At 35.0% G+C, this 60,948-nt stretch overlaps 1 protein-coding gene across 1 annotated transcript; it reads left to right on the top strand.

The window, feature by feature from the left end:
• Nucleotides 1-16,449: 16,449 nt before the first annotated feature.
• Nucleotides 16,450-58,601, top strand: LOC145670547 (uncharacterized). The gene is made up of 4 exons (XM_081739352.1): nt 16,450-16,604; nt 25,894-26,058; nt 43,676-43,858; nt 58,355-58,601. The coding sequence occupies exons 1-4, from the start codon at nt 16,530-16,532 to the stop codon at nt 58,520-58,522; spliced, it is 591 nt and encodes a 196-aa protein (XP_081595478.1). The 5' UTR covers nt 16,450-16,529; the 3' UTR covers nt 58,523-58,601.
• Nucleotides 58,602-60,948: the final 2,347 nt, after the last annotated feature.

Below are 60,948 nucleotides of genomic sequence, written 5' to 3'. Positions count from 1 at the left end.
CTTTAGTAGAGAGATGCGGTTATCTTTCCTTAAGACGCCAAATCGATTCCAGCAAACAGCTTGTCACTGTTAATATATTTGTTCTGTGACTATCAACATTAAAAGCAGAAATGGTTTTTATACCACTTGTGGCTTAAGTATAGGGTGAAGGGAGGAGAAGGAACCTATTCCTGAGAAACTGAATAAAGATTAGAAGACCACACCTCGCTATATCTTACCATTCTGGTTCTCATACCTATTGATAAGTAGACAAGGAATGGGCATAATTTTTCTATAAAACTTCCGATAAGTATGGGAATTTTAGTTTAGAAGTCTAGGAAAGTAACCTAATGGATACATTATAAGAACACCTGCGCAACTTATATGATTGTGTAAGAGAATTAGGAAGACATCCAGCCAATAGTTGACTAAAATTATTGATAAACACCATCAACTATCAAGGATATCTTCCTGGAAATATTTATATGGGCGAAATAACACTTCCATGGTACATTCATTTCTAATGCTTTTCATTTATTTATTTTTAACAATATGTATCTATTCTATGTAATATGTATTCACGAATTTACTTTCATCAGTTTCCTCAGGAAGTGGCTACTTTTTTTCTATATCCTCAACTAAGGACAGTTTAGCAGTGAAGGATAAATAACATTTAAGGTATTAACAAATTTTTTGTATAATGCAAACCACGCACAAGAGTAGAATGATGTGGATATTCGTATTTCTGAAAATCGATCGAGAAACAAAAGTCTACTAATAACGGTGAGTTTTGTCCCTATTATTATATTCCTAAGACGTCAAGTTATTTTCGATATATGATATACATTACATAAATTAATATTGTATTTGGTTAATAATTTTGCATTATAGTGATAAATGGTTGATTTGAGTTTAGATTCCCTTTTAGCACCAAGGACACATGAAATATGGATCAACAGCTTAATGTGAAATCAAGCCCACCGAACGAAAATCGAACCTGGGTCTCCCGGCTTAATATAATGATAAAGGACGGTACGGTGGGTCAGTGATAGAGAGTTTCCATCTGATGCCAGACTTTTGTGGTTTGATTGCGGATCATCCGAATTTGTGGTAGAATACGTCGTATCCATGAATTTTCTTGTGTTTTTTTATGTTTTCCCACATTTTAATTTCCCTTTTTTCCTTTACAATAATTTACGTCTATCTTTTTTGGAACACAAGATCCAATAAATTTCAGGCAAACATTTTCTTGTAGGCCTTATATCTGAAGAACTACATATAGTATTGCCAAACGTAAACTATCACTTAACTCAATATGGTGTGCTTATTCCGTACAAAGTACGAAAACTCGATTTAGGGGAAGTTCAAATCTTTTACGCCCCTGATCCAAAAGTGCATCAAAAGATCCAATATATTTCAATCAAACATTTTCTTGTATGCCTTATATCTGAAGATAGCCAACCATGTGCTTATTCTGTAAAAAAAATGCTAAAACTCTCTGGATTGATAGGAAAAGGTTCCACACATATAGTTACTAACTTTATAAAATTTCAAAATGGGAGTTCATATTGGAACTGACATTTTTTGTGTATAACCACATTACCTCGTACAAATTTTTAATTCAGTACAACAACCATCATCTTCACTTAAATAGGATTTCTTTAACGTGGCACTGAATATGGAAATATCGTATGCTTCAAACTGACAGACTCGTGTTATCATAAAATACAGAGATACTTTCAATAGCACTGTTTTTAACGATTTGATTTCTTCTGTAACTCATATTTTATTATTAGATATGTATTTACAAATAAATGAAAGTTTAGGTTCACTATTTTTTTATTTATTAAATAACAAGATGAGAACTATAAATTGCATTTTTGCAGATAAATTACTATATGCGAGGAGTGTTCAGAAAGTAAGGTTACAAAAGACTGTAGTGGAACGTGCAGTGTTATTATTTTACTCAACGAATACAGCCAACAGGTAGTACAAGCATTAGGTCATTTTTCGATATAGTCTCCATATCAGTTCACGCACTTCTCGCATCGTAGGATGAGTTTGGAGATTCCCTCCTGGTTAAAGTCCACTCCTTGTGTGTTCTGTCATTTTTCTCACGAAGTGTTTCACCTCCTCCTTCTTCTCCCGATGCAAAGCAACGGCCTCGAGGTGTGCCTTCAATGCAAGAACACGTGAAAGTAGCTTTGGGATAGGTCCGGCCTGTAGAGAGGGTAACCAATGATGTCCTAGTCAATCTGCTTCAACAGCGTAGTGGTCTTCTGGGCTGTATGAGGGCGCGTGTTGACGTCAAAGAAGATGACATTACAGTCTCTCCGTAAACCTCTTCCACCTGAGTATCAGCCGCGGTCACATGTTTCGCCCAAAGAAATCGAATAACTGAGCGGACTTCTCCGCAAGACCAGTTTTCCAAACGAGTCGCGATTTGTGTCTACATACAACTACTGCCGTAGTTGGCGGCTGGCTGAAACTGCACAGTTGCCAACTCCATGTATTATAATTTCCGTACACTCCTCATTCCTCTGTAACAGACGAAACTCCAGATATATCGGCCTTGTTACCTTAGGTCCTGATTATCCCTCATACATGATGTCGAAATGAAAAATAAAATAATTTCCTAAGTTAATTGTCCCTACTTTTCCTCTTAAGGCTACATGAGACTGTTGATTAATACACAGAGAAAAATCCGTTCTCCCGACAGCTGTATATTGTACAAATATACGGTATCCTCTTGCTTACTATATACATAAGTACGGAGCATACGTTATCCGTATACTATATAGGCACTGCCCTTAGGTGTTACATCATGCCGTTGCAGGATGTCTGTCATCTAACAGTTTTCCGTATATCACATGCATATACTTATGTTACATTCGTCAGCTATATGTTATATACGTCCATTTGTATGTGAGATCCTGACCGCCTACATTGTTTCATACGGAAAGTACGTATAGATGGAACACTTATTCAGAAAGTATTATAAAACATGTGTTTTCAGTTATACGTCTGCTGTACGTTAAGTCCAAAAACTACAGGAATTACGCATGTAACCTATCTTTTTAGGTACGTCACCTACATTTTTTTTCTCAGTGTAGAAGTGAATAATTATGAAATGACCCTCTTGTATTCCTCCGCAGGGAATTGAGCCAGGAACCATGTGTGCCAAAGCGCATAGAAGCCGTTTACCTCAGAGAATCACTTAGTTGATTCTGCATAAAAATTGTTAGCCAGTTCTGCATGAAGATAGTTCATTTACGACTAGCCCAAATACTATGGCCTGTATGGAAAGCTGGCTCGTATTCATGTAAGGATTACTTTTTAAAAATGATCAGAGAAGCTAGCTAACTAGTAACTACTGTAATTAGAGCGAATTAAACACATTAACATATTTTCTCGCTCCTGTGTGGGACCCTGCCGGTTGCTAGTTTGAAATATTACTTTATTGTGAATCTTAAAAAGAATTCAAAAGTTTACCGCCTCTAAATTCTGCCGCCCTGTGCTCGAGCACAGAATATTACCTACCTAAATACGGGCCTGATGAAAACACAATTGTAAATTGAGTTACTCTTATTATCTTTTTCACTGCACAAATAAATCTAACGTTTCACAAGTTCAGACTGAGTTACTAATATTAGTCCCGTAGCTAGGAAGACAAAGATGATGGACATCATTCTGTAATTCTTTAAATTGTATTATGACAAGCACGAATATCAGTTACGTTTCAATATATTTAAAAGTAAAATATTTTTACCAAGCGTTATGTTCTTCTCAGCTAATAGTTTAATTTGTCATTTTTATGTTAAGAACATCAAGATTAAATTGTGCATGTATCTTACGAAACTGTCTGATAGGAGACTCACGTTTGAATACAATCGTGTCAATTAATTTTTCTAATTAAATTTTTGTGTTTAGATAATTGTAATAGTAATTCTATTATTATTAATAATAATAATTTCAACGCCCAAAATTTCACAGTTAAAATTATTTTGCGTTCATTATTGTGTCGTAAAATAAAATATAACTTATGGGAAGACTACGTTCATACGTCCGCCGTAAACTTAGTTGTATCTGACTGTAAGCAAAATCCCGTGTGAATCAGGAAATTAGTTTAATCTAAAGTCAATGCAATGGTGGAGCTATGAGAGACTGTGGGAGTGACTCGCTTAACACTGAGCAAAGATATGACTGTTTTGTTAGACATATATTTTCTGAGAATATAGAAAGAATTTAAATCTATACTTTATTTGTATATAGACACATATTAATAAATTATGGTTCTCAGTTAATACAGAAAATAATAAAAAAATATATTATTGAAATTTTGTATATGTATATTTGCTCTGTGTTAAAGTCTTGTAGTTGGTAACTGTAAAATTAGTTCTCCTAGTATAGTAGCTCAGTTACCCTACGTTATTAAAAGTAATATTGCAATGGTGTATTTCGAAATCGAGTGAAATTTCAATTAAAAAATAACTAGATGTAACTGCCTGCATTTATTGCTTGAAATTGTAATAAAACCAATATTTTTGTTAGTTTAGATGAGTGGCAGGTCCAGATATTGACCGAAAGTGAAAATAGCTCTACGTATATGGCAGAATCAGTAGAAACAATGCAAGTAAAAAGTGCAAAAGTACGAGTGGAAGTCAAAAAGTAAAGCGACCAGCTCTCGCACTAAAGTTTGGTAACACTGCTAGTATCCAGCGCTGAATTAGTGTCGTCTTCCAATACTTCTATGCAACGTCTCACTCTTTATTCCTGCGTTAGTCTTTGGAGTGTAACAGACCGTTAAATATGGCAGCTGCATTGCCGATCTGCACCAAGGAAAAAATGAGGTAAGTGATTCGCTTTGTGTTTGCGGAAGGTGTTAAACCTGAGGAAATTATTCGTCGAATGCAAGCGCAGTATGGTGACAGCTGTTTATCGGAAAGCAAGATGTACGAATGGATAGAGCTTTTGAAACAACGAAGAACTATATGTGACGAAGGGAGATCGGGCAGGCCATAGATGGTAGAGTGATGGTAGAGTGATGGAAAACAGGCAAATCATAGTGAACGAAATAGGGAAGCGATTCGCCTAGCTCCAAGCAATTTTCATTGACTATTGGAGGAAGCACTCAGAGGAAGATAATTTGCAACCAATGCAGAAATCATTCATGCAGTGCAAAATTGGTTATAGGTGGAACCGAATTTTTTTCGGCGGAATGAAAAACTTCTGAAACGTTGAAAAAAATGTGTTGAAGTGCAGGGAGGTTATGTTGAAAAATAATGTGTGTTTCAGTTTTCTATCATTAGAATAAATATACTCCCCTCATATTATAAATTAAAATAAATTATATATTTTATTAAATTAACAAAAGAATATGTTCTTTTCTGTATGTAATTGATGGCTGGAAAATTAACTAAAAGACGTTTGCATACATCATTTTCAAAGTTCAGGATTCTCAACTTTGTTATGTGATATGGAATTTGTTTCAATTTGACATTTACTGTCTCTCTTGGACTATGTTCAATCTCTATTTCTTGACTTGGAGGTTTTTTTGTGCCATTCAGCACCGAGGTTGCATGAGACGTGGACCTAGAGATACATGTGGGTCCGAACCACATGAGCTTCATCGGAGGATCGAACTATGGTATTCCATGCCGAAGGATCGTACATTAACTATATAGGTACAAGGAAGTTAAATATTCTACGTAACCAGGAATAAGTCCCAACTTCAATTTTTATTCGTAATTTGAAAATATATATAGATAGTCTGTCCAAAGGTACAACATATTTCAAAGCTTTATGTGTCAATGGGCATAAATAAGGAACTTAAAAGATAATAAAGATAATAAAGATTTGAGGAAAGCGAAACTATTTAATTGTAAAAATTTATGATAAATTCAAAGAATTTCAAATCTAGTTTATTAATTTTTTGAAGAAAAAATAGAAACATTTTTCATACAGCAGAGGCTGTCCAAAAGCATTATCAATTACTATAGGTAATGCAGTGTTTGTTAAGTTGCTACGCACGTTTTTATTTTCAAATGGAACAACCTCATTTTCTTACGTATACAAGGACTGCACAGTGGTAAATCAGTAGTGGAGCGTTCACCTCTGGTGCTTGGGGTCCCGGGTTCGATCCCAGCCCCCGTCAGGTGAGCTTTCTGGTGGACAGGCACCGTGTGCGTGGGTTTTCTTGGGGTTCTCCCGTTTCCTCCCACTTCCTTCATTCCACACCGTCTCCTTTAGCCTAATCGGCATAACCGTGGGACGTAAAACTCAAAGATTTCATTTGCACAGTGGTAAAGAAGAATGTGTATTGCAACATTTCTACAACGTATGATGTGTACCTTGCAAACTGAGGAGATTTATTGTTATATTTTTGAAGTACAGTTCACAAAGAATGGTTTCTGACGAAAATAGCTCCAAAGAAAATTTTACTACTCTCAAGTACAAAAATTTATATAGAGTGACTCAACAGTATTATCAGAATATGAGCTTATCGTTCAAGAATGTTCTGAAAAATATTCCGAAAAAAAAAACTTTCAAACTGATATTATATAATCATATTAAAATATTCCATGCAAGCAAATCATAAGATATCACAGTGAATTAAACAAAATAACCAACAAACAATGTGGCCAGGAAGAGAGACGAACATCTAACACTTCCCAAGTGTAATATTCCAATTTTGATAAAATTTGGCAGGTAGATACTATACATAAAATAAACGAATACGAGTGTTTTTTTTTTTATTTTCTGCGGAAAAATGGTTTTAGGAGGCAAAAGCCCCCACCTAAAAGTTTGTAAATTGACGTCCGAAAGGCAAAAACAAGTGGGCCGAAGTAAACTAAATTGTGTACAGATATTGTAGACGTAAAATGAGAAATTACGTGTTTCGTATTTTCTTGGAAAAAATTGTTAGGTGGGACCCCTCCAAACCTTCAATCACGAAATATCGAAAGTGCTAATAACAGTATTCCAGATGTGTGTAAGAATTGCAACGAAACTTTGCGTAGTAACAATACGCAAAAAATAAACGAATACGTTTTTTTTTTATTATTATTTCCTGCGGAAAAACGGTTTTAGGAGCAAACGCCCTCACTCAAAATTTTGAAATTTGACGCCTGAGAGGCAAGAAGAATTACCATTCATTACCAAAGTGAATGACACTGTGTACTGATATTGTAGACGTAAAATGAGGGAATATGTGTTTCGCATTTTCCTGGAAAATAAAACGGTTTGGTGGGCCACAGACCTTCTAAACGGTTGATTAGGAAATATCAAAAGTGCAAATAAGTATACGTCAGAAGTTCTTACAGGATATCGAGAATTACAACGAAACGTCGTGTAGGTACAATTTGCAAAACAATAAACGAAACGTGTTTTAATTTGTGTGAAAAAAAATTGTTAGGATCAAGGACTATTCCGAAAAAAAGTAAATATTACCGTAATAGCGCAGGGAGGAGTGGACTGAAGCAAATTAAATTGTGTGTAGATATTTTATATGTAAAAGAAGGCCTTTCCTGTTTCTCTAGTGTCCCTATTCGATTTGCTTCAAATTCGGAACATCAACAGCAAACAACAAATAAGTCAACACCTGTTTTTGTTTATGCATAAAAACATTGAAAGGGTTAAAGGCGCCTTCTGAAATACCATAAAATATGTTAAACTTTGTGTACTTAATGTTGATCTGCCAAATTTCAAAAAATCGGATGTGGACACTTCTCAAACTCGAAAGACCTTATTTTACGTATTCAATATATACACACAATTTCCTTCCCTTCGGTCCACTCCTTCCGCCACCAAACGCCTCTGTCCACCGAACAGTTTTTTTTTTTTTCTAGGGAAATACGAAACCCGTATTCCCTCATTTTACGTTTACAATTATGTGCACAATTTCATTCACTTCGGTCCACATCTTTCTGCTTTCCGTGCGTTAAATTTCAAAATTTTTGGTGGGGGCTTTTGCCCCTAAAACCGTTTTTCCGCGGAAAATAAAAAAGCCCGTATTCGTTTATTTTTTTGCATATTGTTGCTACACAAAGTTTCGTTGCACATACTGTTATTACCACTTTTGATATTTCGTGATCAAAGGTTGGAGGGATCTGTGGCCCACCTAACCGTTTTTCCAGGAAAATACGAAAAACCTGTATTCCCTCATTTTACGTCTTCAACATTTGTGCGCAATTTCGTTCACTTCGGTCTACTTGTTTCCGCCTTTCGGGAGTCAACTTTCAAAATTTTGGGTGGGGGCTTTTGCCCCTTAAAACCGTTTTTCTGCAGAAAATAAAAATCACGTATTCATTTATTTCATGTGCAGTATTTACCTGCCAAATTTTATCAAAATCGGAGTGTTACACTTGGGAAGTGTTACTTGTAACATGAAAATCATTGAAAATGATATTTTTTTAACAGTTTTTGGTTAGTAGCCAGTTGGATTTCAAAGGGGTAAACCAAGGTTCGAATTTTGCCTACATGTTGTTTTGTTTATCTTTTGTCTTTACAAATTCGAAAATAATATTTGAGAATAGTAGGAAATGTAATGAATATGCGAGCTATTAGCAGATACTAACATAAAACTGTATCGAGGTGACGACTTTCCTTATATATTTCATCATCATTGTCGAGATCAATATTCACAGCCGTGCAGGGAACCAGATATAAAGTTCTCTTGTCTGCATTACATTTCAAACCAGATGTCATGCTCTTCACATACTTAGAATCATCTCCGAAACTACACCAGACGTAGAGATTTCATCCATCCACCTCACACAACGATGCGCTTTTGAGGTGCTAGATTCAATAGGTAGTGATCGCTGTACCATTAAGCTTCACACCGATAAATCATAGGCTCATACGCCTCGATTATTACCAAAACCTCGTTGCATCCTACGCTTTCATCCAACGAAGTGAGATAATAATCTGTCGAAAATCACCAAGGACTTAGTTAATCTCGAGCATCCTGTTACAAAAGAAGATCCTCACAAACGAATCTCCGACATCATCTCCGTCTGAAGTTCACATACATAACCCTGAAAACTCCACCACCACCTACCCCTACCCGAGAGCTACTTATCCCTTATTCACCGCTCCCGTGCATTCTTCAAAGGAGCTTCAGCGCGTTAGGAACTTAGAAGCTCTAAGTCACTATTGCAAACTTCGTCATCATCATGGCGTATTAGCATCGTAACTGGACGATGACTTCTAACAACTTAGCCGAAACTTCTCACACAACTAAGTACTGGAAGCACTTTCATGTTATGACCGGTGGTCTTACCCACACACCTTATCCGCTTCTAGTCAATAACCATCACTTTTACGCACTCACAAAGGTATAGCAAGTGCTTTCGCAGACCATCTACAGACTGCATTCATTACATTTCCGCCTGACTCTCCTCGGAGGTATACTACTGACCTCTTTAAGTTATTTCGCCAAATCTACAACGAAGTATAACACAAATTCTTTCAGGCAATAATCCTCTCATAACTCCTATCTCTACCGCTGGTATTACTTGTGTTGTAAATCTCAAACGTATATATTATCTCCCTATGACAGAAACAAATTACTGTCTTCTTCTCCTTGTCCCCTATATTTAGTTTTTTTCCATTTTCCGCATCAGCTACATATCTTATACCGGAAAATTTCCTCTACTTTTATATTTCCTAAGAATAACATACCTCCACGTTTTTTTTTTTTTTTTTTTTTTTTTTTTTTTTGTATTTTACTTATCGATCCAATTATCCTCCGTTTATAGCAACATTTTTGAACTGATCATTGTCACCAGATTCCATCTTCATTTCTCTACACACAATTTGTTATATATGTATCAGGCTCAATTTCGATCGCTTCGTTTAGCATTAGCCACACAACAACTAACTTATAAGACTCTTAAGTCATATTGCAAATCATCATAATACTGCTCTCTAATTTGTGTAATTCTTTTCGATCTAGAAAAGGCTTTTTTTTAATAAAGTGTGGTATTTAGCTCTCATGATTAAAGTTCGCCGTTTCAATCTTCCACTTTTATTTCCATTTTACCTTTCATTTTTGTTTCAACTGCCACTCTTATGTTACTATCAATATGTCATTATCTCATCAAATATTTATTTATTCTGCGCGCCTCGGGTCTCAGATCTTTCACCTCTTCTATATTTTCTTTTTGTAGCTAACATTCCAACCACTCCTTGTACTCTAAACACTTTTGAATATGACCATTCCACTGCTTTTTTTTGCACATTCCTGACCATCCAAAAGATTAATTCGTCTCTCAGCATAGCAATCGCATTATTGATCAATAATGTAATACATGGTAACTCCATATCAACTCTACTAAGGTGCAACTCTATATAATGTATATTTTACCTCGCAAACACTCTCACATTCAAAATATTCTCTAATCTTCTTAATCTTAGTATCCACGGAATCCGCCATCGATCATAATCTAACTTGGCGACCACATATCAAGGAAATAATTCGCAATATCTATCATTCTCTCAATTTACTGAAAGTTTTATTGTTACAGTATGAGAATTAGAGCCCACTACAGTTTTTGATGCTTATAGGTTCTCTTTTGTACCCAATCTTATAGCCACCCTTCGTGGATTGCTGCACTACCTTTTTTGTATATAAAAAAGTGAAAGTTGTCAAATGTCGCTTTCCGTTTGACTTTGGGATTAAGTTTTAACTCCAACTCAGGATCTGTATGACCTGGATAATCTTTCTTATCATTCCTAATCACATAGAAAAGTTAAGATTCAAATTTATAGCCACCTTATTACACAAACTTCATCAATTACTTCTGGACACTATGGACTTTGACTGCAACTACAATCTCGGCTATCATTTCGCCACTTGCCATCTACCTCTACCACTTTCCTTCTATCTCGAAACACTTGCCTCCGACTACTCGCACCATTTAGAGCTTCTTCTTCTTAGCATCTTCCCCTTTAAAGATTGCCTATATATGTTGCACTGTAGACCTATTATGATAACAGGTCTACTCGTCTATATTACTGCCCAGGTTAAGAGAATAACCAGTATTGGTGTTTGTAACACTCCCATTGCATTTGTCCTGAAAAATGCACTGCCCATTATTTCTTATCTTCCTATGTTAATGAATTTAAACGAAAGATTATAATATCAAAACTGATAATATCTTAAAATGCAATAAAGCTTAAATAAAATGAAATGCTTATCAAATTAACCCTTTATTCGGCACTGTTGCTCTCAAGCATCATTGCATTTTATTGCGTTCTCCGCACGAATTATAACTTTAGTGATAATTTAATTGGCATTATTGCTTTTATGCAATATGCATATACATGCCTTGCGGGTCGCTACTTTAGATATTTCTAATCTTCGTCAATAGGGGACAGTCAAATTTAGTATTGTAGAACCTTTATCTCCTACGTTCCGCAAAAGTTCTGTTTATTTGTGGTTTCTTGCTCTGTAGCAAAATATTTCAACGAAATTGCTGCTAATTATTGAGAGTATTCTTATGATATTTGATCATAATAGGGCAATGGTGTTCAGTAGCTACACAGAAGACCTATTTTATGGCAATGTTGCTTTGAAATAAACAACCTGTATTTTGTAACCAAAGTACAACAACACTTTACAAATTACGAAATTATGGCCAGGAAGACATGATTCAACCATAATAGCAAACTAAATATTTTAATGGTAATGGTATCAATGCTTGCCAATTAAAGGGTTAAATGATATTTGAGTTTTCTGACACTTCCCTTTGATCTGCTCCAATCTAATTTCTTACCCGATATTTCCATCTGTCACCTTGGGTAACCCTCGCAAGGGAATAACCCTCCATAAACAAAAACATAACATGTATACTCACTATTGGCTCTCAGCACCTAGACTTTGATCGATCCTGAGTTGTAGACGCAACCAGTTAATCATAACTAGGCGCTGCGAGATAAAAGCTTTCATTCTTGAGAGGCCATACATTTTTGACATTACTATTTATTTGGCCGTACGTCTGTTCGTATATCATTCTCAGTCATCTCAATTACTTATTACAATGATTCACCACAACGATCTTACGAACATGGACATCGATACTGACAAGGAACTCCAACAACTTCTTAACTGGTACAGTTAAGAAGACTGATAAACGGAAAAGACAACAAAGGTTTTTGGGCAGGTGTTCGATTTTACTCGTAATCTCCCGCTCCAATGTATGTAATTCTAGTAATCAATAGGAGTCTCCATCTTCAAAAAAAACATCACTTACCACAATCTGTGCAATCTACGTCTATCGACAAGAAAGTACCATCTCCAGATTGCGTGCAGAAATTTCCTTAAGTAGAAAATATTTCGAAATCGCTATGTTTACTTATTTGCTAACTAATTACTACTCAAACTTCCGTAACAAGAATCATATAATTTTCAGTTAATCAAATAGTTTACACGAAGTCACTTACATTACTAGAAGTCAAAAAGGGATCATAATCAAATCACCGGATCCCAATTTTGCGATTAATATTCATAATAAATGCTGTTTTCAATCTTTTAGGAAACAAAAACTCTAGACTTCAAGAATTTACAGGCAAACATAACAAACAGGAACTTTCCTGCCTTAACAACCTGTTTTTATCAATACTCATACGTGGGGAAGAAGCAAGTATCAGTAACGAAGAGGTTAGTATAAAGTTTAAAGCTGAAGTACACTCTATTCTCAAATGTTAACGTATTACAAGCATTCATAGTGCAACTTACGTTACCTGCGTTTTGACGAACGCACAACAGACCATTGATGAGTTACTTTGCAGTGGAGATTTTATTTACAAAAGAAAAGCGCAACAGACCACAAACATATAGCATCTGTGAGATTCTCATCCTACTTTTAGTTATAAGTGCAATGCCTGTCTACGCCCTAAACCAAACAACCCAGAATTTGTTGTCCATTTACTGGTTACAGAAAGCTACCAATACTACGGATACACCAACCTCTCATTTTCAATCAATTCTTATCAACCAGTTTCTATAATTTCTTGTCACAGAACTTCAAAACATTCTTCCTTTTCCAAGGAAACTCGTGGTCTATCAGAATTCATTTGGTAGCCAAATGGAACCTCAATGGTTATTTCCAAGACACTAATTCTGCTCGTAGTTGTCATTCTACTATTGTCAACTGACCTTACAATTTAAAATCATTGAGTTTTCAAACAAAATTTCTTGATTTCAAATATCAGTTCCTTGCAGGAACATCACACTTTCTTCTTACAACCTCTCTTAGAAGAAACTCACTCTAGCAATGCGAACTCGTTCAGCTTTTAGATCATCATTCAGCAGCTTGGGAAACCAACGAACTGTGATTTTGCGGAAGTCCAATTGCTTTGTGATGGATGATTGGACACGTCCATAACTCACATTAAGTTCTGCAGCATTTTGACGCACAATGACGCGTCGACCCCTTTCGGCAAGCTTACGAACATGTGCCATGTTCTCATTAGTCACAATGGTGCGAGGACGACGTGGGTGAACTTTATTTGCAACACGTTCACGGCCTTGCTTGTATTTGTTGCAGCTTACCTTTACTCTTTCCCACGAAAGGGTATCATTCCTGAACCGGGTTTGCAGTCTGCGATAAATTTTGGCCATTTTGACGTTTTACTGGGTGAGGAACTTGATAAATATGCGTTGCGCAACGGACATTGGCACGCTCTTCTCACTCATCGTTAGGGCTACTAAACGAAGCATGCGTTAAACCGGCTGTTCTGTTTCCTGACTCTCTCGACAGCCCAATCTACCGAACGTACCTGCTCAATTACTCCCAGCTACCCGTTCCGACGATTAACAAATCAAGGCTCGTTCATCTTTGATTCACCTACTTATACTCGACATCATTTTGTAATATATGTCTAACAATTTTCTAGTGTTTGTTATCATGGCTGACATCACTTTTCATAACCGCTCTGGCCATTACAATCGACAATTCCAAAACTTTATCACCACGCATACTTCAGATACTATTCAACAACTAACGAAACCAACGCTACACATCTTCAACATTTGTCGAGATATAGTCATAGTTTCTCATAATCACATTGATCGATGTTCAGAACATGTTCTTGATCCTATGGAGAGTGATCGCCTCCAAATTAAACTTTTTAACACCCGCTGAATGTTAAACTTTACTCATTCTATTCCACCACGTTAAGTCGTATGATTTGATAATTCAGACTGAGAAGCAAATTACATTTCTGTTGCACACAAACTGGATAACGTAGAACCATCAATTACTGAAGAAGAAAAGCTGAATCCCTGACACCGCACACGAGCCAAATCGCGTTGACGAAACCTCTACGCCAAATATCAAGCAACTCGAAATCTCAGAGGGCTTTCATGATCGTAGAAACAATAAATATTACTGTTGTAAAAATATATTTTTATAATATAATAGTATTATAAAATGCATAATATGTGCATAAGTCGTGCAAACGACACAAGAATTGCACATGCGTACAGTTGGTGAATTGTCAAGAAGTCCCCGCCAACGGTAATCCATATTGGATAATTCATACGTGTTGGAATGATTAATAACTGGATTAATGTACTAGAAGCATTAGGATTTCCAAATCGTATTCATAGATTTAAAAATATGTGTTATATTTAAAATAATATAAATTTTATTTCTAGAATATAGAGTTATTAAGGCTTGTCTCTATAATTGTGCTTTCAGCTTGCTAAAGAGACTCGTAACTTGTTCTTAATACGACACAATAATACTACATTACACACTCAACTACGGTACAATACCCACGTATATTTGGTCATAATATATGAAATATTGTCTGGGTTGACTCATATTCTGGTAGCAATAACAATACCAGGGTTTCTACTGGTCAGAGAAGTCAGCGAAAACTCAGGGAATATGAAGGAAATCAGGGAAGTTCAGGGAAAAGGACTGAAAATCAGGGAAAGTCAGGGAACTTTTATAAAATATATGTTTTCTAACATTAATTGTAGACCAATTACAGCTGAGCAAACCATTATAATGGACGTTGTTCCGATTTTTATCTAAGGTAAGTGGAATATACGTATGAGGAATTTATTACTATTTGTATTTATAGAATAAATGTTCTCATATATAAATATTCACTGTAGTTTATTCCTTATTTACGTGTAAACGTAATCCGATACCCGTTATGAAAGTCAGAGAATTTCCTGCTAAAGATCAGGAAAAGTCAGGGTGAAGTAAGGGAAATAGATTTCTCCAAATCAGTATGAATCCTGATTACATATATCGTTCACATTGTCATGAAAAAAACGCAATATATTTGTAATATGGTTTCCACAACCATAAGCATTCCTGTTCCTACTTTAACACAATTCCCAAAGATGTTACTTTTCAGTCCGTAATAGGCAAACACAAGATCAAACGCATAGAATAGTTCAGACAGACTAGGCATTCGAACGAAAACAAAAATTCTAACTGAAAGTATCGATATAAGACTTAAGAAAATTCTAACCAAATATATCGTTGTATGGATGCAAGTAATGAACCCCAGAAAGGGTAAAAGAGCAGAAAATAGAAGTGTGGTGCCATAGGATACTAAAAGTAAGATGAGAGTGGATAAAGTGTCAAATTGGAATTGGGAAAGAATAACGGAATTGGGAAGAGAAAAGCAGAGGCGTGCCCAAAGTATTTCAAAAAGAAGAGACAGGATGATTGAACATGGCGAAATAACGTTTTTGCCATGGAAAGAATGGGAGAAAGAAAAATATCTATAGGAAGACAACGTTTGAAAAATAATGACCAAGTAATATAAGATGTAAGGAGGAAGAAATTCATGGAAATGACAAGAATCTCTTAGGCTAGGAAAGAGTGAAAACCTTTATCCAATTATCCTAAAATTGCTAACCTGAAAATGAGGGAGGTAAACAATAACATTTATTAAAATCACATACATTTTTCGAAAGTTGTAGTGGAATAAATTCATATACAAATGCCAATTGACTCGCATGTTTGAAGCTTATTTATGGTTCTGATTGGATACGCGTTTAATGTCCTTTTCAGTATCAAGACTATATGGGACGGGGATCTACAGATTAGATGGAATTTGAAACAAAATCTCCTACCGGGAATTGAACCTGGATCTTCTGCGTCAAAGAGAAACTTACTTACGCCTATCAATGAACGTTTCTTAGAACATATTCTAATTTGACTCTTTACCAAATTGCCACAAACCAAAATTGTCAATCGAGGACAAGGATGTAAAATGTAAATCCGTAGGCTTCAAATGTCAGAATCACATTCAATGTTATTTATGGCATTTTGATTATACATTTATTTTTTACTTTATCACGCAATTCATGTCATGAAATGTAACACGTATTCCTGTCACACAGATCCAAATCAAGAGATAAAATAACAAAAGGATACATTCATTATTGTTGTATATTGTAACAGGAAAGTAAAAGAGAACTCACAGGTATATAATGAGCGGTAACATCTGTGATATATTCTCACATAAATTGTAGTCCCGAATGCGACATAGTTTTAATTATCGTTAGCAAAGGAACGATGCAGTTTAAACTTGGATTATTTCTGGTGCTTCTCTCTTTGAAGTTAACCGTAATTTTGGCAGGCGAATCAGTGGTAAGAACATTATTTTAATTTTTATATCGAAACTGTCAATGATGTATTTCGATTGAACCCTATACATTACATAGACACGATTACAAAGTAAGATGATTGTCATTATTTTCATAGGCCAAGTTTCGAGATTAAAAAGGGATTCCAACTGGAGTTTAAACTTACGATTATCGAATGACTCATGAAGGTTCTTCTAATTTTAGCGTTGTAAACAGTCGCAGAGTTGAAGGAAGGCATATCAATAAAAGAAATATATTTTATAACTTTAAATTAACCCTTTAATTGGCAAAGCATGAACGAGGTGTTAAAAATTTCAAATTTGGGTGATTTTTAGGTACTATTTTATTTAGATACTATTTAGGTTAGTATTTTAGGTACTAAATTGAAAATTTAGCGTGAAAATGCATTTATTGTTTACAATTAATTAAAATCACATGTTGTCCACAAGCAACAATGTCCATTTGAGGTATCTTTTTTGCCGTGTAACATCTCTCACACTTTATCTATATTTCTTGTTTGCTGGCTATAATTAACTTAAATATAAAGCAATTACATTCTGATTAAGTTCTTCTATAAATATGGAATATACAAATCATATTATATCTATATACAGGTAGATAGATAGATATCGATACCGTAAACCGGAATAACTTCGTCAGGTTCTGAGTATATTTTTGGGTTGGGGGAAGAAAAAAAGAGTCCCCGAGATTTTAATTGATTCTTGTAGTACTCGACGGGAGAAATCGATTAGTAAAGGAATTTTCAAAATCTGCGCAGGCAAACATGGAGAAAATCGCATTTTCATGTACCGATTGAAAATGGGGAAGGAAAAGGGCCTGCGAGTTTTCCCTTCCCCATTTTGAAACGGTACATGAAAATGCGATTTCCTTCCCCATTTTGAACCGGTACATGAAAATGCGATTTTCTCCATGTTCCCCTGTCCCGATTTTGAAAATTCCTTTACTAATCGATTTCTCTCGTCGAGTAATACAAGAATCAGTTAAAATTTCGGGGACCTTTTTTTCTTCCCTCCAACCGAAAATTGTTCTACTAAGGATTAATCAGGAAGATCAACGTTATTTATATTAGCTTTGGAGAATACCTTTTGAGGAACCAAAGTTTTAATAATGTGTAACCATTTGCTTTCCATAGGCCATTTGAGTTAGTTCCTAATCAACATAAGAGTTTAAAGCAGGGTTTCTAAACTTGGGGGTCGTGATAATAAGCGTAAGAAATAAATATAATTAGAATCTAATACCGGAAAATATATTTTAAATATTATTTTGAATTTTGTTTTGATACGCATATTTATATTTTTATACATACTGTTAAGAACAACAAAAAATATTTCTACTAAACAATTTCAACAGGTGCAGAGTTGTTTAAAAATCAATTTAAATGAAAGAGGTGTTATATGAAACTAATGAGCACTGCATATTGAAATACCAGAAAAATACAAATGCAACAAAACTTTCATGTTGAAGTATAATTCAAATGGAAAGCTAGTGTGGGATGCGCATGTGTGTGAGTGAAAAGTCTTTCTTTCTAGCAAGCTGGCTATAATAAACTTAGATTTTTGGTATGGAATTTCATCTGTTTTGTAAATTTAAATGTAAAACAAGTTTCTTTTAACAGTGTTTGGTGATACTGAACACATACACGACAATGTATCAAATTCCCAACAATATGAGGTACTACTTTGAGCTGAGCTTCTCAAAAATTAAAATACACAATAACTTTTTAAACAACCTTCGAAGGTTTTAAAGCAAATTACAAATAACTTTATTTTTTAACATATGACCCAAAAGTAAGGAATTACGAGATTTTCAAATTTTCAAACGGCTTCTATTTTGAAAAAGTATGATGGATTCTACTATTATAAAAGTAGATGGATATCGTGAGAGCTCCGCAATAGGTATATTAAAAATCCCACACAAGCTTATTACAAACCAAAAATTATAAGGCGGTCGCTGGCAAGAGACTGCGATAGAATGGAGGTCATGATAGGAATTGGGTTCAGAACAACTTGCTTAAAGTATCGTCACTAGTTTCTACATTGTTAAGTTAACGGCATTAGGTTTCTGTTGCTGACATAATTTTATCTGTCCGCCACCTGCAAACGTAAGGTTAAAGTATTGCTTCAAGTCACATCAGTTACATTGCACTAAGCCACACACTCTTACATAAAATTGCGAGGAAAATTCACTCATTCCTTGGTTGTCTCGTATTGTAAAAATTCGTTCCATCCATCCGATTCGTATTGCTAAGAAATCTGTTAACTGGATTAGTTAACTTAGGCATATTGTACCTATTGTTTCTTTAAATGAATTCCCATTGGAATTAGATTCGTTACATTATCGATAAATCTATAAGTCCCTTTAAGTCAGATTGTACCCTATTGTTTCTGTTTACAATATTACCATTGGAGTTAGATTGGGTTACATTACCGGTAAATCTAGAATTCCCTGTTAAGTTAGGCGGATTGTACCTATTGTTTCTGAAAACAGTATTACCATTGGAATCAGATTAGGTTATCTACAATTCCCTTTTCCACTGCTACTATTTTGCCTTGCACTAATAAGGTACTTAACTGTTAACATTACTACGTACATTCTTATTTCCACTATACTGTATAGTCATCGGATTTTCGAAATTCTGTACAATTAACAACAAATGATTAAAATTCATGCACTGCGAAGAAATTTATTTATTTATTCAGAGTTTCATACAGCGTCAAGCCAGTTAACTGAAACTGTACAACATAGCCATAATAAATAAAATAAAATAAGATAAAACAAACATTAAAAAATAATACAAATAACGATGTTTCACATCTAAATTTACAATGTTCTCTTTAGCTGGGTTCTAAAGTTTTGTTTAGAAGTTAAAATGTTACATCCTGTTAGCAATGTATTGTAACCATGCGCTAGTCTATAAAACAACGAGCATTTTATAATTAATAATCTAGGTGTCTCGTAAGTTAGCAAATTAAGGGAATGAGTTCGCCGGGGAGAAACTCGAAAATTAATCTGTGGCAGTAAAAATTCACAATAAATTTTACCATTGATAATCTTATATAGGTAAAATAGGTCTGCAGCTCGACGTCGTTTGTCTGGGATACGTAAGTTCATTAAAGACATTATTTCTTGTCTCGTGTGGTATACGTAACTCGGGAATTCTAAACCTAGCTATGGCTATAAATAAGTTTAAAACCGAGTCAATACGTGATAAGTTAGTATTTACTGCCATATTCCATAGTGGTGAACAATATTGAATGATTGCGGAAATATAAGCCTTATAAGACATTGTAAGGGCAGGGATACTGTATTTCGGGAAATCTATAATGTAGATCAAGTAATTTCATAGCTTTCGATGAGATCGATAAGATGTGATCCGTAAAGGAGAGTTTTTTTTTTTTTTAACCAGAGACAACACCTATATCTTTTTGAGATGACGCACGTTTAATAGGTATATTGTTGACATTGTAAGTCTGAAGAAGAAGAAATTAAAATTTATTGCAATTTGTACAGTAGCAAAATTCTAATTTAGGAAATAATTCTCGAATCTGGTTGGTAAGAATTGAGTAATTTTAAATCGTTATAAGCGTTAATAACAAGACCAATAATACTGTTGTCTACTCGTGGGTCGTATTTCTTATTTCTAATTTGTGCGTCTTTGTTAGCCAATATAAAGTAATTTTCAAAATTAGTGATCGAAATATTCATAAAAATCTTCTTAATTACGTAAGCTGTTTTTAATAATTTTGTACGAAACTGAGCAGGGTGGCAACAAAACATGAGGCAAAATCTTAAGTAAATCAGATTTTTCAATGCCTATCAAATCACATTTTGCTTCAAATTTTTCTATAAAATTACTAAAAGAAATAACATCTACAAGATCACTGACTTCTGTTAAGGATTTAATATTACTAAACGCTACTGGTACACTTAATGATTTAGCATGATTAGATTTTAATTTTCTAAATTTTACGTTAGTAGAATCATGCATCGGTCGTTCCTCCTTCTGATTCTCTGGATCCGAAGAACTATCTTCTCTTGGTGTATTCGCTGATAGACTTTTATCTCCATATCTGTGCCTGGGAACTGCTGGAGGTGATTCAGCAATAACTACTGTACCTTGTGATTCCATGATACCTTTTTTGGTTGGAAGGTCCATTATGTTTTCACTGCTAGTCATTAACTTGTTCTTCAGATCCAAAATTTCCTTTTGCAACTCTGACATTTCGATAGAATTAGGATCTGTTCGTGCTTCCTTTCCATTAAATATGTTTTCCAGACTCATTGACAACTGCTTGAGCTTAGCATTATGAGATTGTTCAAATTGTTCCTATTTGACATTTTAGTGTTCCAACATAGGCATCTGAGATTGCTCGAATTGTTATAACTTCAAACTTCGTTATTCCAATTTAGAGTTAATTTGGCTGTGCTAAACCATCTGAGATTGCTTTAATTGTACTAATTTATTTCCCATCTGATCCATTTCACAATAAAGTAACTCTTTTATCTGCTGCATGAAGGTCTGAAGATTTAAGTTAGAAATTTCAGAAGAATGTTCATCTGATTCGATTATTGCATAGGCTCCATCCTTTTGCCCTGGAAATTGTTCGCTGATTTCTTAATAGTATGTAAACCGTATTCGATAGTTCTTACTATTCTTTTGAGTTATCACAAGTACTCCCAGATGGAAACAACAAAAATATATATAATCACACTACAATTATATTTGTTATTATTATAAAGATTTATGGTAGTATATACTCATATAAAATATGATTTTTACTTACTAGGACGGCAATTCAAGGATTACACACTATTTTAGTTCAGCTAAGTACACTATATGTTCAAAATAATTCTTAATGCTTGATAGCAATTCAGTACATTTATTGATTATATGGTGTCCTCCTGCATTCTATATTGACAGTTATTTATAAACAAATCACTGGTAACAAAAAATGTTACTATAGCAACAGGATTACGACGAATAAACATATATTTCCCTCAAGCGATCACAAAAATAAAGCTTTTTCAAATCAAGATTATTCACGACATTTCCACAACCTTTCTTCTTCTTCTTTTAATTCGTAGCTATTGCCAGACAAAATAGCGTTTTTGTCCAAGGGGTTCTCCACATATTATGTAACGCGACATAGGGGAGGAGCAGGTTCGGCCTTGTGTTACGAAGTGTGATAAAGGGGTTTATATTTTCGTTACGTAACGCACGTTTTTTGCTGAAATTTTTATTTTTATTCTCAGGTTTATATGCAACCATTTAAACAATAATTTTATTCAGTTGTTTTTGTTTATAAGTAAGTAAATACATATCTCCACTGTTTTGGGAAATTGCGAATATATATCCTTTATAAATTGAATCATGCAGAAGGGATTCGAAAATGCTACAAGACATTAGCATGACTAGTGACGAACCCTGCGTGCATCACAATAAAATAAACCTTCGTTATGTGGCTATCGCAACATTGCATTTACAGCACACGCTTTTCTGGAGTTAGTTGTTAGTGATTGCAACCATCGCTTAAAAATGACCTCGCGTTCCCACTTCTGAGAAAGTTATTTAAATCTTTTCATTTAAATCATTACCCTCACTCTTCTAAGGGATTTCAAATATGAAACAGAAGTATATCTTTTTCGTGAAATAATATTTTCCGCGACTAATTCAATCGACGATTTGCATAGCAAAATAAAATATTAGAAAGCTAATTCGTCTTATATTCATTTCGTACTTTTTTTATTTTTGGATTTCAATATTTTTGAAGAAATCGAGTTTATTCGCTCTCTCACTGATTTAGGACAAGAAGAATTTGAAAAGAAGTAAACTGAAGTCCAAAGAAAATACTCAAAATCTTGTTCACAAACGAGATGTCAATGTTTTTTTCACGTGTTCAGCAACTTCGAATTTGTGGTCAGTTGCACATTCAGTCCTGTTTCAGTTGCACATTCCGGTAGTATTTCCTCCTTGTCAAACATCATTGACCTACAAGAATCTCTGGGATCTCCTTAGAAAAACGACAGTATGCAATTTCGAAGAATTAAGACTGGATAATTAAACAACTTTATGGGATTAAAATATTATTACGGTACTACCATTTCCTAATACTTTGATAAGTTTTATAATTATTTTTTATAGCAATAACCCACAACATAAGCAAAATTGGCGAAAAACCAAAACTCAAAAAGTGTTACGTAACAAAGGAGAAGATTTCGGCCTTGCATTATAAGGTGTGATAACGGGAACGGAGGGGGTAACAATTTGTCAAAAATGGCGTTATGTAATATGTAGACGGTTCCCAACACATTAAATAAGATTTATTAAAAAACGTAATTACTTGTCGCCGTAGTAGGATTTGGAGATAGTTTAAGACAAATTGTTGAATGCAAACGTATACTAACTAGTTTAGTGTCCTACCTAGTAGTTAATCATCTATTTTACATGAACGATTTGTGGCGTAGTGGTAACGCAAAATTTCTGTCACGCGTGAGAAGCAGATTCGAATCGTAACGTAATTAACACTTTTCTTCTACATATTTTATTGTTTAACGAAATTGTGCTGTAATCCTATTCCATTACTATTATTATTATTAATTTTATTATTGTCATTAATAATGATTATAATGATAAAAATCTGTTAATAAGTATTACTACAAATAATAGTCAAAAATAATTTGTTTTTAAACATTTAAAATTGAATTCAATAAATAAAACAAAAAATATTAACACAAAAAGGTTATTTGTAATTTTTTCTTGAACTGTAATCTACATTTAGTTGTAAATTTTGTTTCACACTTTCGTTAACTTTGAAAACAATGCGCGGCTAAAGGATGTTAATGGATTTAAATAATATTTAAACATGATTGTTACGATACTACACGATAATTTACCTTTGCGCAATCTGTCAACTTTCTACTTATGTCTGGCTTCGTTTTCATCTCTTGGCCGTGTCACTATATTGCGTTGCGGACATTGCTCACATCCAACCTAATTGTAAAAGTTTCGAGGGCCCAGTTAGCACTCCTCTAGCTTACTCAATGGATTGCCTCGGCCATAAGATATTCTCAGATAACTACGTCAGCGTTTATTGCCAAGTTGATATTTGGTGTTTACTCCTTTCTACTGAGGTTTAACTTCGTACTTGGATTTCCTCAGAAACTACAATTCAGGATTTTGAGGTGAATTCCACAGCTTTTGAGGTATTCGACTCTCGAACGTATTGTCATATTTGACATCACGAACACGGTGTGATGAGGAGGTTAGATAGTTATGGATTTATCATATTTGGTATTGAGGAGGACAGGAAGTGTATTTAGATCTCTGTCCGGGAAACAAAACTGAATAGTTGAAGATTCTCGGGGGACTTCGTTTAGAGTTGTGTGGGGAACAACAAGCTAGAGAGAGAGAGAGAGAGGAGAACGGAGTGTTCTCTGTATAAGAAGGTACAGTAAATACGTCAAAACATTTAGTGAAAACATCAGACAAACTCTATTAATTCTAACTTTACCTATCCTCATCTGCTGCTTTTAAAAATTAAACTTTTGTTCTAGTTATAATTTGCATAAACCTTTTAGCTAGATTTCCAATATTTTTTTTCATAAGTTGCTATATTTTGATGAAATTCACATTCATATCCCAGCTCTTGATGTTGGTGGTGGAGAAACGTTCCCTAAGTTTTTCATCTATCGGTCACTTAGTATCAATAGATACGATTAAGCTAAACACAACTGCAATTTATTAATTATTTTTCATGATTCTAATACATAACAATTTGAGCTATTAAATTCGGGAAAAGGCTAATTTTAAAATGTAAAAAATTATCGTAAAAATGTGTATGTTCCGTATTTCAAAAAACTTTTGAGAACATGTGCTCTCGAAAGATATAAAACGATTTTTCCCCCTTTTTGGTTTCCGCCAATTTGCAACTTTTCCGCGGTATTTCTACTTGAAAATCAAAGTGAATTTTTCATTTTTCTGGCCAACCCTAGTGTACATTGGTACTTCTTGTAAACATATACATATAAGCAAACAATAATGAATGAATTATTTCGACAAATTAAGCTAATCAAATTAGAATGAGGTCCATGGGAGGAACCCAAATTCCAAGGGGGGCTTTAGGGATTATTAAACGTCCCTCGCAATAGTTTCAATGAAGGTTAATGATGACTCAAGGAGCATGGTACGGTAGGATATAAATCTTATATCCGTTTTCTATGATGCAATAGTTTACAGGAAATAATACTGAAGATATCAATTAGTCAAACTATACTTAAATAATAAGATTCTTAAAAATAATAAGATTCTTAAAAATAATAAGATTCTTAAAAATAATAAGATTCTTAACTAACCAACTAAGTCTATGGCATGTGGATCTCGGAGGTTCGATGCCGCGTACACAAAAGCTCTCCGTCGACTTCTATCCTAAGACAACTGGATAAAGTTTCTATTTTGGATTCCTATTTCTGCCAGATTCCTCTTAATATTGTCCTCCCATCAGCGTCTGTGTCTTCGTAATGGTCATTTTCCGATTGGACTTTTAGTTAAAACTTTAAAATCGTTTCTATTTTCCTCCATTCTGGCTACATAACCTCTCCAGCTGAGCTTCTTTGATTTGATGACCCTAAGAATGTATTGTAAACGATATAAATTATGTAGTTCCTTGTTATAAAGTTTTTAGCATTGCCAATTCACATCCCTCTTGATTTCGAATATTCATCTCAGAATTTTATTCTCAAATCCTTTTAGTCTAAGTTCCCTCAGAGTAAGCCACCATGTCTCGCAAACATACAGAACAACGGGCATGATTATTGTTTTATATATTTTAAGCTTCAAATTCATCGTCAAAAGTAGAATGTACCTTATGAGTTTACGATGTATATTGAGCGAAAAAGTGTGCTATGATTTGCCCTTTCCAATTGGTTATTTCTATCTGATCACTTATCAGTATGAGTTAACTACCCCCTTAAAAGGCTAATTAGAATTTACTTCCTTGATGTCAGTTCCAACATAACTAAAACCAATTACAAAATAGATTTCTAAATACAAATATCCAAGGATCCATACCGTTTATCTCCAGAGACAAACTTTTAGGGTAAACATGACTAAATATTACTTAGCTCACATATTTTTCGTTGCACTTAGGTTTCATCGGTACGTATTTTATTTACGAATTTTATTAATTCTATTTTAAAATTGCTTCTTTTTTAATAATAATATACTGTAAAAATATACTTACTTTTTTATATTCAATATTTTCTTCTTGTTTCAGTGTGAAGGTTATAAGATCTATATTGGAGATTTCACCAACTGCCCTATAGAGGATGAAAATGAGAAGGTCACCAAGATCGGAACAAAGTTCAATCTCGATGGATGTAACGCTACACTCGAAGGATGTGTCGAATTTCTCAAGACTATGGGCAGAAATAATGTTTCTGTAAGTTAATATCAATGTGTCATTATTGTAATCTCTCCTTTATTTTATTACCTGCATATTATCTTGCAATGAAAGTATCAGCTAAACTCTCGTCACTTCATTGTGCAAAGCCAAAGTTCACTTCCGGATAAGTCTCAACCATAAGATTCACACAGTGTTATATGCAAAAAGAATCCGACTGAGCACCTGAATTATTGAAGCATTCAATTTGTCATGTAGTCGCCCTTTGACCACAGGCAATACAGATAAGCAGAAGCAAAGGAAGACATGAGAGTAAGTGATGTTGCCTACGATATGAGACGACAGACGTTTTTCGTCTCGTTTCGTATTTTTTGTATGTGAAACTCTGGTATCGTCACAATTCTCGAATAATTGAAGCCGTGACTTCCATAACCGGAGAAGTCCAGCTGAAGAGATATTGAGAAACTCTTTAAAAACTGAATATTTGTTGGAAATATAAACTTGAAAATCAGATTATTTTGAAGCTTAGTGACATTTGTTATTCAGCAAAGTGTAAGTATGAAAAAAAATGATTTCCAAGATTGCATTTCCAAAAAATATTCGATTTTATTGAGTTTCTCAATATCTCTTCAACTGAACTTTTCCGGTTATGGAACTCACGACTTCAATTCTTTCTAGTCTCATCTGCATTTTCGGAAATATATTATTTCTAGTGTCGTTTTTTAAATTTAGGTTCAAAATGTATACTCATATTTTTTTTTCTGATTTCGTCTAGAAGTTATCAAAATCCTTCTACGTCATGACGGGTCTTCAAAGCATGTGATATTAGATTTAAACTATGTTTAATTATTGGAGTATATTCTACAATGATATGTATATCTTTAAACGCTGATAAATGTTTTTCATTATGTTCGAAGAATCACTTTTTGAATGTATGGTATTTACACTATGAATTATGTAACAATATAACTATATTTCATATTTATTATTTGAGTAAAGTAGTGTTGTTGCTCATGGGACTCAATAAATGTTTCGTCTCACATCGTTTTAATATCGAAAACGAGACGATAGTTTGCATGTTCCTCGAGTTGTCTCGGATTTGAAAATGTACTTGTAATCTGATGGGAAATAATACACGGAAGATGAGGAGAGACAAGTATGAGGGTAATAACCGTCTGTCTCAATCAGTGTTTCAAAGGACTTTGCCTACCACGTGCAAGAGTGAATACGTGATACGAGACTTCGTTATCTTCCTCTCATTGCTGTACCTCTGCTAAGCTATCATGACCTTTAGTCAATGTGCGGTCCATTAATCCACCTTGCCTGCCTCTGGTCTTAAATATTAATGCATAATGCATAATAGTGTTTCATTAGACCTTCGGATATATGTTATTTCCAGAATCTCTCTTTTTTTGTCACTTATGAGTTGAGTTGAGTTGATTTTGAGTTTAACGTCCCGTTCAGCAGTAAAGCTATATGACACGTGGACCTACTGATTAACGTGGAATCCGAACCACATGAGCTCCCGCTGGGAATCGAACCCAGGTCTCCCACGCCAAACGTGCGTACTCTAACCTCTTAGCCACAAAGGAGCTTTTATTCTCACTTACGTTTACGGTGAAGCATAATTGGACGACTACCTCTTCATTAGACTCTCTCTGGAACGTTGCCACTGGAGCATCAGTGCTATCAATTTTAATGTCTTTTGTTGAAAGTTAATGTATAATTAACATGCTAATTGTTTATTAAACAATCATCTTTTGTTATCAGAGTACGACAACTATTTGATTGCTTGTCTCCCATGTTGAAACTAAATGCATACTACCTCTTCATTAGACATTCGCTTACATATATCAAATTAACAATGTTAAAAATCTATATATTCTTTTGTAATAAAACAAATGGCTGGTCTAAAGAGAGAGAGTGAGAGAGAGAGAGAGGGGGGAGAATTCACCGTTGTTTCTATTTAGACTTGGATTAATTACTACCGTGTTTTCTTACACCATTATTACTATACGTAAATTTTACTTGGTAGATGCAAAGGTTCACCTACTGCGCCACAACGTCAAATAACCAGTGGGAAAACTGCTAGCTGCAGAACCGTTTCAGATTGTGGAAAGAATTATGAGTAAAATACAGGGGCTGCACGTAAATTTTACGTGTAGTAGTAATGGACGGTTTAAACCATACTCCTGTAAAGATAACAGAACCCCGCTTGACCTATTGGCTAGCACGCTTGCCTTTGGTGTGCATGGTCCCGGATTGATTCCCTGTGGGGATACAGTTGAACGAAAAAAGTGGTTCGGATTCTACTATAACAGTAGGTCTATGTCTTCCTTAGCGACCCAGGCATAATCATGAGATCTTAAACACAAACAAACAAACCTGAAAAGACAGCAAATACAACGATTACTATGCTAATGCTTTACGACTATATACCAATACAACAAAACAAGTATATGTTGTCAACTATTCCTATATATATCAATCCAAATCTTGAGGTAGTTTTTCTCACGACTCAATGGACAATTCAACACCTACAATCTGGTACACAAAAAATAAAAATTTCCCCCCGTGGGCACTTTTAATATTGGCACAAGTGGTAGTTAAAATATACAATTTTGAGGTTGCCTTTTGTCGTGATTCCAGCAACGGATTTGTTTTAAAATTCTTTGATTGCACTCCGAAGAATCAGATTAACACAAGATTTGCAATGATTAATTTATCCAATTGTATGAACGCTTATAACTGTGGTACGAGTAATAGCCCCTTAATAAGATTTGAATATATAAAGGTAACCAAGAAAGTTCTGTGGTTTTTCACCCACCACCTTCGAACATCGATATGTCACCAAATACGTACCTGGAAGAACAAAAATAGTCCCCATCATCATCGACGACCTTCTGCCAACGTTCTGGAAAGCTATAGATTTTATCGCGGTAGAACTCGGTGGCCCGTAAAGCGAAAGAGGTATCAAGTGCATTTTACACATCTACTAAGGATTTGAACTGGCATCCTCTTAGGTGATTGTCCAAGGAATGGAACAGGTTATAATCGGACTGTGCAATGTCCGGAGAGTATGGTGGATGCAAGAGTGTTTCCCATCCAAGGCGCTGAATGATGTCCCGGGTCATCCTAGCTACGCGAGGTTTAGTGATGTCCTGTAACAGGAGGACCCCTTTGAGATTCAGAAATGATGGGTCCAGAGTTTTGAGTTTTTGTTGAACACGGATCAACTGCTGACAGTACACAGTTGCATCGATGCTCTGACCAGCCGGAAGCAGTTCCCAATGCACGATGGCGCGAGCAGCTCACCAAACACACGGGAGAACCTTCTTCTGTTTCAGTGCTGGTTTCGTCTGTTTTGGAACCGATTCATAGGATGCTAACCAATGATGATGGCACCATGGAGCTTTGTACACAACCCAGTTTTCATCACATGTTATCATTCTGTCCAGAAATGGCTCCTTCCTCAGACGAGACAGCAAAGAAACATAAGTATCACCTCGGATTGCCCTCTGACCCGGAGTCAAATAATGTGGGAGACATCAACCCAATTTGTAGTGCTTTCCAAGATGATGGAGGTGTTGCCGAATGGTTTCTCCACTCACACTGTATTGTAGTCCCAGTTCCTCACATGACTGGCGACTGTTCACCTCAATTGCTGCCTAAAGATCTTCATTTTGTACATGTGTTGGTCTTCCGGCACATGGTGTGTCTTCGAGTGTTTCGTCAACGTCCTTAAACTTGTTAAGCAAATCGCTGCACTGTCCACGTAGTCACAAGACCCTCACAAAAGGCCTGGCATATTTTCTGCCCCGCTGCAAAGGCGTTTGACCCCATTCTGAACTCCTACAGCATACACTAACGTTCTGTGGAGGTCTCATGTTCACTCTGTCCTTACGCAAGTTCACAGTGTAACTGAACTGCCGCAACCAGGTAGTAAGTTGGATATACCCACAGCAACAACTAACCTTCGCCTTATCTCCATTCGCATTCAACTCACGGTATGACGGTGAATTGAGCATAGACCTCCACAAAAAGTGACAGAACTTTCTTGGTTATCTTTATATATTCGTATTCACTAGTGATGACACCAGATTTCATTTCCTGGTTACAATTTGGAGCGGCAGACACCTTTCTATAAAAAAAGTTATTTTTAATATGTCCGAATTTATTATCATTTTATACAGAGTGGCCCAAAAGTAGGTATACAGTCCTGTACTGTTCGGTCATGACATTTTATATCATTTACTTATTGTCAACCATACAGGTATTGACTTATTTTTCTCATTGTTTGTTCTTAATTTATTCTCTTTTTACCTTAAGCTCGGAACAAACCAAAGCAAATAAATTCATTATCTTAATAAATTAAAATGTCATATTTGGTCGATGCTGTTGTGTATACCTCCTTTTGGGGATCCCTATATTATTTGGCCTATCTTAAAGTACAACACATCTGGAAAGTAGACGATGCAACCGGTATTACCTTTTCCCAGCCTTACCAGGTAAGCCTATCATCGTTTGTTGTTCAATTCTGCGACAATAAGAGGTTAAAATCCCTTCGATGCTACAAGTTTTCACAAACACATAACGCATTCTGATAACAAAATAGTTTCAACGTAAAACCTACGTTAGGCTTGCTGGTTTTTCATACAATACACTGTGCATTTTCTTTCGGGATATCCAAACATATCCACTGTTTCTTTTCCAAACCTGTCCAGGATAGGTCAAAGGTAAGATTCTTGAAACGTTGAAGTTGTTATTAAATAATCTAATGTGAAAATAAATTTATGGTAAATGTTTTGTCCCAATTATTCGATTTCACGTAATATGATGTATATTTTATTTAAGGCTTTCCAATCATGCTCGTTGGATGAGGGTAAAAGCTTATAACGAACAAAAGTATGATTTAAGAATCCTCAAAATTAAAAATAAAATGTTTGTTTAAAAAAATATATTTGTTTTTTTATGCAATATGGAGCATATTTTCTTTGAGCAACATCATGCTTGACAAGAACATTGAGATATCAGCCAAGATGTAGGAAATTAAGCCCGTTTACAAATAAAGGAAAAATTTAAGGACTTTCTTAAAAATTATTCAGTTTTGATACAATATGACATATTTTTGAGATGATATCCCATAATTATCAGGAAATTGATTTACCTCTCTTATTCTTTACTTGAAAGTATGTACACTCGTGTCCAAAATTATTGTCGCATATCTATAAATATGTTGTTGTAGAAATATAATTTGATAACGAATCCTCCCGGTATTTCTTATAATGTTAGTATGTGTATAATCGGCAAAGACGTGTATGTGGAAAATTTCATGTGAAAAGAGCAGTAAATAAGAGCAATAAAACGAAAATAAAACTTTATTGTCCTTTTAGCAACATTTTATTTTACTTATTCTAATTTTCGTATTTATAATTCTTTTCTTATGAAATTTACCACAAATATACATTTCCCGATTATACACATAGTACCAGTATTAAAAGTACCCTGCAAAATCATTATCACATTATATTCTTACAAAAAGACAGTTATAGATATGTGACAATCATTTTGGACATGAGTGTACATAAAGTGATTCTGACAAAACTTAATATAAGGTTAATTTTTTTCACTTTCGAGAGACAATACGATGGAATTGTGATTTTCGAAAATTTAATATTGAGAGTCATAATGATTTACACGTCTTAGAACAACTACATGCAAGTCTGCATTTATTTACATGTCCTACTAGTCATGAATTCTTCCGTTGAGTCCGAAAATCTACAGAGATATTGAGACAATATCGTTCAACGTTTAATAAATAAATAAATAAATTTTAAAGTTCATATTTTTATAAGATCTCAAAATGGAAATTTTGTTTTACCTTTAAAAATAAAATGACTGAAGCTCACTGAGAAATGAACAACAAAATTTACATTTAATGAAGCAATTATAAGGCTATGATCGAATTCAATATTTACTACGAAAGATAGTAATCCTTCGTAGTAAATAATAAATTTGATCATAGCCTTACACTGTTAAAAATACTTACTTAAAACTGAGTAAAATTGACTCAAATTTGAGAACATTGTGTTCTCAGAATAGCTCCGAATACATTGTTCTCAAAAATGTGAAAGTGTGGGTGTTCAAAATATAAGAACAATATGTACTCAAATTTGAGTAAATTTTACTCACTTTTGAGTAAAAATTCTCTGTAAAAGCGAGATAAAATATTCTTAAACAAAATGAGAAACTGCTATTTCTCAAAAATAACGAGAACATATTTGCTCAAAAATGAGATAGTTTTCCGTAAAATGAGATGAATATAATCAACATTGAGAAACTCTTTGTTCAAAAACTAGTAATGCTCTCCTCACAATTGAGAACATGTATACTCAAAAGTGAGTAGAAAAGTATTCGAAATGCTCAGATAGCCGCTAAATTGAGAAACACACGTTCTTAAAAATTGAGAATATTTCCTCTCAAATTTAAGAAAAACTCTTCTCAAAAATGAGAAGGTTTTTTTTAAAAAAATCAGTAAAAAAGTACTCAAAAATGAAATTTTATTAGTATTCAAAAATTCGAAAAAAGTACTTATTCTGCTGCCTTGCTAGCACAGCGAAAGTTTCCTGGAACTAGAAAGGTAGATTACTCTCACACTGCACTCGACAATTTATAGTAAGTACGCCTTCTACACATTAATATTGAAGTTAAAACATTTTCCTATTAAAAGTTGGAAAATAGAAATCAGTTTTTGAAAATATACGAGTACTTCAAAAATTACTTCTATTTCCCAGCTTTGAAGATGAAAATGTCTAATCAATATTAATCAATATTAATCACATCAATATTAATGTGTAGAAGGCGTACTTACTATAAATTTCTTAGTGCAGTGTGAAATTCATCTACCTTGGTAATTTTGGGGAAGTTTCCCTGTGCCAGCAGGGCAGCAGAATAAATACTCCCTTTCCTATTTTTGAATACTAATATAATCTAATTGCTAAAGTACTTTTTTACTCAATTTTGAATCTGCCAGGTTACATTTTTATGCTGAGACCTGTTGTTTCCATAAATAGCATAGATGAGAATTTTAATTTAATCAACACACAAGCTCATTGTAACTTAAAGTTTTCATTATGTTGGTTTGCGTAGTTTTAAACAAGTAAGCCTGATATGATGGACAAATTTTATGTGAACTGGTTTTCTCGATGTATTCTCGTTTCCTCCTACTTTCTTCATTGCATCACTTCATTATCATTGCCTCTCCTTTAGCCTTGAAACATAATCATGCGACGTTACACACACACACACACACACAAATCTTAAATGTATATATATTTGTTTCATTTTGATTAAAGGAAAATATCTTTGTACATTGTATTTTTTATTTGTCAAATAATAAACTAAGGCTATGCATTATATACTTCACGTACACTCGAATATGTACATTCTTCCTATCTGTTATCCAGTATTCAGTAATAATGTTACTGTGACTTCGTAACAAATGTCTTTGATAAGTAAATAATTTGCTAAATACTTGAGCACAATTTTTATAACTTACATAAGACAATGAGGATACATGAACCCTCTGAATATGCCTACAAAGTACTATGACAGATGTATGCATTCGTTGGAAAACAGTGTGTGTCGACTGCCAATGGACAATATAAACGGCTATGTTCGAGATCCTCCCAGAAGTTTTTCATTTGCTATAAATGTGTCTATGCCTTCATCTCCCTGGAAACAAAGAGATTATGTAATTAGTGACAATAGAAATAAAAATAAAATGAAATACTTATAAATCTTATTCGTGTATGGCGATATCTCGAATAATATTAGTGTTGCTACGTTTTAATTTGAATTAGTATCAATTGAAATACGATAATATAGACTCTAGTAAAGACAATAAAGAGAATCACGCAATATTTCTTCAATTAATATTGAAACCAGAAGTTGTAGTAGATCTACCATTTAGTGTTTTAGCAGAGTGATTAGAGTGGAAATGGAATGTATTCTAGGGACGCTTAATCGATTAAAAAATATACAATGTGAGATTACTGTCTATGCTCTATAGTGATCAACGTTAAAACCGGAAATGGTTTATTTCTATCACTACAAATAGGTGGATCACATCCATTAACGAACTCCTCCGAGATAATTATCTAGCTGTTGATTGCAGAAAATTTTAAAATTATCTTTTGTTGAAGAGTTATCGAGCGGTGTAACGGACGTACTAAGCCAGAGGTGTTTACTCTCGCAAGGATGGCCCTCTCGAGGGCATCCTCACCCTCAAATTCTCTCTCAACCATAACGACGCGAGGGCGATGACAAGCTTGGACAGCGAGGGCGAGGGCCAACTGTCACTGTCAGGGCTAGAGCGAGGACAAATTCTCAACACAAAGGCGAGAGCGATGCTCAACTCTCTTCGAAGGTGAGGGCGAGGGTCAATTCACTGTGAGAATGAAGGTGAGTGAGGTCGGAGTAAAACGAACACTTATAGTACTAACATTACAATATTATATATATATCCCACTTGCGTGATCCTAATAAACATCAAATGAGACTTAAGACCTGACTCGTCTATGGCGATCGTTATAATAATAGTAGGGTTGTCACGTTCTGGAAGGATTAATATCAATTGAAATAAGATTATAAAAATAAGGAAATTGAAAGGTAACCAAAAACATTTCGACCTGTTTCATCTATGCAAGACAAGGAAACAATAAATCTGAAAATTAGTCATTTCTGCTTATGTGAGACGGGAAAAAAAAACATAAGTGGCGTCTTTTAGCGGAGCTTCCCTTCCAGGAAAAAAAAGAAAGAAACAATGAATCACACCACAAATTCCAATTTATATAAAATTTCACCGTTATTCGATTTCTACTTTCTTAGCAATTGTTAAACGAATTACTAGAATGAATTGAGAACAGAAGCGTAACTAAGAATGCATGCCCTCCTCCACCCGCGAAAATGTTAAAAGGGCTATTCCTGTTTCTACGTTCATGGCACACGTAAAATTTATACAGTAGTAGAGTTATTTTTACATCTAGTCAGACACTACTTGCTAATATACAAAAATTGCACATTATTATTATTATTATTATTAACCAATTACATGGGACTAAAAAGTTTCTTAAAAGAAATAATTTCTAGGAATTAGGAATTAGATTTCTGGGCTGTCGGCATCTAAGGCCATGTTAGCCCATCCCGTATGAAGGATGACGTCCCTCAGCGAGCCCACTATACGATGAAAGGGAAGGAAGAAAGGATTGGGAAAGGAAGGAAGCAGCCTGGGACCATTATAGTAGGTACCTCCATCCCGGCATTTGAATGGTATGAATGAAGGAAACCCAAGAAAGACTCACTCAAGATAGCAGGTCTGAAAAAGCTGTTACACTCTTTCGGCCGAGCGTCCCCACCAGTTGTCGAACCTGGGACCGCTCACCTCAAAGACAAGAGCAGAAATAATTTCTTCCTAACGTTCACATTACAACTAACATATGAAAACTCGTCAAAACTTGTGGAACTTGCTCACATATTTCTAAACATAAGGAATATAAAGTTTGATGGCTTTTAGTGTACTGAATGATCGCTCAGGATTGGCTTCGTCAGAGGCAAAGTGAGATATAGTTGCAAAGAAGTACACAAATCCAGAACACTACTAACATTGGAAGTTATCTACGACTAAATAATTGGCTAATTCCAAGTTAAAATTTCACTAAATTGTTTCTTCACTACTCACCGGAAACTTGTTAGTTGTTGCAACAAAAGGCGATACATTTTCCGAGTAGAATTCACTAAATCTATTATAGCTGGTTCCGTGATTTCTTTTTCCTATAAGGCAGAGTACTCTTGCAGTAATATGAAACCTGCAAAGTGCTTTTGAATGTTGTTGAATGTCAGTTTAGCGTCCCTTTCAGCAGCGAGACTATGTGAGACGTGGACCTATTGATTAACGTGGAATCCGAACCACATGAGCTCCCGCCTGGAATCGAACCCGAGTCTCCCGCGCCAAGGGCGCGTAAGCTAACCGCTTAGCCACGGAGGAACTCTGCAAAGTGCTTTTAACATCCAAACATTATAAAGTTATACTCCGAAACTTAAATACCGGGAGCCTGTTGGTTACACCACTGCTTGAAAATACAGATTCTTTATTCATAGAAAGGAAACTTAATGACTACATATCAGGGTTGGCTGGTTTAAACCAAGGTTGTTTAAACCATGGTTTAAACCAAAAAACGAAAATGTTCGTAAAAGTGTAAGTGTTTGTAAAATCTTGATGAACACACATTTGTGGGTTATCACGTTTCACTCCCGTATATTATTCGTATTATATTCAGACCTAAATTCCCCATTCATTACTCAAAAAGATTATACTACAAAAGCAACTTATTTTATGTGAGTTTATAAATGTTTGTTTTGTGATTTTTTGTATTGTAACAATAGTTATTATTGTTATGTAATTGCAATCAAAGAAACATTGTAAATATTGTTTTGTTTCAATGTTTACTATTGATAAAATACATCGAAATGCCGTAATTTTTGTGTGGGGGGGAGGGTCATACAGACCCCACGAGAGGCATTTAGTGAAATGAGAAGTCTCTTCGATATCTATTTATGTATAAATGAGTCTGAGCCAAAGTGGACTCAAATAATTCGTATCTTTGTGATTTGCAAATTAAGTCGTTGTATTACTTTAATTTGGACCAATAAAAGTCGTTGTTAACTAACTTGAATTAAATTAGTTCTTCTGTACTCCATACTACTTTGAAATTGTCCATATGTAATTCAGTATAATGGTTTCACTTGTGCAACTGTTTATCTTTTTGTCCTTCTGAAATGACTCTTGAGAGCTATATTAAGAAGCATGTAAAGATCAGTACAACGTATTTTTATCAGGATTCCTTCGTGAGTGAGTCGGCAGAGGTATCGCATTTGTGGCCAATTAGTCCTGGTTCCGAGTTCAAATGGAGGACAATTTCTCTCGGATGTAACTCGAGAAACAGTTTTTATTCCGCTTTAAGCTTATGTGACCCCTTCCAGCATAACCCGGCTGTTGCATAATAACATCAAGGCGAAACAAACTTATTTCTGTCCATATATGATATGAATATATAGAGCAAATTATTTAAACCAAATAAACCTGATTTAAACCAAAAAAACCTGGTTTAAACCAAAAAAAATGTTTTTTTTTTCAATAAAAGCCATGGTTTTTGCCAACCCTGCTACATATACAGATGACGTTAGAACCATCCATTAGTATGCAAATCAAATTATTTATAAAACCATCCTTCTATTAATATATTTCCAAAACGTATAACCTGGAAAGTAAATGTATTAACTCTGTAATTATGAAACTATGACTACAATTGAACGATAATGGACATATTCCTAATCAGGAAGGTATACAAAAATTATGTGTCCCAATGACATATTCGTGGCTCCTGTAAGGTGCCGGCCTTCTCCTTACTATTTTAGCTCCTTTCTTACGTATGATTACACTTTGTGGTAGTAGAAATGGAACTAATGTAGTGCGCAATTGATTGCTATAGAGAGAAAATATGACTAAGTCAATATGTAATAATGTTTGGAATTAGTAGATATTGCTATTGTCTGCCAAAATATTTTTGAAGTACAATGTAAATCACACTAAATTATTCAAAAACTACTTCCATGAGTTGAAATAGGGTTTTACTTAAAGTGTACTACTTTCTAAAGTCCTAGACAATTGCTATATTCCTTAGCACAATGATGGGGAAACATTTTGGGCCGCAGGCGAAAGAAAAACAAAAAAATATATATAGGTGGGCCAATATAATTTTAAAAAAGAACAACAGTGATTGTATCACTTGTAAAACCAAGCTCTATTAATACTCGAAAGATCATGAAGGGGAATGTGATAAATGGTATTGTGAATGCATTTTTAAACATTTCTCATAATTTGGCTGGAAGTATAATCCACTGATTCTCAGAAGTGAAGTTATATTCGTCAGGTAATGAATCACGTTGTGGGCTGGGTGGAAACGTTTCAGAAGCTACATCTAATCCGCGGGCCATGCTTTGCCCATCACTGTCTTAAGACATGAAGATAATAAGCCAAAGATGTGTAATTTTGAGTTTATTAAAAGGTATTACGTGTTTCAAAATATTGACTTATTTTTTACTTCTCAAAGTAAAGCATATAAAAGCTACTATTTTCTGCGATTGAATTATAACAATAAAACAATGTTTGTGAAAAGACACTATAAAAAGGTAATGTAAAGAAAAAAAAACAAATCGGTGCTTTGCCAGAAGTAGGGTTGTGTTGATGACAAATAAGACTCTTCTGTACATATTTATACATGCAACCTGAAATATGATAAATATACACGAAAACTTGATCTTACTCACCAAGAACTTTCTCTAGCGAAACCTTAAAGAAAATTATCACTCCCAAACAGATGACATTGAAAACAGACTCTGTCGCGCCGAACAAATTTTTAAATTCAGCATTGATCTGAAATATAAAGATTTAATTGTTATACAAATATATTCTATTAAATAATATATTTTACCTTTTTCTAGTCATAAAGTTCCAAAGTGGTTCATTGTCATAATGTTTTACTGCAATGTTAGAAATGCGCATACATGAATAATGTGAAGTAGCAATTAGCATCTTGTTCAGGCAAAGTAAATTATGGTAAAACCACGCAGATCGTGCTGTTACTGGTTGTACGTACAACTAATAAGTCAGATATTCCCGAAATTAGTATGATAAATTTTTACCTAATAAAATTAGGTTTATATTAATTTGGTATCTGATAAAACACTGAAATAAGACTAAACTTTCGAGCTAAACGTGTAAATCTGTTCCTCAAAACCTCGAAATATTTTCAGTTTACTTCGTGTTCTTTAGTATTGAGTATTATATTCGTGACATTTCGGTAGCGCTTGCTACCTTCTCAGCTGCACGAATAACTCACACGGAAAATATTACACCTCTCACGAAGTCATCGTAGAGTTTTGCATGTATGCTTTGCTTGTAAAATTCCCAACTCTAATGAGGAAGGTAGTAGGGGCTACCGAAATTTTTTCGATTAGAATACTGACTACTATAAAAGATAGAATAAAAGATAAATGCCAGGAGCATTTCGTTACTATTAAAAATCCTGCCAAATCATATCGTTGCAAACATTCAAATGAAACAAATGAAATCAAAGTTTCAGTATAATGCCTTACATTTAGACTCTGTATGCTACAGAGGTTGAAGTCTTGAAGGCCGAAGTCCCGAAACAATGAGGTCGTGTGTTTTGTAAAGCTGTATATGAGAATGGTTATTTCTTATTTTGATGGGAAAGAAAATCAGAAGTTTATTGGTTTCTTCCGAAGCCTACTTTTGTTTAATTGAAGTAATAACTAAATATGATACTGATTGATAGACTTGGATTTTGGGGACTAGTCCTTTTCCATCCAGGGGCGTGTACAAGGAAATTGCGGGGCGGATGAGTAGAATAGTACATAGTAGTCATAAGTATTGAATCTTGTCAAGGCAGATTTTTAATTGTAGATTCCATTACAGGGAAAACGAAGGTAGTAGTTGAATATAAAAAAAAGCTTGAAAAAAGCTGTATCTCTTAAACAAGGTGCTTTTCTTTCATATGTACGCAGGGATAATAGCGATATTTTGAGAGATGAATTTGTCACTTGAGAAATAAAGGAAATGGGGGAATGAAGAAGTGGGAGGAAACGGGAGAACTCCGAGAAAACCCACGCACACGGTGTTTGTCTACTACAAAGTTCACTTAGCGGAAGTTGGGATCGAACAAAGGACACTATGCACCAACCTCGGCCCTTGGTAAGACGGATTCAAAAGCACTGTACTGTCAGATTCATATCCTGACTGAAATGTACCAGTATAAAGTCCCAGCATTGTACGGACAAGACATTAACCAGGTTAAACTGCACCAAGCCAAAGAATCTAACCAGACAGTAAAGGGAGACAGTGATTGATGAGACGTATGAATAATAATACAAAAGTAGGTACAATGAACGAATTGACATGAAACTCGAAAAAACTAACGTTCTGTGCAACTCGCTTACCTTCACTTTTCAGGCTCCCACACTTCCCGATGAGTAACGAAACCAACACCCGTGTTAAACAATAAGTAATTCAGCTGAAACAGCTACCGTAGTGTTCGTAGTTTGCGGGAAAGTTCCCTAATCTAGGGAAATTTCATAGGTAAATTTAGCAAAAGAAAAAAGGGAATTTTTCGATAAAACGTGAAAAATTCAGGGGAATTCTCTAGTTGACTGATTAACGAACATCACTACTTAAATTGTTCTTTGTTATTCAGAAATAAACCAATACAATTGCAATAGTTTGTGTGTCCTGCAAGTAGCATAATTTGCACCCATTGTTAGCTGGTGGGGTGCACGGTGGCTCAGTGGGGAGCGCTTACCTCAGGTGCATGTTTTCCTTGGTACGATTTTCACCCAAGCAAGCTTGTGATAAACAACATTGTGTTCGTGGATTTTCTGGATTTTCTCGAGGTACTCCCGTTTCCTCCCACTTTCTCTTTATTCCATCATCATTCACTTGCTTTAATTATCGTTTCCCTTAACCTAAAGGCATAATCGTGGGATGTTAAACTGAAAGATTTCACTATACTTCATTTTGTTGGCTGTGTATATACTTTTGTAAAAAAAAAATGCAAAAAGTAAACGTATAAATAGAAGAAAAAAGCAAATGAATAAAACAAATGTGGTTTGTAGCAGAAGCGTCATTTCAGATTTTGCTTGTGGGAGGGCAAGACCCCTAGATATAAGTAAAATTTTGCGTTTTCACTGACTACTATTCTATTCAAAAAAATCTATATAAATCTCAATCTCAGGGGGTGCAATTAACCCTCCCAGCCCCCTAAATGACGCCACTGATGGTAGTTCCCTTAATATAGCTAAATTAAAATTATTACATAACTTCTGTCATAGGTATTGGACACTCAACTAACAACGGAAAATTTGATAAAGTGAAAAGTTTGTGTCAGTCGAGGGAAATTTTCTTAAAGAAACCTACGAACAGTGCCACCAGGTTCGTCCTGCACTGACTCGGTTAGATAGCATTCATGCTTTTATTGCCACCTATCACAAGTTCGTTCGTGTTTGTGCCATATGTCCACACTGTATTTACATTGAGCCCTTCTGAAGTTAATCTGTATGTAGTACTGGAGCTTCTTATTTAGTGCTGCTCAAAAAAAAAAAAAAAAAAAACTTTAACCCAACCTGAGAATGTAAGAAATTTGTCAAAACTTGATAGAACAGTCTGCTCGAGTAATGCCTGTGTTTTTGCATTGCAGCTTTTATGCAACAGATACGGAATCCGTATTTATATGGCAATCGTAAAGGAATTGTAATTTTTCAACTAATACTTCTGGTGGTCCCTTGAAATTGTATTTGTGCAAGTGAGCAGGCCGGTAGCCAGCCCAAAAATGTAGGGGGGGGGGAATCCAACCATATTATAGTTCATTTGCAAGCCTACCGTAAACATTTTAGGCAGGCAGTAAAAATTTAGGTGTCCGACCCCCTAGATCCCCCGCGTGGATACGGGCCTGCAAGTGAGTTATTTTCATGTCACCCACCACAAATCTTTTAGGGGACAATAAGAAGGAAATTATTAAAAGAATTGTATTTTTCCAACAGTTATTTAGAGTGCTGCGCCAAAAGTAAACCTGCACGCCCCAATTCATCAAAAAAAAAAGTAAACAATTTACTGAATATATTGGAAAATCGCGTATCATTAACACAACAACTTTGTCTAAGATATAGAATGCCCAGAAGCATAGAGTGAGGCTTCCGGGCATTCTATCTGGGAACCAGTACCTAGAAGCATTACTCATGATTTCCGAAGGAAAATAATGCATTGTCGTGATTAACCGTCAATCGATTACAATGATCGCACACAAGCAATGTTGCATTCACACTTAAAACTAAATTCATGGTGCTAGCAGTACTTACCTGCGAAATCCTATGATGTTAGTAAACAACACTTGTCGACCATGTTGCCTTCTAACTTTCTCTTTATCCATCCGCTAGGTAGTTCCTCCATCAGCCAGAATGAGAACATATAGTTCAGGATTATAAAGGACTTTTGTGGTCTTATGTTAGCTTGTTCGTACTTGTTTTCCATAGTCGTGCATTTGCAAACTGTCTTTTATATATCACGATATTCAATGATATATCTATGTCATAAAACAATATTTTTTAAGACTACATTATTACTCGTTTTTGAGAACCAGTCTCTGACTCAAATATGCAACTAAATTTCCTCATTCTCATTTTTTGAGTTATTTTCTCCTCCAAATTGAGACAAATTTACTCAAATTTTTTTAGTAGTAAAATGTATTCATTTTTGAGTAAATCATTTTTAACAGTGTAGAATGATTCATGATACAATTTTCGAATTTATTTTCCGCTTCTAACAAACTTAAATTCTAAGAACTAATCCTCATATTCATAAAATACTCACACTTAGAGAAGCTTCTAATTAAACTTTTGTTCTAATTCAAGGATGATGAATCCGACGAAACGATTTTCAAATTTATCCTTCTATAATTACTAGCTCTGTGGTCCATGGAACCCGGAGGTTCAATGCTGCATTCAAAAAAGCAATCCATAATTAGCAGATTTCTATCCTTAGTCAACTGGATCCAGTTTCTACTTCATATTACTATTTCTGCTAGATCCATCTTAATATTGTCCTCTTCTCTGCGTCTAGGTCTTCCTAATGGTTGTTCCCCGATTGAATTTCCAGTTAAGACTTTGAAAGCGTTTCTACTTTCTTCCATCCTGGCTACATGACCTCCTCACCAGAGCCTCCTAGATTTGATGACACTGAAAATGTTTTGGTGAACCGTATAAATTATGTAGTTGCTCGTTATGAAGTTTCCACCATTCCCCATCACGTTCCTTTTGGGTCCGAATATTCATCTCAGAATCTTGTTCTCAGATAGTTTTAGTCTACGTTCGTCGCTCAGAATAAGTGTCTATGTTTCGCAACCATACAGAACAACAGGCATGGTTATCGTTTTAAATATTTTAAGCTTCAAATTCCTTGACTGAATTCGCGACGACAACACATTTTGAACTGAATAATAACACGAACTCCCTGCTTTTACTCAACTTTTAATTTCTTCGTGGACATGATTTTCGTCTGTTAATATTGATCTTAGATATTTGAAAGTATCCACTTTATCGAAAGTATTAATTGATATTTTAACCCATCTATAATTTACAGTATTACGATGTCGATCACTTTCTATGTATTTAGTTTTCTCTACATCTCTCTATAGCCTTCTGAAAAGAAATGATTTTAAACTAGAACACAAATATATGTAATTAGAAGAAATGTTTCTCGTAAATGCATGCATTAGCATGTTTAAAATTTAGGTCAAATTTATTTGCGTCCTGAAATTTATGTTAAAAGTGCAATTACAAATTGATATTAATATTATGTTGATTCACCTTCGTATTTAGAGAAATTCGGAGAGAAAAGAGGTAAAAGAGGTAGGGTTGATTTTCAGACACAACTGCGCTATCCCTAAAGTGTATAATCCAATCAAATATGCTCCATAGAATCCCAAAACGCTTTTCCCAGACTAAAATACTTTCTTTTTCTTTTTCTCAGTGTGAATTCGAAGTACGTGAGAAAAGCGGAAAGGGAGTATTTGAGAATGAAAAATGTATTGCGGAAGGAGTTCGAGAGAACATTTGCGAGGATGCAAAAGAGCACAAGGACACTGACAATGATGATGCACAACTGTTAATAGAGGCCATGCAAGCAAGGGATATAGTGTGTCCAGTGGATCCAGTAAGTATAGAATTAAATCAGAAATAACATATTAACTGTCAGACCTGTACCCAGACAGATTGCTTAGGGGGCAGAAATTATTACTGAGGGGACAATAACACACATCAACAAACACCATAAAACTATTGATTTATTTATTTATTTATTATAGAACTTATAACCGAGCTTCAGGTCCTATTCACCTTATATTCTTGATTCTTTATTTTTCGAATGCATATTTATGTATACTAAAGAAATAACTGAAAAGTTCAGGGGCTGAAGTTAGCTCTAATGGGAATTAAAGTTGGACTCAGAGATTCCTAAACCTCTCTGTCTGTTTCCTAGCTACAGACCTACTCTTATTTATGTTCCCAGTTAATGTTAAGTAACTCGACGCATCTCTGCTTCGAAAGTTCATATGATCTCATGTTTACATGCTTGAGATAGTACAATTAAATGGTACATAAGTTTGAAATTCTTAGGATGAAAAATGGCCAGTAAAAAATGTTTTCTACATCCAGTAATTAGTATGTCATCTTACGCAAAAAACAGTAAAACTTTGCTAAAATTAATCTGGTAAATAAAATTACAGAATGCACTAAGCTAGTTTTTTTTTTATATATTATTTCAATATTGTGTTCACCTTTCTGTATTGGAGGAGGCTAAGATTAAATAGGAGAGAGCACTGTTCTACTCCCTCTCTGCCTACAGGCCTGCTAACTGTTTTATCAATTTAATTTAATTGACAAATGTTTTAACTTCTGAGTCTCGTCAATAAATAAATTTCACACGCAGCTTTACTTGGGGAACCCTTTGGTGCGGAGACGTGTCACGTTACCATGCTATAGCATTCTTATGTAAACTGATTGGTAGTCTCCGGATATGTGCATGCAATTGGTCATAGAAAATCTTAATAATTTATATTTTATTATTGTAATGAGTTCTTTATCTGGTTTGATAATGTGGCATCGTGGTTTTCCGCAAAAGAATATATATTTCCACGAGTGTATTAGTGAATGTGTTAATCTATAGAACGTATATCATATAAGTAGCAAATGTAATAACGTAACAAATCCATTCACGGCCTATCGCAGGAAGGTATTTTGGGACCCGTAAATCAGCCAATTGGAAGAGGTGCAGAAAGGTACGCGGAGACTTCAATCAGCAAACTATTTTTCAGATTTAACAGTTGAAGCTTAATGCCAGTGATAGAAGCAGAAGCCACATAAGTGGATCAACATGTATATATGGTTCTCTGATTGAATTTTCGCGCCCAACTCTCCTCAAAAAAAAAAAAAAAAAGTGATTGGCCTTCTCAATACCAATAAAGTGTAATACCGTTACAAGAGTAGCAGGCGTACTAATTTCTTCCATTTCATCATAGAAAATAACACATATTAAGTTTTGCTTATTATCATAGTGGCATGTTCGTGATTAGTACGCCATTGTTTGCGTGAATCTCTTTGACATTTTTATTCAAGGATCGAGTTTAAGCTGGCTATTACCATATTTTGCATTGCACAATGCTTGTGGTTGAAAACATTATTGCTACTAATCTGAAATTTCATAATTTACAAATGTCAGATCCTTAATGAAGAACAATATAACTGTAATATAAATAATAAGTAATATGTAATATGTAATATAAATATAAGTAATAAGTAATATAAATATTAATAATAAGTAATTCAAACCCCACTTGCACTGTCGATTCCTAAAGCTCTGGTTAGGAGCAAAGACGGCCGGTTCACTCTACAGCATTTTACTAAATGAAATCAAGGGCAAGTGAAGCCGAGATGACAATATATTTGAGGACCACCACAAGAGAGGGTCAGGATAGGCAAAGATTTTAAAGCTGAAAGCCAGCGAGGGAAACAATCCATTTTGAGGGCTAGAAACAATAAAGAACACATTACATTTTAAAAGCGATGGTTAGTAAGGGAAAGAAATATAGGATGAGTAAAGGAGGAGGTACATTTTCAGGGCAAAGACAAATTAGGAAATAAATACATTTTGAAAGTGATGAAGAGGCGCAATGCATTTTGAGGCGAGGGTGAGTGAGGAAACAATACACTTTCAGGGTAAGAGCGACTGAGTTCTTTTTTTTATCTAAAACTCGATTGTGTATACATCTCCAAATGTGCATTTCCTTCAACTCATGAGAAACTGATTGATCAAGCTTTTTCACCTTCGCAATTGTTGCAAGAAATTTGGAAACTGAGCCTCTGCCAACTTCCAGTTTGGCACCGAGTCCTCAAACAGTAATGGAAGTGTCATCTTAAAATTTGTAAATTCTTATCATCATCACAGAGGACGCTCTTAGACTTCCATAATGTTTATTTTTTAGTCCATATCTATTTAACAGAATTTCTCAGACCAGCGTCTCGCTGTACATTCATTAACAGTATCCTCCACAAATTAGCATTGGTTTTGCAGTTACGTGGGCTTCAGAATGTTTTAATTTGAATTCACAAAGCATATGAAGCCGTGCATTATTTTCCCATTTCTATACTTAATTCAAACTTTCTTCAAAAGTTCTGGTAAATAGATGTATAATTAAATAAAGCAAAGAATAAGCAATACAATTATATACACGGTGTTTCAAAACAACACCTACAAGGCCTGACACCAAGATAAGATAGAAAAGTATAGACCAACCTGGGTGCACAAATACTTCCTTTCTGAGTTATAGACTGCCAAAAACATGAAAAAAACTTTAAAAGTCCATAGCTCCAAAACTATGCAACCTACCGTAGTCAGGTGAAGACTTCATTTATGAACTAGTATGTGCACTATCCAAATTTGCATGTTTCAGAATTCTGGGGTACTTACGCAACAATTTTTATAGAGGTAGTTGGGAGTACTTCAAATTATATGTCCGTAACCGAACTCCCTCTATGAACATTTTTGGGTGAGTATCTTAGGATTGTCAATCATGAATTTTTGGATAGGGCACATAGCAGTTCCTAAGTGAAGTCTTGACCCGATTGTGGTAGTTCCCATAGTTTTGGACCTATGAATCTTTAAAAATCATTTTCTCATGTTTTAGGCAGCCTATAATTCTTGAAGAAAGGATTTGTGCACCCATGTTGGTCTAGACTTTTTTGCTTTATCTTGGTGTAGGCATTGTCGGTGTTGTTTGGAAACACCCTGTATAATACCTTATGATATCCATTAAACTGTACAAGATATATTAAAACGAAAATCAGCCAAAAGGAAACCAAATTCTTCATTTGGAACGTGGTCGTACAAGAAACCTAAATAGTGCACAACTAATAGGACCATACAAGCTTAAAAGCAATACATAATATAACCACTATGTCAATCTACAACAAATTCAATTCAAACTGCAGCGAAAAATTCAACTCATCAAGTAGTTGTAACTTCATTTGACATCGAAATAATTATCACAATATCCAGAATAAGAATGAATATAAAAACTGAATACACTGGAACACACTTTCAAGGGTAAATTTAGCATATGTAATACAGCAATTTATCAATATAATGACGTTCAGAATAACTGTAAGGCAAGAACTAAAGATGAGAGTAAATAACAAATAACGAACATTTTACTAATGAAAGTGACCAGTAGAGGCGCTACTAAGTTTCTACGCTTTAATTAGAACGTGCAACACGTGTGTAGTCTGTTTCCAGTCCCAGTTTCCCTCTCATATGGACCACAAAGTCAAAAATCAAAATTTTCCAACTAAACATCAACATCCAATGTAAATCGTATCAAGAGACTGTTATTTACCATCAGCAGTAGATAATAAGTTTCATAATTATGTTTCTGGTTGTAAACATGAAAGAACATGATTTTTTAATGTTTCTCCTGAAACATATCCCCTTTTCATAGACGCAACTTTCATCGAAGCGGTCCATTTTGTAGATTTTGAAATAGTTTGCCTCAAGTTCAAATGTAATTTTCTTCCACGCAAATAATTTCTTACTTGGTTAAATCTATGGTTTGTCATTGGTGTTCTCCTTACAGTTTAATATCTATATATATTCTCTAATTTTATACTGAATGTAATGCGTGGATCGTTCAAGTTTTCCTAAGGTGTAAAAAATATTTTTAAGATAATTTGTAAACTATATGTACATGTGTATGTGTATCCTTTCTCACCTCTTCACATAATTCCCACTAACAAGGGACATCACCCAATTGTCCGGCTCCGATTTCAATGAAATTTTTGTTGCTGATAGAGGACATGTATTCATTACTTGTAATGACAGAAATTTTTGCCATGGTGCATGTTTTCTATTTTTTAATAATTTTTAAAGGTTGTGATGTGGTTAATAGAGATTACTGCAGAAGTCCCTTACTACCCTTTGTAAACGGAGTGTTAATGAAAGAACAACCATGTAGATACGTATAGGGCCTAGGGAAAAGACGTATGGTACATATGACCTTGACGGCAGCCATCTTGAAATCCGCCATTTTGAATTAAAGTCAAGTTTTTTAAATGTGAATAGGTTAATATGATACATAATTTTGGGCTAGAATTTAATCAGGAAGACAATCGTGAAGTTAGTTTTAAGATGCGCTCATTTGGTGGAAAGTTACAGGCATATTAATTGTTTATACTTACTATGTACGTAAGTCCCTTACCTCCGCTTCTAACCCCTCGTATTAATGATAGTAAGTGGATAAAGGTTTCTTTAATACATATTATGCCTAGAGGAAAGTGATAGGATAAGAGTATCATTGACGGCAGCCATCTTGAAATGCGCCATTTTGAATTAAAGTTAAGTTTTGAAAACTGAAAACCATAGCATGTGGCACCAAATTTAATAGTAAATTTTCCCCAAAAGCAAATGGTATGCTTCTTTCTGATCTATAGTTAACCAGTATGAATTTGTGACTCTTCTAATGTGCACGAAACGTCCATGATTCGATCTATCAAACTGGCAACACTCCTAATTTTCATCGCATGTTTTAAGATTCCAACTGGCACTTTGCAATTGTTTCCATGGCTCATGTTTTCTAAATTTATTTCATTTTTTTTAAGAGTTGCGATTTGTCAGTTCATGAATAGTGTTGGGATAAGCATCCAGCAATCTTTCTGAATTTTGAAGACTTGTAATTATTAATTTCCTAGGCAATGTAATTATTTATTTCCTATACCTGCCCTTCAAAAACTCGTTTACTGACATGAATCATCGCAGAACGAAAGAACTCCAACTTTGCATTCAGATAATACCGGAGACGTAGCTTCTAATGGATAGTAGATGAGACGAGAAATCAAATGAAAATTCACTTCAAAAAAGAAAACGAAATATGATTGTTGTGTAAATCAATGGTCTTTTGTTTTGTTTTATATTTATTTGTTTATTGTATATTATTTTATTTATTTATTTATTTTCTATGGCAATATTTTAGCTAGTCAGACAAAAAAGTCATTCGTTTTCTAGCGATTGTTGTCGATGGTTCATGTTTCTAAAATTTATAATCAGTATTGATCGGGAATCCGATTAAGTTACACCTCTTTATAAACAAATTACCTGTTTTCATATTTTGTGCATGGTACAAACAGTGTGTTGGAAACAGTTATATTATGTCCCTTTGATATTTTCTATCATTGCTGCTGTTCCTTTAAATTTATAAAGTTGTATTTATTTTTAAAAAATACTGTTTGTCGTTTGCGCAACATGTAGGCTACATTTCATGATAATTTTGAGTTCGTGTTACACCAATTTCTTATAATTTCATTTGTATTTCCTTACATCACATAGGTCCTTAGATTCCTCATGTACTCTGGGTTAAAATAAATAATTACACTGCCTAGGAAATTAATAATTACATGGCAAGTCTTCAAAATTCAGAAAGATTGCTGGATGCTTATCCCAACACTATTCATGAACTGACAAATCGCAACTCTTAAAAAAAATGAAATAAATTTAGAAAACATGAGCCATGGAAATAATTGCAAAGTGAGAGTTGGAATCTTAAAACATGCGGTGAAAATTAGGAGTGTTGCCAGTTTGATAGATCGAATCATGGACGTTTCGTGCACATTAGAAGAGTCATAAATTCATACTTGTTAACTATAGATCAGAAAGAAGCATACCATTGGCTTTTGGGGAAAATTTACTATTAAATTTGGTGCCACATGCTATGGTTTTTCAGTTTTCAAAACTTCACTTTAATTCAAAATGGCGGATTTCAAGATGGCTGCCGTCAATGATACTCTTATCCTATCACTTTCTTCTAGGCATAATATGTATTACCGAAACCTTTATCCACTTACTATCATTAATACGCGGGTGAGAAGCGGAGGTAAGAGACTTACGTACATAGTAAGTATAAACAATTAATGTGCCTGTAACTTTCCACCAAATGAGCGCATCTTAAAACTAACTTCACGATTGTCTTCCTGATTAAATTCTAGCCCGAAATTATGTATCATATTAACCTATTCACATTTAAAAAACTTGACTTTAATTCAAAATGGCGGATTTCAAGATGGCTGCCGTCAAGGTCATATGTACCATACGTCTTTTCCCTAGGCCCTATACGTATCTACATGGTTGTTCTTTCATTAACACTCCGTTTACAAAGGGTAGTAAGGGACTTCTGCAGTAATCTCTATTAACCACATCACAACCTTTAAAAATTATTTTAAAAAATAGAAAACATGCACCATGGCAAAAATTTCTGTTATCACAAGTAATGAATACGTGTCCTCTATCAGCAACAAAAATTTCATTGAAATCGGAGCCGGACAATTGGGTGATGTCCCTTGTAAGATTCAGTCATTTGACTCACCGTTGCACCAATTTGTACAAACCCTTTGCAAAAAGTCAAGGCTCTGAGTATTTAGCACTCTGCTTCACTTCCCTATCACCAGTTGAGAGACAACCAGGTCGCGTACGTCAAACCTGAACTCTTCTTCAGAGAAACGGAATTCGACATAAGCGATCTAGTCTCTTGTTCTTGACGAATGTTCCGACCACCACCCAGCACGCAAACAAGACACAACAATGAAGAATTAGAGTAGGTACGCCTGTCCCCCTCTCCATACAGTCTCAATTTAGCGCCGAGTTACTCCAATCATTTTGTGGTGTTAAAGTATGCATTGCAAGTTGACTGTTTCGAAACAGACGAAGGAGTGAAGCAGGATGTGAGGGGAGTGCTTAAACAACCAATGCCTTGATTTCTTCAAAACGGTTTTGACAATTGGTACAACCATGAGACAAAGGTTCGAATCTTAATTGGAATTATGTGGAGGGGTGAGGAAGGACCCATCTAAACATGTATCTTAAAATGCATACAAATGTATCTTACAAATGTATCTGTAAATGTAGTTTACAAATGTATCTTTAAAAATGAATATCTTACAGCTTAGGGAAACTTATATATTTAATGATCTACGTATTTTCTCATATTCTCCACATGCTCTTAGTTTTTTTGCTATTGGTTTTGAGGGCCATAGTAATACTTTTGCCTTCTATTTCATACAAAAGGATCTGTATGCCTTGTACTGAGGTGTTATAAGGAGCATATATGCATACTATTGATTGATTGACGTAAAGTCTACCGTAAGTTCAGCCAACCACACGAGAAGCTCGCATCTACAACAATTACAAGTAAGAATCGCTTCCTTCATCTTTACCGTCTCCCTTAGCCTCGGAGCATAATAATGGGACGTTAAACTGAAAAAATGTAAAGCACTACAAGTATTCAATATGTTTTCCAGTACCAATATTATTTCTCTGGAATAAGTGAAATTGAGAACGACATAAATGTAGTTTTTTTTTTTTAGAAAATATATGTTTAGTAACATGAGGTTTTTATTTATAATCAAACTAAGGAAATAGTTTCTAATAGTCGTACCATAAACCAAGAAGCGTACACATGTATCTCAGTGTCTGAAAGTCAAAATGAAAGAAGAGGTTTTTGAACTACAGAACTCTTAATGGTGTAGGTTTCAGACATGAACTTGGAATGGTATCCAAATCACATGAGCTTTAATCGGATATCATACCCTGGTCACATTAGCCAAAGACACGAACTCTAACCATATAACCATGAGAGATTGTAACAGACATTTATCAAAAGAAGTTAGTTTGAAGTGAAACTTCTGGAATTACATGTTAAGAGTTTTCCTAAGGTTTTCAGTGCTTTCTTGAACTTTACTAAGTATTTCATAACCAATCAGGAATTTCAAAAATTTACAAAGACAGTTTCATAAATACTACTAAACGATCTGTAAATACTATTGTATTGTATTGTATTTATTTTCATCCTTTTTCATACAAATTGTTCACAACGTAACGTAAGAGTTGGACATGTTATAAGAACACTGAATGTGTACATATGTATACATTTAAATCTACATGCAATATTAAAATAGTGTGAATTTATGTAAAAAAAAAAAAAGTACAATTTTTCATTATTCTAATTTACATACATCGATATAAAACAACATAACAGTTAATAAAACCTTACATTATAGATATACAAAATATATATACTTTAAACCTTATTTACTACAGGCGAGATATTATTCTACAGAATAGAAACAGTGCTCGAGTAGGTAGTACTTGACTGCGTTATTGAAACCGAATGTATTCTTTTTAAAAGTGGAAGGAAGCTTGTTATAAATATTCACTGCCATAGGAAATGTACTATTCTTATGTACTTTTAAACGTGAGGACTCTACATGAAGATCAGACGCTTGTCTAGTATTATGCATATGAATATCTGAGTTTAACCGGAAGCTGCTTGTACCTATCTGTATATCTTTTCTTACAAATTTTAGTTCATATATATATAAACATGGAAGAGGTAAGATTTCAAGAAATTTAAATACAGGTTTACAAGAAGTTCGAGGTTTACTTCCGGTCATAAACCTTAAAGCTCTCTTTTGTAAAACGAATATGGAATTTAGCAGTGCAGTAGATCCCCAGAATATAATACCATATTTCAATTTAGAATGAAAAAGTCCAAAATAAGTTGTGAGCAGAACATGCTGACTGACACTATTTCATAAAAGCTTTAACATGTAACAGGTTTGAGCCAATTTACTAGATAATTTTTGAATGTGAATTTTCCAATCTAATGTATCTGACACCCAAAGACCAAGAAATTTGATATCCGAGACGTAATTCAACGTTTTGCCATTAATTGTTACACAAGGGCGTTTTCTTATCTCGTTTTTACTACGTGAAAGCACATGCACGAAGACTTTGTTGTGTTTAGTATTAGTTTATTTCTATCCATCCAGTCACTGACGGCAGACATGGTGGAATCTACTGCATTACATAACTCAACGTAAGTTTCTCCAGTTACTAATATATTTGTATCGTCAGCATACAAAACAATTTTAGCAGAGTCTAAACATTGTGTCAAATCGTTTATATATATTAAAAATAGAATAGGACCTAAGATGGAACCTTGCGGAACTCCAAAATTTAACTCTTTGGTATCTGAATAACATTTGCTTACTCCCTGAGTGTTTCGAGTTCGACAGTTAATTTCAACAGTTTGCCTTCTGTTGGTTATATACGATTTAAACCACTCATAAGCATTTCCCCTAATACCATAATCTTGCAATTTTTTAAGTAAAATTTGATGATCAATTGTATCAAAAGCTTTGCTAAGATCAAGAAATATGCCGGTTGTATATTTCTTAGCGTTTATTGAATTTAAAGCAGAATAGAGAAAGGAGTAAAGAGCAGTTTCAGTAGACTTATTTGATCTAAAGCCATTTTGAACAGGAGATATTAAGTTAAAATTATTTAGAAAGCTAACTAGTCTTATATACATAAGTTTTTCAAAAAGTTTAGAGAAGGTAGACAGACATGATATTTGTCTATAGTTCGATGTAAGATCTTTCTTGCCACTTTTATATAAGGGCTTAACAACTGCTAGCTTCAATGCCTCAGGAAAAACGCCACTACTAAATGAATTATTTACTATGAAGCATAATATATCAGCAATTTCATAAGAGCATTGCTTATCAGAAACTTCATTTAGAATTTTATCAGGAACTTCATCATATCCTGAAGAACTCTTATTTGTCATTTTCAGTGAGATGGAAGATAACGGTGCAATAAAGTAAGTAGTGGGGAACAGAACAACCCATGCACACGATATTTGTCCACCATAAAGTTCACCTGGCGCTTGCTAGCATCGAACCAACGATCCAGTGCACCAGAGGGGAAGGCTCTACCATTAACCCACCGTGGTCCTTAAAATTAACATTCGCTTTCTGTTACTAAGCTTTCATAAAGAGAAAGAAAAACAATTGCGAATCGTCATTAAGACACTCAAGACTGAATTTTAAGGTAATGTTTCACGAAGTAAAATATTTCTAAAAAAAAAAAAAAAAACTAGCAAAAGCATATTTTTTAACTTCTCTTGTACAAATGTGATCTAAAGAGAATATTAATAAGACCTCTCATGTGTGCCATGGATCTCGCTTCAAATTGCCCGACAACCTATAACATTTGACGACGGCCATATATCGTGTAAGTGTTGCATTATCAGTTTTAAGATAGTTGTATTTAACCCTTTGGGGATCCTTGGTACAATTTTGTACCATACGCGTTTTTCATGGTATATTGCGTTATTTCTCTTCTATTTGAGCTTTTTCGTCAGAGTGTTTTTTTTGTTTTCCAAGTCCAGAGGCCTTGTAGAAGACCTTACGTATGGTTTCAGAGCTTCCTGCGTCCAGACATAGGAGGTGATGACGTCATCAGTCAAAAATTTATTTTCTCATTTTCTAAGCCTATGTTCAATATTTTTGGCGGGCTTATTTTTCCACGTAGAAGATTGAAATTTTGCACAAACATTTAGTCCACCAAGTAGTATTTACCAGATTTTTTGTTCCGATGTCAGTGCTAAAACAGGGGGGAACCAGAGGGGCAAAGTGGTGTAAAAAGGGATATTTTTACCCCCAAAATCCCGTTTCTCGTCATTTTCCCGCCTCGCATACATGATGGGGACAGGTGAGTCATACCGTCTGAAAGGCAGTTCCCTTCTGAAGAGAATGACGGTCGAATCATTGTCCTAGGGTAATTAGAGACGTCTCAGGGATTTTTTTAAAAAATATACTTCTATATAGGGAAAAATGGGACATGGTGGGTATATTTTTTTTGGCGGGCTTACTTTTGCACCTAGAAGGTTGAAATTATGCACAAACATTCAGCCTACCTAGTAGTATGTATCAGATTTTTTTCAGATCTTTGCGTTAAAACAGGGGGGTCCAGAGGGGCTAAAAGTTGAAAAAGGGAAATTTAGACCAAAAAATCCCTTTTTTCTGCAATTTCCCACCTTAGATACATGATGGAGGCATGTGAATGGTACCGCCTGAAAGGCAGTTCTATTCAGAAGAGAATATGGGCGACACATGACCCTAGGGTAATTAGGGATGTCTCAGGAATTTTTTCCCTGAGATCATAGTGTTTTGTGGTAATTTGGGGCATGGTGGGAAATTTTTGGTAAAATTTCTTCCCCCCTTACTATTCAAGATAGAAACTTGAAATTTGGCACACACATTCAGTATACCAAGTACTATTTCTCAGATTTTTTTTAGATGGCTACGTTGACACAGGGAGGTCCAGGGGGGGCCAAAGTTTGAGAAAAAAATCCCTCCGAAACTTTCAGTTTGACATTTTTCCCGCTTCTGGTATATGGTATGAGCATGCAAGTGGTACCATTTGAAAGCCAGCTCTATTCTGAAGAGAATGAGGTATGAACCATGATCCTAGGATAAATAGTGTCGATACAGTAGCTGCTTGACTGAAAGTCTAAAAAGCCAGGATCCGGAAAGAGTTAACCCTTAAAAGCATTTCCCTTTTTACAATCTATTTTGCACTTTGGGGCCTGACAGGCCCCTGTTCATTTCTTATATATATACATATATATCTTCAAGTTTTCCACAAACTAGAAGATGATGCTCTCGTCAACATTAAGGGTAGTATCAATTCGTATGCAAGTTCCTTGATGAACATCCTTCTGCGATGTGGCACATTCGCGTTCCATTATGGATTATGATAACTGTATACAATAAAACAATTTAATACAGCAAGATCCAATATATTCATAAAAAAAGCGCCAGAGGCGACCTTCTTGTTTTTCTCTTGCAGGAATATTCTCGAACCGACTGGTCCATCAATTCCACACCTCCTTTACTATCATTCTAATAGTTGATAATTCCCGGTTTCTTCTTTGCATTACTGTCAACAATTTTTGCACTTTTATTCATGATTGTAGTGTGAACAACATTCTTGTTCCTAACCATGGCAACCTTGTCAGAAAAAGCAAATTTGAATGAATAAATGGCTCGTTGTTTGGATGGTGCCATAATTGGAGTAAAAACTTGTTATTATTTCTCATCGTTCCAATTCCTGATAAGTTCTTCGTGAGCAAATACCCTGCTAAGGTAACATTTGTAAAATAATTACCTGTGGTTATATTGCGTTCTTGATATCTAATTGAATGAGACATCACACAAACCTTTCATAACTTCATATGCAAGACCCTTTTCCACTGTCTCTTCAATATTTCTACCACAGTAGAAATACCCATCAAAACCATAACCAGAGTGAACACCATATAGCGAAAACACTTTCAGTCCATATTTTGAAGGTTTTTTGGCATATATTGGGTAGATGAACACCTACCTTTGAATGGGATCACTTGTTCATCGATTATAAGTGATGTATCAGTCAAGATAACAGATTTGCAATTCCGAATAAAAGAATTCCAGATATTGTACATATGAGTATCTTTCTCAGTTTTCTTTCGGAAGTCTCGTGTTGTTTTATCATCGAAGCGTACACATCTTAGAATACTCTTGAATCTATTCATTGACATTGTTGCATTATAATGAGGATTTGAGTCCGAATTATGAAAAAGTTCGTCAAAAGAAACGTCTCAACTCTTGTCCACACCTGCTAAAAGTAGAAGTACAAACAAAGCCAGTATCTCTCCTTTCTCCACTTTTTACTTGCTGCTCGTCCGCCCTTTTTATTTCTTCCAAAATGACTGGTGTTAGAAATAAATCAACGGCTGACCGACGTGAACCACAGAACGTTCCCTGACGTGGTCCTGGAGTCGGTCGTACAATATTGTGACCTACTTGACACACTTTGGATGGAGTAAGCGACCATACATTACCATCTTTGGAACACAACTTGCATCACCAGTGTTGGAAGGTTGTCCATTGACTGAATTTGAAGGCTCCTGAATTTCACACTCACTTCTGTCAGAACAACTAAGTCATTATTCATATTTTTATATTTCCACGTCATTATTCACATTTTCTAAAGCATTTGATTTACTGTGCGAATCACTATCACTGCAACTCTCACAACCATAGCAAAGGCTTGCGCAAACTTTAAATATGAAGTAATAATTATACTATTTTATAAGTATATTACTACCAAGAGTGCAGAATTACCTCAATGTTTATAAAATAAATAGTAATGCTATCAGTATTCTAACACAGAACTTGTTTGAACAACATATTGTAGGTACAAAACCAATTAATTTCAATAGCAGCCTCCTAGGACCCCACAGTGCAAATTTGGGGAAAATTAAATTAATAAATATATTTTGAAATAGAAAGTAAGTATTAAAAAATAATGTATTCACAATGCAACCCAAAACCCATTATAAGATGTCATAAAACTTCAGCTCTATAGAAGAATATTTAGAATAAAATTAAATATGAAATATAATCAAGGGTGACCCTAAGGCCGCCATTGCGCTTTCCAGGGTTAAAGAAATATTCTTAAACGTAATCATGTGTTGTATAATAACATTTCTTTTTTAATTTAAGTGAAACCTCAGCAGCACTAATTAATTGCCAACTTGATGATATGTGTAGTGCAAATATACTGTCGCGGAAGCATTGTGAATTTTGTGCAACTATGTACTAGAACGCCAGTATGAGCAATTGTAGCTGCAGCTGAGTGGTAGGCGAGCCAGAAAGAGAAATCATAGCATGGAGGAAGACTTAGGCAAGACTACTGTAAAAGGTGATGAAAATTTTGCCTTCCTGAAGGGTTGATTTCCAGTTGGCAAAGGGCCACTTTTCGCCGGTGGCAAGAGGTCAGAAGCCGACATCGAGAAGAGAACCTTTCCTGCGGCCGGAAAGACACAGTAAATGCGCCGGGTCCGCCGTCGAAAAGGGACCGCATAAGGGGTCGAGAGAGGGTCGGATAGGGGCCTTTCCGACTGTTTTGCCGCATCTGCCGAGGGCATTTTTTTTACGATTTTTGACCAGTTTCCGCCTCACCATAAGGTCGGCAACTTTGAGCAAGTAGATCGGGGTGCCGCCACGGACGGGTGCCGGCTGCGTACCGGCGTCCTGCTCCAGCCGACGGCGACAATCTCTCTTGCCGACCGCGACTTCCTGATGGGGACGCTGTTATGTATATAGGTAGGCTATGTGAGTGGACAATAAAATAAGACCATACAATCTCCTCATTTTACTTTTTAATCAACCTCGGATATGAATTTAAATTCATAATACAGAACTTAATTTCTTTTCTTTACAGATAAAGAAGTGTCCAGATCCAGAGTTCGTATACTACATCGGAAAGTTTAAGGACCAATTCCCTATTGTTTATGGGAAACTTTACACTTTCAGATCCAAATGTTTCGAAAACGATATCGAAATTAACTGTTATTGGCTGGACTTCAAGGTGAAGGAGCATGACGAATAAACACTAATTTTCCCACTACAGTAATTATAATCGTTCGCAACAAATATGTATGCATATTAGTAATGAAAATAAAGGACATTAGTTACATGTAATAAACTGAAGCATTTTTTATTGAATTCGTTTCACAGCAATTGGAATAAGTTTAAAACCAATGAACTTTCATAATAATTAGACCAGATAACATCTATGGTCTTATGGTAAGAGTATTTGTTCATTGGAAGTTTGTAGATTGACTAAATGATATGCAGGTTTCTTGCATGGGAATAATGGGTTTACAGTATGTTTGAAAAGTTTCTGCGTCCTTCTCTTACAATATCTATTTGAATTTAACCCTGCGTTACTCGCGCACGGTCTCACGTTCCGGGCGTAGGTTTTTTTAAGTTAATTCATCGTTATAAGTTGGTAACATGTGCGGACTCTCCGTATATCTTCCGTTTCTACCTCTCTAAGTCCAGAGCAGCGAAGATAAACCTTCCTCGTGAACTGCAAATGAGAGTTCGAAGAGCAATGGAGTTCCAGATCATCAGTAATCTGCAACTGTCGAAGGTAATGCTGGAAGATACTGGTTTTGGTCGTGAAATCAGAACCTAAAACCAAGTTTACAAGTACCAGATACAAGAAATACATCTGTGGAGAGCATACATGCCAAAAAGCAATGTTTTTTGATAAGTTATTTCCAGTAAAATGTTCTTTTAGTTAGATATTTATTTACAAGTTTTTAGTACAAAATTTTTAAGTGCAGCTATTATTGTAGGCATGTAATTACGTAAAACATGTAATTACCAGTAGCATACTTGCTATTGTATGCAATATTAAAGTTTTCCGTAAATTTCAACGTTTCCTTTCCATTACAACCCAATTTTAGCAATAAAAAGGAAACACGGTATCTCTGTCCGTGCGCAAGCATTATTGTAACTTTTCTAGCGCGGGTAACGCAGGGTTAAGTGAAGTAAACAAAAGCTATTCTCCACCAGGTAGCTAAATATGTCAAAAGTAAATTTTCGCTTGAATATGAGACAGGGAACGAAGATATGAATATCGAGAAAAGGTATAAGAAATTTTCCCTTTCGAAGGGAAACTTAAAAACACTTCTTTAGTTTTTAGTTAAAGAGTTGAAATGCTGAGTTTCCCACCTTCCTCAAGAGAATCTGTACTTTTGGCGTTTTTTCAGCAGACAGTGGGAAATCTGAATCTAATCTAATATAAATAAAACAAAGAATTTGTTAGTGTCTGCCTGTGTGCGGCCTGGGAATCAAACGAGTGGAAAAAGAGTTACCAAATTTTCGGCACGGGTACCTAGGTCCAGGCCCCAGACCAAGACTACGCTTCTTTTTTACAATTTGAACCAGAGGATTCTCGGGGTGGGGGCGTTTACCGGAACATGTAAAAGTAGTAGTAAATGACCGATATTAGTGTCGAATTCATAGTTTTCGCGGTCGCTGAGATCAATACTGAAACTCTGATTGCATTAAGCTACGAATTCACCCGATTCGGCTGCAGGCGAGGGGTCAGCAGTGTGAATACCGATACATGTAAAAAAAAAAAAAAGAAAAAAAGAAAAAAAATCACCAATATCAGTCTGAAATCCATAGTTTTCGCGGTCGCTACGATGAATGGTGATACTTCCACAGGCGTTCATTTCCAAATACAGGCTCCATCGGCGTTTTCTCTTTTAATTTCAACCAGGGGGTCTTAGTGGTCGTTTACCGGGATGTATAAAAGTAGTACAAAAAGACCGATTTTTTTCGTTGTTCAGTTTGTTTACATAGATATTTTATTTGATCCATGCGAAGAATGTGAGTATTTTAGCTAGTATTATATAAAATGCACCTTTTCCCTGATTGGGAGTGGAATTTTCGAAAAGGATTTAACACATATTAGGTTATATTTAGTTAAGAGTCCAATAACACGTTTCATATTTCCTACTAAAGTTACCCACGTCCCCCCCCCCCCCCCCGTTTAGAAGCAGAATTTTCATGGACGCTGGAAAACGGATTCAGTTCCTTTTCAAGTCGAGTTTCATGTTCCTGTCTTCAGAGATTCGTGAGATACTCTCTTCTTGCCAAACAAGATTGAAACTTAGGGATACATTTTTTTGTAACTTTCTTTATTCCTTGCTCCATGGCAAAACGAGTATTCTTTCCAAGCGTTAGGTACGAATCTATAGTAGTTACACCTAGACCAGAGATGGCCAAACTTACGAAGCTTCTGAGATATCGTCCCGTTGTTAAATCCAATCAAAAGATTATCAAGTTTTCGTTTTAAGAAAAAAGAATCTTACATTTGTTTACTGCCAATAAACTTACATTTCTAGTAAAAATGAACACGATCTACCGAAAATATTCCCGTGAGCTACTAGTAGCTCGCGATCAACGGTTTGGCGGTCACTGGTCTAGACGATATTTCGATCAATTCACCTCTTTGTA

The sequence above is a fragment of the Thermobia domestica genome, chromosome 14 (assembly GCF_964235325.1).
Source record: "Thermobia domestica chromosome 14, izTheDome1.hap1.1, whole genome shotgun sequence".
NCBI lineage: Eukaryota > Metazoa > Arthropoda > Insecta > Zygentoma > Lepismatidae > Thermobia > Thermobia domestica.
This window is presented reverse-complemented; position numbering and strand designations above follow the sequence as displayed.

Excerpts from the sequence above, each read along its gene's own strand:
- LOC145670547 (XM_081739352.1), top strand. The coding sequence starts at position 16,530 with ATGCAGTTTAAACTTGGATTATTTCTGGTGCTTCTCTCTTTGAAGTTA. Across the intron at positions 16,605-25,893 it reads TTTTGGCAGGCGAATCAGTG|TGTGAAGGTTATAAGATCTA; the intron begins GTAAGAACATTA and ends TTCTTGTTTCAG. Across the intron at positions 43,859-58,354 it reads TAGTGTGTCCAGTGGATCCA|ATAAAGAAGTGTCCAGATCC; the intron begins GTAAGTATAGAA and ends TTTTCTTTACAG.